Source organism: Embiotoca jacksoni, unplaced genomic scaffold, assembly GCF_022577435.1.
Source record: "Embiotoca jacksoni isolate LCO1_2020_lvr unplaced genomic scaffold, fEmbJac1.0.p SCAF_36, whole genome shotgun sequence".
Lineage (NCBI taxonomy): Eukaryota > Metazoa > Chordata > Actinopteri > Embiotocidae > Embiotoca > Embiotoca jacksoni.
The window spans coordinates 1,959,651-2,031,739 of NW_027185388.1; the positions used below are offsets into that span (position 1 = coordinate 1,959,651).

The window sequence follows — 72,089 nt, forward strand, 5'->3', positions numbered from 1 at the left end:
AAATTAGGTCGAGACATTCGTATTCCCTTTGAGTCCAACTGGCTTTGATTATCCCCCAATTTTTTTTCTTCTTACAGTCAATGCTGGTTCCCAGACGATGAATCCAAGTCACACATTTGTGTTTCTTTTTTTTTCTTTTCTTTTTTTTTTTTATATCTCAACCAACGTCCAATGGATTGCCATGAAATTTTGCGCAAATACAAAGGAGAAAGATGGTGATCTTTGTAGTTAAATTATGTGTTATTTCGGCCTTTAACCTTTCTATAAATCTGTTATTCGTTGGTGGTAATTGGCCAACGGTAACATGCTCACGAGCTGAACTAAGATGGTAAACAAGACAAACCGCATTCGATTTGATTCCATGTGGAACGCAACAAAACACACTTCAGAGAACTTCAATGACACTGTTTATTTATCACCACTTGACCTTTGTGTGTGTGTGTGTGTGTGTGTGTGTGTGTGTGTGTGTGTGTGTGTGTGTGTGCGTGTGTGTGCGCGCAATACTCCGCTCCTCACTGTGTATTGCCTGATTTTGTCCATATGTATCTGTGTCTACCTCTCTTCTGGTAGCGTTGTAAAAACCTTTTGATATCTTGCTGGATTGTGATAGTCCCCCCCCCCCCTTCCCAATCCCTCCCCACCCCCTTTTTCCTGTACATGATCAAATATTCTGCTAGTAAAAATACACAACAGGCCAAAACAACTCAACTGGTGTCTTAGCTACACACAACAAGGCCCAGCATCTGTAAACGGTGAAAAGTAACAATCAAATAAGAACATCAACTTAATCCGTGGTTGGTGCGAAGGGGTTCGCTCGTGAGGCTGAGCCTCCTTCGGTTTTAATCGATATACGTCTTGATTTTGTAGCACTTGGTATTATTCGATTGAATGACATTATGAGGTGTAGAAACTAACCAATGGTTACACAGTTTTCAGAAAAAAAGTATATTGTATATATATAGTTATATATATAGATTTATATTCATTTATAAGCTTTTAAAATAGCACAGTAAACACTTTGCACACATGATAAACCACTGAATGTGTCTGATTGTTTATGTATAGGCCAAAGGCGTCAAGGGGAACCACCACCCCCCCCCACCCCCCGCGAAAGGATCATTTCACTTTCTCTGCAGTCAGCTCAGGAAGGAACTTTTTGAACCGTTAGTTACAACTTCGAGAAACGAGAACATTCATTAGTGTTTTTTTTTTTTATTTGATCAACTGAACAATGAGCTGCTTTTTTCTTTTTTTTTTTTTCCTCTGCAGGGTTTTTGTTCGAATCTCCTTCCTGAGGTGGCTCGACTCGAAAAAGAGGACTGAACCCGGCTTCTGGACCGCACGTTTCCCGTCTGTAACTGTAAGTTGGAATACTTTTAGAGTCTGCACACTTTAACCACACAGTAAGAACAACGGAAACAAAAAAGAGAAGTTATATAAAGACAGTCAAGTCAAAAAACCGGAAATACAGAATTTTATAGTACTGCACATTATCTCTGCTCGACCCCACGTCCTTCGATTTTTTTTTTTTATTTTTTATACCTGTACAACACCTGCTCGCACTCCGTCTAATTGTCTCTCGCTGAGTCTTTCGCTGTCCCTCCCCTCCCCCTCCCACACGGTCTCTGTACAGCTGGCTTAGTGGTGACCATAGAAATAGCTAAAGGGTTCCATGTGACGTTGGTTGTTGAAGTTTGTACAGAAACATTAGTTTTTTTTTCTCTTCTTCATGTAAACAGGCACACACAGATTTCTAGAGGCTAAGTCCTCAAGTCAAAAAAAACCCCAAACCCCCCCCAAAAAACTAAAAAAACCACCTCCTGTGAGATAATCGGTCCGTCTTCGGCTCGCTCGCTTTGTACTCCTCTATTTGTTCCAGTTCCTTTCTTCTGTCTGCTGATGACATTATAATCTTCATCATGGTTGAGAGTCTCGGCCCCGGTCTCAGTCCCGCTGAGAGAAATAAGGCCTTGGATTGCTCCTTAGTTATCTCGAGGTTTACAGCTACTCAGTATTTATTTCTCCTCCCTTCCCTCCGCGGCCGCTGCCAAGGCTTCGTTACAGTTCGCCACCCAAGATAATGAAGTTGAACCAAGGTTGCTGTTGTCCAGGTTGACATTTAGTTTCGTTCCATTTCGCTGTCTCTAGCATCAGTGTTGGTGGTCTCGTACAGAAATTCACGCTGTCTCCGACAGGTCCACGTGGAACGAGCTAGCAAATCCTTTTGCGGGCTGAAAGAGACAAGAGAACACACTCGTTAAGACAAATGACACCCTTTCCCTCGAGGCTTTTTTAGTGACACAATCGGCTCGAAATATCATCCTCCTGAAGGATACGTGCCACAAAGAACTCCTTGTGAAGTTATTTATACACCCTGAAGGCCGGTCCTCACAGCATAATTGTAAAACTAATTTGGGAATTGGGTAAAAAAAAACATGTCCATCAGTGAAGATGAATGTTCAAAATTTGGTGTCTACATAATGCATGCATAGAAAAATACAAAGAGCTCTAATTGCTTCATTAATTATCTATAAATGGATCATTAAACATTTATAAATGCTTTATCAAGGCAACCCTGGTGATCAGAGCGCTGCCATAGTGGCACACAATGCTATTTTTAAAAGTAGAACATAATGCCCTTTGGTTATTAGAGCCTCAGCCTCTGGGAGTATTCTCCTGTTTTCATAGACTGATGAGCAGCAGACCCCTTTGCTGTGGCAGAGCTGTGGGGTCCATTTATTTCAACAGAGCAGAAAAAAGAAAAAGAAAAAAATCGTACATCAAAAAAAGTAAATTGAAATAAAATAAAGTTTTGGACCGAGCGAATATGGAGTGCATTTATCCTAACCCTGCGAGGCAGACGAGATGAGCAGACGTGCAGGCAGCTATATTTGGAGCAAAACAGGCTCCAGCACCTAAAGGCTAAATACCAATTATTTTTCACACAGACCTGATGTGCAAGAGGAAGATTGCTTGGCTCTGTTAAGTTACAAACAGGGAGGGGAGGAAAGAAAGAAAAGAAAAAAGAAGCAGGTTATGGTGCTCATCGTTTACCTGTTAGACAGCCCCACAGTCGGCATGCAGTATCATGGAGGATGGCGGGTTAACATGGCGGTGACTTGACTGGAAATGACTTCTCCACTGAATGTGTATATCGAATCCATTCTCTACTCTTAGAGCTAATAGAATATTCATGTAATGTGGGAGCTTGGAAAGCAATTGACGGCAGCATGAAGTGTCCTGCCACTCTTTTTTTTTTTTTTTTTCCTCCTCTCTCACTAAAGAATCACTTTCAGAAATTGAATTTGACACCAAAAGGATATCAATATGTTTCAGTGGTCAAATTAGATTTACTCTTTTTCTGTAATAGTTTCCTTTCTTCCTCGCATGAAACTTGTGTGCGAGACTTTTCCCAACTGAAGAATCTTGACCTTGTGGTTGACAGCCCAACTCACCAACCCTTCTTCATGTCGGGCATTGATCGGCAGGCAGGCGAGTATATGCGCTCAAGAATTCCTTTTTAGAACAAAATGGGCTTCAGTCCTTGTGAAAAAGAAGAAGAAGAAGAAGAAGAAGAAGAAGAAGAAGCGTGGGTTGTGTATTTCACCCTTTGAGCTATTCAGTAGGGAAGTCATCGAGCTGAACGGCTGTTCAGCAAATGGAAAAAGATGTCCTTTAAATCATGAGATGATCTGTCTTTTATTTCCTCTCTGTGCGCTCCAATCGTGTTTTGTCCGCAGTTTTAATTGTCGGTGTGTGAAAATGGCTTTGGTAGAAACATGAAGTGTGCTTGTGTCGATGACCTTTGCTTATATGAGCATCAGATAAAAAGGATTTTTGAAGGGGGTGGGCGGGGGAATTTAGAGAAATGTAAAAATAAAAGAAAGAAAAATGGGCCACAGCAGATTAACTGGAGTCCAATTCAAATTGAGTTTATTTTAGAATAAGTCACATGATTACAAGCAGCATTAAGGGGTTAGGGTGGGGTTAGATAAAAAAGGTTTTTTTTTTAGGTGGGTTTTGGAGAAGGGGAGTTAGCCATAGATTACATTTTTACATTCGACAAAAGAAAGTATAATTTACATAAAAAAAACAATACAACAAAACATAAAGCCGTGTTTTTTCAAAACTCCTTCAAAATAGAAGAAATCAAAGTTGATGAACAACATAAAAAAGTCCAGATCAGAATCAAGAGACAGATTCATGGTCCCCTCCTTTTTTAGTATCTGTACTGGACCAGACCGAAGTCATAAGGTTCCAGGGATTTTTCATACTGATACTCACAGAGAAAGGTGGGTTTGTATGGTAGGGTCCCCCTATCATACTCTTTCCTCTCTAGCGTGCTGGAGCTGTACTGCTGCTGCTGCTGCTGCTGCTGCTGTTGCTGATGGAGGTGATGGTGAAGGCTGTGGTGTGACTGTGACCTTTGGCCGTCCTTGCCAAAGGTGGAGAATGACCTATCGTTGGACGAGGCGGCGGACGAGGTCATGGTGAGTTGGTCAGGGAGGTTGACGGAGGAGGGTACCTCAGTGTCGGGCAGCGTGGCGTCCATGCCGGGCACGTGCAGGTTGCTGCGGTAGTCCGGCCCCTGGCGCCCGTCCGACGGCACGAAGGACGGCATCCAGCAGCGGTCCGAGTGACCCAGGGCCTTACACTCCTCTGTGCAGTTGGAGAACAGGTCGGCGCCTGCAGGCGAAGGGGAGGGACACAGATGGAGGATGGAAAGTGGTGGCGAGGTAGGGAGAGAAGCCGGAAAATGTGGATTTGCGTCGATGGAAGGGATAATAAGTTAAAAAAAAAAAAAAAATGGAGAAGGGGATCATGAGAGGAGAAAGCGGCACGGATATTTGGAGTGGAAAGAGCGAGATGGAGGAAGGAGAACCAGAAGAGGGAAACACAAGTTAGCAATCATTTGCCAATGTCGCGAGCAGAAAAAGTGCAGCAAAAGCTATTCATCAAAGAGACAAGGCCAACATTGATGAAGCGAATTGTTTGTTTTCCTCCTCACCCTATTCATTCCGAATGAAATGTGCAATCAAAGTGATGTGGTGTTGCGAAAACATTTCATCCCCCCTCACCCCACCGGCCCTCCCTGCCCCCCCCCCCCCCCCCCCTCCTTCCTCCATGTCAACATCCTCAGACTCACAATTGATTTTGAAACTCCGAGACAAAAATGTGAATCCATATTCTATCATCCTCACACACACACACACACACACACACACACAAATTATAATTATCTGAAGAAGTGTGCCACAAAACCTCCAACAAAATATTCACTGGCTGTTTAATCACACTTCTAATGTCAATCATCCGCCATACAACCTCGACAAAGTGTGTAATTGAGAGACAGCTACTGCGGAAAAACAAAACGTCGACAGAAGAAATGATCAAATTAACATCTGAAATGATATAATAGAATAACAAACACGCGTACACACACGGAGAGAATGAAAGAGGTACCAGTTATGTTAATTACACTCTCTTAGAGAGCATAAAGAGAGAGAGAGTGTGTGTGGGGGGAGGGGAGAGGGGAAGGGGGGGGGGGGCAGACGAATACGAGAGATTATAAAAGAACAAAATACATGAACAGAGTCATCATAGTAATGAGACCCTGCAGCAGTTTTTTCCCGTTTTTTTGTTTCTTTTTTCCCGTCAAACTGGTAACTTCGTTGAAAAAAAAAAAAAAAAGGAAAAAAACGGACCTTGGGATGGTTGCGATCAAAGCGGGAGACGATCAGTTCAGGACGAGAGGAGGGGAAGAGTCGCGTTTCATCAGGAAAGACAGAAACAAAGAAAGCGGACAATCTGTAATCTGTAATTCCCCGAAGGCTGAGAGGGCTCCAGATCAAAGGGTCTACTTACACAAATCTATTCTACCGATCCATCCCACTGATAACGCCACTGCTCCTCTTTTACTAAAAGCGGGCACAAACAACGTAACGTAAGCGCACATATCAATACATATTAGGCTGCAGAGACACAGGCTCAATGGGGAATACCGTAGATCACTTTTAATAAGCAGAACAGATCAATACAATTATTTAAATAAAGAAATATGATCGTATAAAAGAGCTTTTTGGAAAGAAAACATTTTTGCCCATCCCCTCCACATGCTACCCTCCCTCCCCTTGCATATTAACACTAATCCTCCAAACATCAGCCTGTCATGGATTACAGATTATCTGAAACCTGCACAGAAGAAAGTGTCACTGGTTGGTAAAAAAAAAAAAAAAAAAGAGTGCACATTGTTTGTTCCGTCAGACTGGAAGCTGCCGCCGTACCAGTCTGCGTATTTCAGACACGTTCCTACAAAATGATGCCAATTTAACAAAAAACTCAAAACTTCAAAAAACAGTGTAAAGTTGCCCGTATTAACTAAAAAAACAATGAGTTAATGAACCAGCAGCGCCGTCGACGGTGTGTGAACTTGTTTTTGCCCGTCAGGAGACACACACTCCTACAGATGTCACTCAGTGCAGAGACTTACTCCCGTCTACTCTGCATGTTTCAGCAGATTTAAAGTAATTAGTTACGCCTATAGTCGGCTAAAAAAGATGCTTAAAGAAAACATCTGTGTAAAATAATGCAGTAAAGCGCAGATCTACTTATAGTGAAGATAGAAATCCGACATAATCTATTATCTCTATCAAGGAAAGTAAACAGGAATTATATAGAGTTGGTGCATTAGCAATAAATCTGAGATTTAGATGGGATTTGTTGGGGGATTTTTGCTTAGATTTTTTTTCTTCCTATGGAAAGCCGGATAACAAGTTTTAAAATTATTTCTTAAAAGGGAAATGCAACAAAAGAAACCAAACACAAAAACCTTAAAAACTAATAACAATAATTTGTCTGCAAAATGTCAAAGTGAAGGTGTGTTGTCCTGAACTTAACCAATAAAAGATCAAACACTCTGAAAATAATATTTAGGACCAGAACATTGACTGTATATAAAAGTGTTCGTAGCTTCCGATTCTGAAAAATGAGGACGGATGCGGAAGTTCCTTAAGCTGCAATACCACCGAGTACCACCAGAGGTTGTCTCCAGAAAGCCTCCGGCTCCATAGACTCCCATTCAACTAGTCTCATAAAATTCTCGGTCAATAAAAGTTCTCCACCAGTTATCTCAGTGTTGTTAGCTAAAGTCACTTGTTATTAGTTTTCTGTTCGTCCATCTGAAAATAATCCCTCATTAATTAGAAAATAAGCTTCAAACAGCCGTGTTTTCCGGGGGCGTGTCTGTTTGATTGACAGGCCTGTGGTGCAGTCGGGTTTATGTGACGTCGCATCGCTGGGTTTCCAATCAGGTCGGGACCAGCGAGATGGTGAAGGCCATATTTTGAACTCGAGGCTTCATAACAGCCGTTCACAAACTGATGGTTGACGTCAGTGCTGGTTGACGCTCACACCAAAACACACACACACACACACACACACACACACACACACACACACACACTCTCACACACACACTCTCACACACACACACACACACACGACTACCAACTGCAGAGGCATGCCGTTGGCTCAGACCTTCCACTGTGACAGTTTCTATTTTGTGTGTGTGTTTTTGTGGACCGCTAATTCAGGGCCTCACGGGGGAGCGACCAGAGAGCCAGAGGAGACACATGAGGCTCGCAGACAAGAGGACAGCGAGGGCCAAACAGACGTGTGGGGGAGGGAGGAAGGGAGGAAGGGAGGCAGGGAGGCAGGGGGGAAAGTCACAGATTTCAGACAGAGACAGCAGGCGGGAGAATCGGCAAGACTGCGGGAACCATAAGGAAGCAGAGGGAAGACCTGGGCGGGGGCACAGATGGAAGGAGCACCGGCCAGAAACGGACGGGGGTGGGAGGGGGGAGGCAACCGATCCTCACACATGGGGGTGAGAGCGGGGTGAGACGGAGGCGGGCGGAGAGGGCGAGGACTTGGATTTACCAGACGAGAAGTTAAAAATATCCAATTCGACATAAGCTTCTATGTATTTTAAACCCGCTCATGCCGAGACGTCATCAACGGCTCATCAGGTGACTGTTCAGGGTCATGTGGGGTCTTTCCCAACTTATTAAGACAAATAAATGTGGACAATGTCAGAAAGAGTTGATTATATCAGATAAGAATCAACAGTGTTGGCTCATTCTCCAATGGGACACTTAGAAATCACCGTGAACCTGCATCTCGCTTTCACTTGAGTAAAACTGCAGAAAAAAGGGAGATTTAGGAAAAAAAAAAAGAAGCTCTGCGGATAAGAGCCGATAACTACCTGATTTAATATTTTACTTAATATTTCATGTTTTATTCATCATCTTTTTAAGACATCAGCTGTCTCTTCGGTTTGTTTATCCACCCCCACCCCTCCGTCTCGTCTGTCTGCCCCACAAAATAAGCAGCACTCGGTGCTTTTGGCTGCCAAAGGGTTCGTTTCTTTTTTATCACCACGTAGCGCAGGAGGGATGTGGTTACGTAGGAGCAGGAAAAAAAAAACAAAAACATGACTCGGTGGAGGAGAAAAACGCATTCGACGCTATCTAAACAAAAAAAAACCTACAACATGGGGCCGGTTGCGTGGGGGGGGGGGGGGCGGGGGGGGGGGGGTGGGGGGGAGTGCTCGAGGAGATCGGCAGTCAAATGATGATTCAGGTTTTGAGTGGCATCTACTTGAATGTAGCCTCCGCTTCACCCCGGGAGCTAATGTATGTTTATGGTGTCTGTAAAGGTTGGGCACTTATAAATCAAGGTGTTTTCTGCTAATTCCCACCTCGTAGGCCTTTTGCCCTTTTAATGGACTTTTTCGCAAATGAATTTCCTCCTCGGGACACAGGAGGACATCGACCTTTCCGGGGCGCCCTCCAATCATCTCCGGGTGGATAAAAGTACCCACAATATGCACACGCTTGGAAAATGTGCAAAAACAAATCAGCAGAAAAGGCCGAAGCACAGGTGCAAAAAAATAAAAAAATAACTCAAACACAACTCTGCAGAAAGCACGTGGATACACAAACCCACACCTGCATGCAGAGAGGAAGTAAGTTAACTCTGCAGGATTAAGAGAAAGCGCCGTTTGTTCCATATTTTCCGCTCATATCTCGGTATATTATTAAGCAGGCGCACGGCGCTCCGGAGATGATGTGTAAATATAGTCTGCAGCAGTCTCTGTTTACCGTATATCAGGCGCCGGAGAAACTCATGTCACAACTTCCAAACTACTGTGATTTATTTTTTTATCTTTCTTTTTTTCTTTTTTTTTTCGCCTGCCGGCTCACTCACTAAGAAAACGCCAACGTCAACACATATGTTTGCGCGCACACACACACACACGCGCTTAAAAATACCCTCTTAATGTGGCGATATGCAAATATGTACGCAAGTAAACAGACAGACAGACAGACAGACAGACAGACAGGCGGTGCGCGCACACACATGACACCGAGTGGCTGTTGATCCCCGTGAAGCACCTTCTCCTCCTCGGGCAGGAAGCAAAACAACAAGCAAAACAGTGACTGGCAATGACAGGCCCTGCCAGCAGCCCTATCTCTCATCGTGACCTCATCAGCCAGAGAACGAACACACACACACACCACACACACACACACACACCACACACCACACACACACACACACACAGACAGACAGACAGACAGATAGGAGGGGATGTAAACGATGCTGTACAATACAAAAACAATCTACTTGTTAATAAGCAATCAGCACTTCTGTTCTTTTTTTCTCCCCACTTCCTCTTTTTTCTTTTTTTTTCTCACCCCCATTACATCTCGGCGTGTTTCTGAAATCCCTCGTCAGAGTGATTTGACTAATTGCGCTGTCTGACATACATCCAGCAAGTTGGGAGCGGAGAAATGAAAGAAAACAAATCCCGGGAAAACACGAGGCCTCGTTTGAATCCACTTTGCGGGGTTGTATTTATCTGCTGCGCTCCCTCCGTCTCCATCAGTCCCTCTCTGTCTTTTTCTGTCACATTTAATCCTCTCTGCTCCTTTCTTCCTTCTCTTTATTCTTTTTTTTCCCTTTCCTCATCCCTCAGGTAGAGGGTGTCTTCTATCCTTCTACCTCTGCGTTTCATCTCGTCCTCCACCGCTCCCGGAGAGAGTACAAGACACAAAACGTCAATATTTGGACAGCAGTGCAGGAGGGCAGGGGAGTAGTGTAGCTTCCTTACACGAGTTGGCCGGTGAGGCCATGATGAGTAAACCAGAGACCTCCCAGGGCCAAAACAGAACAAGATGGCTCCCACCACGTCCAGCGATGACAGACAGAGACAGAGTTTCTGCCTCAGCTCCCATTTTCAATGTTTGTCACACAGTAACTGAGCTGGGAAAGAGGAGCCAAAATGGCTACTTAGCCTATAAGTGTCTGATTAATGTCACTTTTATAACGCTTCTGGATTAACACTTTATTGATCCTTGTTGATCCTTGTTTTGTGTGCTTTAGAAAAACTCAGGGAAGTTTAAGGTTATCTTCCAGCTGGCAGTCAGAATCGGATTCGTGTGCATATCTGATTGGTCCGAGGAAGTCGAAACAGAAAATTGCTTGTTTGCAAATTCATTTGAAGTCTGACCGCTCTAATCAGATTATATCATAATTTTATTTCGATGCCTCGTGAAAGAGACATGGCCGTTAGTGAGTCACTGCTGGTCCGTCTCTCCGTCTCCTCGTTGGACAGCGATACTGGCTCGGTGAAATAAAGCAGAGCGGACTGATGCTGCCTCATTGTTTTTTATATAACCTACGTCGCCATGCAGTAAACAAAACCAGCCCATTTCATTACTTTTCCACTTTGGTTTGTTTATGTCAACTACTTCTACTTCAGGGCACAATATCATCACTATAGCAACCGAAGTGGATCCGATCTCTTGTAATGTCGAACACGGAGAGTCAAGTAGGACTTTAAACAAGTAGCTGTACACATTCGGATGTACTGTAGACACCGAGACCTCCTGACTGCACCATTAAAACATTTACATTTTTATTTGGTTTATTTTCTTATTTCTGGTCCTCATTTCTGAGGTTACGTAGTTTTAAATTTAACTCACCAATGCTACAATGAAATGCAAAAAACACACAAGGACTACGATGGAGGACTGTAAACAGACGGTCGCCCCGTCATCTAAACCCGAGGTGTCCAACCTGTAGCTCGGGATCTACCAGTAGCTCACCACACATTTCTGAGTAGCTCACAGAAGGGGGGTCCCAATCGTAGATACAACACCGGGTTATCCCAGTTATATCTTGTAATAGAACGCTTTATTTGAACCCTTTCAAACCAGTTTGGCCACACAAGAGTTGCGTGTACCGCAGCAGGCGTTTAGGGAACATCTCTGTAATTGTATATACAAGAAAATACCTCCTTCGATTCAAAATGTAAAGAAGAAAAAAAGCGCATGCTGTTGAATTGAAGCTGTTGTTATGAAGAAATTCCATTTTGTTCACATAAAAGAAGCTGATTCAGCCGGTTCGGGTGGAGCTCAGCTATGTGATTAAATGTTACTTAACATGAGTAGCTCTCGAACACTTTTAGTTTGTCAAATTAGCTCTTAGAGGAAAAACAAAACTCTTGATCTCAACCGTGTTTGTGATTGTTGACCGAAGCTGCTCAGCAGAGCGTTTATTCTCACATAAGTAAAGTTTAGGGTGGTTTCATGTTGCATACATTTAGCCTTTTATTAGCCTATCACCTTCAGAGACACTCTCTGACGAGCTAATTGCAGCAGGAAGGGCGAGCTCAGATTGAGTAGCTAAATCACTTTAATTCGGAAGTAACAAAGACAGGAAATGTCATTTAAGAAAACATCAGATGTTGCATTTACGCATCTCCACATCTCAGTGATCAACTTGCTGCTGTCGACATTAAGGAACAAGCCAAAACTACAAACAGTCCAGACTCCTTGCTTGTGTCCTTGTATGATGCATTCATGCACCAAACTGATGTTCTGTATGTTATTACAGACGAGAACGGGTAGCTACCGGCCACAGATCAGAAGACCACTGCATGGAGCATCCTCACATCAGACTTTATGGGCTTTTTTTTTCTCTCGTCATACAGCCGGAGCAGATGTTCCCTGACATTAATTATCTGGACAGAGCGGATGTTCTGTGTGTTACTCATGGCCAAAGCATGTTTATGACTCCTGTTGACTTTGCTGAGATTTCCATTAGTCTTCCTGCTTCACATTCAAGTTTCCGAGGCCTTTTTCTTGTTTTGTTTTTTTATTTCTCTGAGGCAACAAGGAGGCAAGGCAAGGCAAGTTTATTTGTATAGCACATTTCAACAACAAGGCAATTCAAAGTGCTTCACATAAAACCATTAAAAGCATCTTTCTCCCTTTTCTTTTTCTTTTTATCTTGTCTTTCCAACAGATTCAGATGTGCGACCATGAGGGACACTTGTGTCCTCTTTTTCATCCATTTCAGGGTTGGAAACACAATTAGTTCATTCAGAAGAGCACATCCTATTTATTCCCCAAGAGGATATTCATCAGGACGCTCGGCAAGATGTTTGAGAGTATTTGATAATCATTGCAAGACCAGCTCTTGTTGTGGTTTTCATTCATTTTTACGCAGAATATTTTCTTCCGTCAGCCTTTATAAAGCTACAAAGAGGCCACAGAAACTGGAACATTCTTAATAGCTTGTTTTGGAAGAATCTAAGTATTCTTCAATTAGTTAATCAAACTTGTTGCCAGATCTCTCTGTCCCTTTCTCTACTCCGTCATTTACTTTTACTCATATTCAACAAACTAGTCGGGTCAGACAAAGACATAAAACCTCAACCCGTTACAGACAAAGTGCAAATGGCTTTTTTAATGGGTGAAAAAACATTTGTATCCTGTTTGTTGTTGTACATTTTACTTTTAGCTCTTTCCTCTGCTGCTGGGTTTTGAAGGCCTCATTGTGAATCTGCTCTGTAATTCCTGTAAACTTCTACCATGGCCCTGATCTTTTTGAGGTTGTACATTTTTGAAAGCATTCTGCTCTCATTACTTCTTGTGAAGCGATCGGGCTTTTCCTTAATTTGACGCTTTGCTGCTTTTATTTGTTCTGTATGATACTAAACTGAATATCTTCTGGTTTTGGACTGTCTGGGTAACGCGGCTCGTATGAGCATTTGCACAGTCGCTCTGAAGGGCGGACCAATCAGCGGCAAGTGTCCGTGGTTATCCACGTCTGTCCCGCCCCCTCCGCCACTATGATTGGACGGCTGGTGATAGTTCCTATCCGTTAACATTTTTGAACTCTCGTTGACTGGAAAATATCGCTGAACGTTCAAGCGTTTCAGATTTTCGGCGCAGAATAAACGGTCAGCAGCAAAACAAGCATTTCTGAGACGACGCTTTTTGTTCTGGGAGACATTTTTTTAACAGTTTTCAGTCAGATTATATACAAACTTAATCGAGAACATGCACAGGCAAACTGACGATGTTCCTGTTTTGACCGCAAGTTTTTCTTTCAAGTGACCTCTTTTATTTTTTTCGTCATTTTATCACTAAGTGCAGTTGTTGTCTTTTGAAGGCCTTTAAAGTTAGTTTTATTACGAGAGCTTTTGAACTTGAACTTGAGACTTTGCTATTGATCTCACCGGCTGCATTTGTATTAATATACCACATTATTTTGACATAAATCCATAATTCTGTACCAACCGGTCGTCCTTCAGCCCCCCCAGTTCTGTCAGCGAGGCCTGTGAGGAGGGAATATCAAAACTCTGTGTGCTAAATTCCTCTGACAGCTCACTGACATGGGAAACTGCAACACGGTGCCCGCCACTAATTCATAATCAGCCATCTAATACACCGTTGCCACAGTGATTTAATTGTCCCATTTGTCACGGCTGTTGTTCTCACCAAAACAAACGTCATGATAATGATCATTTCCAGTCTCCCACCCGTCACACAGCCTTCCACAGCTGATCGAACGTGTCTGAGATGCCACTTTTTCTTTTTTTTTTTTCTTCTCTGCTGAATATTTCATCCTCTTCATATCGGTCACCTTTTTGTTTTCTTTTTTTTCTGGCTCACTCTTCCTGTCATCTCCTATTAGGATGATGAAGGAAATGATGGAGAAAACAGTGCCTAATTTAAAAGGATTGAGAGTGTGGGGATGTAAAAGGTGCTCCGGTAGCTCGATCCAGACACGCTGCTTTTCAGAAAAAAGCCATTTGCCTACTTTTTTTTTTTTAAGTTATCCGGTACTATCCCAGCCTCACAGGCAAGCGTCCCTTTGATTTAAAACCACGTCAGGAGACTTATTTTCTAAAGTGTCAGACGGGCGGCCGAGCGGGAAGCTACGGCAGGTGTAGTTGATGATATGCCAACTGGAAATGGTTTCCCCTCTTGATTTGAAATATTCCGAGGTGCACCAAAAAGGAGAGTGTACCGTGCGGTGGTCCCGTGAGGAAGCCCTGCCTCTACCCCCCCACTCCACACACACACACACACACACACACACACACACACACACGCACACACACGCACACACACCTCTTTGATAATTGCTATGCAAAGGTTCTAGAAATGAATTACTGATCAGCCGAGTGTTGCAGAGAGCCAACGTGTGGGGGAGACAGAATGAAGGATGAGACCTTGCCACAAACCCAGGAAGAGAATGTGTGTGTGTGTGTGTGTGTGTGTGTGTGTGTGTGTGTGTGTGTGTGTGTGTGTTTGTGAGTGTGTGAAGGAGTACACACACACACACACACACACACACACACACACACAGGATTCAAGCACATGTCCAACAGTGACGTCACCTGTCGGTTTGTGAACGGCCGTCATGGATTGTCGAGTTCGGATTTTGGCCTTCGTCATCTTGCTAGTTTGGAGCAGTTTGGAGCTGGTTGTGACCATATTTGGGCGAGGTAGGCGGTGGATCTGATTGGAAACCCAACACTACGTCCCGCCCACCGATAGCCGTAACCTGACTGACAGACACAGCCCTAAAAAACACAGCTTTTTGAAGCTTGTTTTCTAATGAATGAAGGATTATTTTCAGATGGTCGGCCAGAAAACTAATAAGGAGTGACTTTAGCTAACAACACCGAGATAACTGATGGAGACATTTTATTAACTTTGAATTTCATGAGAGAATTTGAATGGGAGTCTGTGGAGCCAGTGGCTTTTTGGAGCCGACCTCTAGTGGCACTCGGTGGTGTTGCAGCTGAAGACAGTCATTTTTCAGACCTGGAAGCTACAAACACTTTTATACACAGTCTACCTTCTGCTCTACTGCGACTAATTAGCGTCACTTTCACAAAAATGCATGAGCGAATCTAACACAGAACTGAAATGAAACAATTGCACAGGCGGTAAGTAAATAAATAGTAACTGCAGTTCTATGAGTAAGTTCGTAGTTTGTTGTAAACAAGACAACGGTAGGGGAAGCACTGAAACAGAAAAATGCACGTTGTCTATAGATGGTCTTGGCTTTGTCGTTTGGCTGCCTACTTAGGAATTCAGCACAAAACTCATATAAGCAGCAGCCTACAATAACATGAGCAGACACAGCATGCGAGCCACACGAGACAATAACGTTCCAATCCCAATATATCACGGAGGCATAAATGAGCACCAAGTATGTCTGTACAGAGGAAATACATACCTGGCAGATTGCCAAGCAGTAGCTACCACTCGCCTCTTAAACTGAATCTCATTTAAGCTTCTCAGAGCTGCGTCTCTAAGGAGAGTGCCTTCTCAACACAGACATCATCACTGAGCCTTGTTTTCTCCTCGACAAAACACACACACACACACACACGCGAGCAGATTACAGAGAGGGATCACGTATACACCTACATATTAAATCAGATAATGGTATACGTTTACAGCCACACACACACCCACTCTGTCTGGTTTTGTTTACAGAAGTCTCTGAAACTCAAGTGTCCCTCTTTCCAAAATACCAGTCGTGTGATATTACCTCCCATGGAGTGGTAAGCTGTTCCTTTCTAAATCCAACATGATGAACAAATGTTGGTTTCCCCATATGAAATACAGAGCACAGCACCAACCGCGTCCACTCCCAGGCCGGAGCCAAATGAGCACGCTCGGAGCCAACTGAAAGCTGAGGAAACATGTTACTGGTTCAGAAATTCAGGCCTGTAAACTAGTGCGAGCTAACCAGCAGGAATGAATTCAAGACAGTTTTGCCAGATAGAATAAGTGTCGAAATACAGACTCAGGCACGGAGATCAACGTCAGGGCTGATTTCCTAATGAAATCTGGGACTACCTGCTCGCTGAATATGTTAGGATGCTTATCACATATCAGCCATATACGCTCCTGTTTCCTTCCTTTTGAGTATTCTCCTCTATAGTCGGATGTTTAGTAGTGCAGGACATGCTTGAAAAACAGCCCAACTCTGCATGACTGTTCCAGATATTCACATCTGATGGAGAGTTGCCAACTCCGGAATGTATTGTGTGTTAATATTTATTTCACAAAACAATTTGTTCCTGATAAAGAAAATAAGGGAGCTTTTCCTTTTTCTTTTTTGGACTGCTTCCAATTCTACATTTCAGTCTTGCTCAGTTTGACCTCCCCGGCCTGTTTCACGAGTGAGGCCAGGGAGCGACACTTCCACTGCTGCACACTGGCTCTCTATTTTGGCTCTCTTCATTAATAATGTCAAACATAGCGGAGCCTAATGAGGGGGCCATTTCCTATCCTACAACACCTATCTGATCTCTTCTATTTGTATTCCCGGCGCTGACATGATATTTGGCAGGCTCCGGTCTAGACATGGGTCTCACACGTGCCGTGCGGAACAATCCCTCAGCAGGAAAGGGCAGTTCAATATGAAATGAGATTTTTGTATTGCTCCACTTTTTGGCTGACTCTGCTTTGATCAATAAACAGGTACTGGCCTAATAGACTTTCAGAAAGAGCAAGAAGCGGCTTATGATAAGACCTTAAAGCCTCATCCAAAGAAATCTTCTGAAATGAGAGTGGGTAAATACACCCGAGGTGAGAGACTGAATGTGGAAACGCTCGCTAATTCTGATATTTTACGTTTTGCCTCAGCTGATGCCAAACCCACAAGGACTTGGCCAACGAAAACAAAGAATGCTAAAGCTACTAATGTGTTTGATCAGCTGGATCTATAACCAACAAAGGCAGTACAACACGCAGACTGTGAGGCTGATTGAAATGCTCCTCATTATATCAATTTAGCCTCCACGCCGCTTCCTTTCACTTGAGTGAACCTATTGATTTGTGCCACTAAAGCACTGCAGGCCTCACGCTGCCTCGCCGCGAGTCGCTGTCCTTTCAGCACCACTCGGTGCCGAACCAGCAGCGGGGTTAGAAAGGGAGAAGGGGGGGAAGCAAAGAGGCAAAAGAAAGAAAAGAAAAGAGATTTGCCCCCCTCCCCTCCTCTCCTCCCTCCCAAATAGTCTCCTCCTCACCCGGCTGTGAAATACAATCAACACCTCTGGGGCCTGTTCATGCCAGCCAGCAACCTCCGAGCTCGGGCCTTCGCACACTCTCAAATTAAGGAAATTAAAAGTCACCGGTCCGCACCAACAGTTCGGCATTATCCCATTCAGTACCGCAAACACACACACAGGATCAGAGGGTGTGTGTGTGTGTGTGTGTGTGTGTGTGTGTGTGTGTGTGTGAGTGAGGGCTGCAATGACGGTGTAATTATGTGATGTGGAGGAACTCACCGGCTGAGTGACCCCGGTTTGTGGCATCGTGGTCACTGTCGCCCTGCTCGCTGTCACCATGACCGCTGTCTTTGGAGCTGACGATGTCGGCCTCTTGGAAAGCCGAACTATAAGAGGAGGAGGGACGTGGGGGTATGAGAGTCGTGAGGAGGTTGAGGCAGAGTGTTGGGACGCAGAAGATGAAGTCAGAGGATGGGGAGGGGGGACGAAAAGAGGGGCAAAGAGAAAGAGAGGCACAGTCAGAAAGCAGCGCCCCATTAATACAGTCACGGTGGCCGTCGAGAGGATAAATTGGATGTTACACATGGCATGTAATGAAATCCAGCATTAGAGCTTTAATAGACGCCGGTCTGTCAGTTATGGGACTGGTGCCAAATTGAAGAGGAGCGGTTATGGATACATTGGGAACCATGTAGCCTCTCAAAGCCACAATTAACAATGCGGAAGATATGGGATTCATATTGATGGCTATAATATTCATTTTTATGGATGTGGATCCATGAGGCCTGTTGGATGTTACAGGTCCTCTGATTGTTGGATGGTATGTGGCTCACTAGGCTCTGTTCATGTGGTGATAATTCAGTGAGTGCTCGTGCATGTGTGTCACAGTGTGTGTGTGTGTGTGTGTGTGTGTGTGTGTGTGTGTGTGTGTGTCGCTACCTGTTGACACGTCTGGGTCTGTCCACCAGGTAGCTGAGCTCTGCTCGTTGGTGTTTTGTCTGGAGAAACGCACAGAAACACACGTGTGAAACCAAGTAGACACATGAATATACACGAGAGAAGGAGGTTTAAATAAGAGGAACACGTAATGAATCAAACGTGCATTCTCTGGTTGTCAACTGTGTTTAAGAGAAGCTGTGGTAGCGCGAGGCGGGGGTGGCGGACGCTGCTCGCATCCACTCGGTGAGTGAGTAGGCGAGAGGAGACGAGAGCGAGGGGGACGGAGTAGGTGGGGGGAGAGAGAGTAGGTGGGGGGAGAGAGAGTAGGTGGGGGAGAGAGAGTAGGTGGGGGGGAGAGAGTAGGTGGGGGAGAGAGTAGGTGGGGGGAGAGAGAGTAGGTGGGGGGAGAGAGTAGGTGGGGGAGAGAGAGTAGGTGGGGGGAGAGAGAGTAGGTGGGGGGAGAGAGTAGGTGGGGGGGAGAGAGTAGGTGGGGGAGAGAGTAGGTGGGGGGAGAGAGAGTAGGTGGGGGGAGAGAGAGTAGGTGGGGGGAGAGAGTAGGTGGGGGAGAGAGAGTAGGTGGGGAGAGAGAGTAGGTGGGGGGAGAGAGAGTAGGTGGGGGGAGAGAGTAGGTGGGGGAGAGAGAGTAGGTGGGGGGAGAGAGTAGGTGGGGGAGAGAGAGTAGGTGGGGGAGAGAGAGTAGGTGGGGGGAGAGAGTAGGTGGGGGAGAGAGAGTAGGTGGGGGAGAGAGAGTAGGTGGGGGGAGAGAGTAGGTGGGGGAGAGAGAGTAGGTGGGGGGAGAGAGTAGGTGGGGGAGAGAGAGTAGGTGGGGGGAGAGAGTAGGTGGGGGAGGCGAATGAATGTGTAAATGATTGAGCCGCCCGATGCTGAAACTGAACAACCTTTGTTCGCGGTGCTGCCGTTCCGGGTCGTGAACGGAATACTTAACGCAGCGCAAAGGCAAGACTGTGACTGGCTGTCTGGCTGCGCTCCAGCCACACCGCAATCAACAACAACAACAACAACAACAAAAAAAAAGGGTCCAACTCCACAGCTCCACGAGCTGAGCACATCAAGACCGTTAAGTCACTTCGTCTCCTCCGTTCCTCTGATGATGTTTACCACCTAAACTTTAGAACCTGCTGAGGAAATGTCAACTGCATTTTTTGTGGGAGGGAGGAGGCTTAACGACAAGCAGTTAAAGTCCTCCTGTAACCAAACCTCAGTCAAATGTGCTCTTGACGATATTTTTTTTGCACAACGTTCCTGCTACTTTGATTTATTTATGATCTCGTCCTGCCACTGTATTTCTCAACGATCACTGTGATTATAGGTTCCACAACTTGCACAATATATCACCTAAAATATGCAGATTTGTTTATTTACCTCTGTACGATTGCCTCCATCAGTGCACCCTCGCCTGTGTCTTAATTAATATGTGGGTCAGGTTTAGTCACTATCACTCGATGCAGAATAAATACATTCAAATCAAAAGTGTCTTTCAACCCAGAGGTCTAAAATTTCCAGACACGGTCTCGCTCAGCCTCTCGCGCACGGTGTAAAAGGTTGATCTGACAGCAGTCTATTGCGAATAAAACTAAAAGGCCACTTGAGATTTACCAATTGACACGTCCAATCAGCATTACACATGACAATGATTAAAGGCCACTAAAGCAGAACAGCCAAGTCAATTGCCGATATCTCTCGGAGACTTTTTTTTTTTTTTTTTTTTTTCTTGCTGCGCGTGACCTGAATGGGTAACACGGTTTGACATAAAGGAGACGCAGCTGCTGATGTCCAGAGGAATTATAAAACGAGGTTAACCCTTGAAATTGCGGGGGGGGGGGTTTGCGCACTTTTGACTGCATCTGATGGGGAGTTAAGTGGTGCCCCGGGAAACAGGAGCTGATTCAGTCCTCTCTTACCTCGTTAGAGAGAATACTGCCGTTAGATATGATGTCCGGCTGTTGGTCACTGTAACCGGTGACTATGGCGCCGCAGGGGTTGGTGTGATCCGTGTCCGTGCTGCGCGAGGGGCTGCACGGTTTGAGGAACATCAGATCCGTTTTGGCGGACTCCGGTGTCAGACACACCTGGTAGCAGTAGGAGTTCTGGTTCTGGTGGTGGTGCGAGCCGAACCCCCCTCCCACGCCGCCCACACCAGACTCCTCCACGGGCACCTGACCCACGGGCCCGACCCCTGACGTCACGTTGGTGCTCTGAACTAACATGATGTCGGACTTGCTCAGTTTCTTCTGTTTCCGGCCACGAGCCTGCCTGCTGCAGCACGAGCCGCAGCACAGGCAGCAGTCGCCGGCGAGCAGGCACGTGTACAGGTTGAGCTTCTTGTCCTTTTGGCAGCGCACGGCCAGCACGATCATGGCCAGGAGAAAGATGAAGGAAACGGAGCCCAGGGCGATGATGAGAATGAGGGTGAGGTCAAGGGAGGTCTCTTTCGCCTTGGAGGCTGAGCCGCGATCCCCGCTGCGGCCTTCGACCACGCTGTCCACTAACACTACACTCACGCTGGCGGAGGAGGAGAGGGGGGGCTGCCCGTGGTCCCTCACCTCGATCAGCAGGTCGTAGTAGCCCTGCGGGTCCCGCTTGGGAGAGATCCTGCGGGCCGTCCTCAGCTCTCCCGTCCTCCAGTCCATGCGGAACATCCCCATCTCGTTGCCCCGCAGAATGCTGTAGGACAGGCGTGCGTTCTCGCCATCATCCGCATCCATGGCCACGATGCGCGTGACCAGGTAGCCAGGCTCGGCAGAGCGCGGCAGGTGCTCTTTGGCTGTGCCGTTTTTACCAATAGGGGCTATGACAGAGGGAGCGTTGTCGTTTTGGTCAACTATGATCACATTCACAGTGGCGTTGGAGAAGAGCTCAGCAGCACCTGAGTCCTTAGCCTGGACCATAAAGCTAAACTCCTTCAGCTGCTCGTAATCAAAGGAGCGCAGCGCGTAAAGGTAGCCGGTGTCCTGGTTTATGGATACATATGTGTCCACAGACATGCCCTGTATGTCACACTCCAATATGGAGTAGGTAATGAGCGCATTCTGTCCTATATCGGGGTCCAACGCGCTCACAGCGTGAATGAAAGCACCGGGCACGTTGTTCTCAGTCACATACACATCATAAACAGCCTGCGTAAAACGGGGCGCGTTGTCGTTCTCATCCGAGACGTGCACTTTAATGGACTTGCTGGTAGCGAGTGAAGGCTGACCTTTATCTTTGGCCACCACGGTGATGGTGTACGAATCGGTGTTCTCTCTGTCCAGAGGTCCGTCCGTCACGATGGTGTAGTAGTTTTTAAAAGAGGATTTCAGCTTGAAAGGAACGTCTCCCAGGATCTCGCAGCTCATCTGGCCGTTGTCACCGGAGTCCCGGTCGGCGACGCTGAAAAGTGCGATCACGGTGCCCGGGGCGTCCTGCTCGCTCACGGACTCGGTCACAGTGCTGAAACCGATCTCCGGCGTGTTGTCGTTCACGTCCACGAGTTTGACCAGCACTTTGCAGTGCGCGGGGACCGCATTGGCCCCCAGATCTTTAGCCTGAACATAAATCTGGTGCGTGTTGCTCTCTTCGTAGTCCACCTCGCCCGCCACCTCGATCCTCCCCGTCCTGCCATCAATGTTGAATAAGTCCTTTATCCGCGGGGTGTTGTGACTGCTGAAGGAATAAACTATTTCCCCGTTTTGTCCCTCGTCCACGTCCGTGGCGTTGAGCTGAATGACCAGAGTGCCCACAGGGGAGTTTTCCCGCAGGTTGACCGTGTACACCGACTGGTCAAAGGTGGGCGCGTTGTCGTTGGAGTCCAGAACTTTAACGACCAGGAGCGCCGTTCCGGTCCGCTGAGGGATGCCCCCGTCCACAGCCGTCAGCACGTAGCGGTGCACCGCCTGCTGCTCTCGGTCCAGCGGCTTCTCCAGGACCAGCTCCGCGAACTTGTTCCCGTCGCTCTGCGTCTGCACGTCCAGGTAAAAATAGTTATTATTCGTTATGGCATACGTGCTGAGCGCGTTTGAGCCCACGTCAGGGTCGAAGGCATTCTCCACCGGGAAACGTGTCCCGGGAATCGCGCTCTCTGATATTTCCACGGAAATGTCCGTCTCGGGAAAGCTGGGTGGATTGTCGTTGATATCCATCACCTCGATCTCCACGCGAAAGAGCTCCAGCGGGTTTTCCAGAAACACCTCTAGGTGCAATAGGCACGGAATAGTCTGCTTACAGATTTCTTCCCTGTCGATTTTCTCCTTCACCACGAGCGCGCCGTTCTCTAAGTTCACCTCCAGATAAGGTGTCCGTGAACTAGGCACCGTCTGGAAGCGGCGGGTGGAAAGTTTGGTGATGTCCAGCCCCAAATCCTCCGCAATATTCCCAACCACAGAGCCAGGTTCCTGCTCCTCTGGCACGGAGTAGTGAAGCTGAGAGACCGCTCCATCCAGGATGGAGAGCAGGAAAAAGAACCAAATCATCTCCTCTGCCTCTGTACAAGTGCACTTAAAGACGGGAGGGGGGAAAAAGTGTTAATCCTTTTTCCTACAAGAAATGAGCATTTCCCATTTCCTCTGTCCATAAAAAGGCAGTGAAATAAACAGCAACAAGGCTGTCTGACTCTGAAATTCCTCTCCTCTGCTTCAGGTCAGTGGAACATTGTGTCGTTTCAGCTGTGAGAAGCACAGCCATTTGATCCGAGCTTCTCCGTTTTAATCAATTCTGCACCGGTCTGTGAGTTTTGGCGTCAGCGCAAAACATTGCAGGCTGGAGCCAGGACGCATAGCCAACACTCCCTGTGCACAGAACAGACTGCCCCTTATTCACAGAAAAAAAAAAAAAAGTCACAAAACAAAATAGGAAATCCCACACGAGCAGAAAAAAAGACAGTAAAAAGTCCTATTTACGCAGCGGCGACATCGATAGCACACGTAACTTCTATTAAAAAAAAAAAAAAAGAAAAGAGTGGAGAATAACAAGCCTTCCTCCTATCTTCCTCTGTGAGGATGTAATCACTGCGCCTAAGCGCTCAAAGCGGATGATGTTCTCAGCTCGGCTTCTGTAAGGCGAGTGTGAGCGGCGGGGTTGGTTTTGCGCACAGCTCCTTTCCCCACCAGCCAATGATATTCTCAAACACCGGGTGTAATGGCACCTGATTGGGGCTCCGCAACGCCAGCCAGAGCACACATCGGACCCTCACAACAAAACCAGTTAAGTGCCGCTGCGCTCCTCTCCTCTCCTCTCCTCTTCTCTCCTCTTCTCTCCTTCTCCTCTCCTCTCCTCTCCTCTCCTCTTCTCTCCTCTTCTCTCCTTCTCCTCTCCTCTCCTCTTCTCTTCTCTCCTCTCCTCTCCTCTCCTCTTCTCTTCTCTTCTCTTTTTCTCCTCTCCTCTCCTCTTCCTCTTCTCTTCCTCTTCCTCTCCTCTTCTCTTCTCTTCTCTTCTCTTCTCTTCTCTTCTCTTCTCTTCTCTTCTCTTCTCTTCTTTTCTCTCCTCTCCTCTCCTCTCCTCTCCTCTCCTCTCCTCTCCTCCAGGCCCAGCCTCAGTGGTAGCAGGGAAATTAAATGTTTTACACATCCAGTGAATTAAGAAAGTTGAATAATGGTGGGGGACAGTTGGCGTCAGCATACAGGGCTGATGTGTGCAGATAATGTTGCAGCTTCCGTGCACATAATGTTATTTCTGAAGGAAAAAAAGTGCATTTATTTGACTGTGATTATTGAGTCTGGTGGCTCTCGGTTTGCTAAATAAAGAGCTGTGACCCTCTTAAGATTGCCCTTGACGCACTTATTCCAACAGTTGTGCCATCAAAGCGCTCAGATACCCGCTGGATGAGTCAGAACGTACCCATGATGCCCACAGCCGAAGACCACCGTGTGTAAAGCCTGCGCAAGTAAAGACAGCTAGTGACGCAATACCCCCACAGTGCCACGACCATCTCTCTCTCTCTCTCTCTCTCTCTCTGGTGCACACATCCTGGCACAATAGGAGGTGGATGTTTAGGAGGGAGAGGAGATGGGGGGGGCAACACATTATAAATAAAGTAATATCTCTGGTGCCCGTGTGGCAGCGAGCATCAGTATGATCCGAGATTCCCATCAGAGCAGAATCACACATGACTTCTTCTAATTCAGTGAAATGAAGCGTTTCTACTTAAGTCCTACCGTGTTGCTAATAGCTGGAAGCCTATTAGTTCCCCTATCTTCCCATTCCTATCATTAACCCCCCTCACATGCTGGCCTTAACTGTGATGCAGTTGCATCTAATTTAATAATTTAATTCATAAAGCAATACATTTAATATGCAAATGGAATAGTTTGTGAGGGAGACGCGAACAAATAAATAAATAGTGGGGGTCTGGATACTCGCGCACCGTTTGGAGGATGATGACAAAAAGATGAAAAAGAGCGTAATTGAGGCTAATTAGCATAAATCGTCTAATTCCAAATGTAATAGACGGAAGCGCAACAATATCGGCCGTAATGCAAAACGACGTGCCCATTGTGCAGCGGATTAAACAGCGAGTGATCCGCGATTCTGCATCTCGCCATACAAGTCAGAAGAAACAAAGAGGACACGTTAGATGAATTTCCAGCCATGTCTGAGCCGGAGCTGTGTGACTGAATCGAGCTGACACTGGAGTCGGATCTCAGAGCAAAGCGCACAGCACCCACCCCCCAACCCTCACCCTCCATCCCCCCCTCCTCCATCCCCCCCCTCCTCGCGCTCTCCCTCCGCTCCTGTCAGGGTGTTTCAGAGACCAACGTCGCCCCCTTGCGTCTGCCCACTTTCTTTTTCTTTTTTTTTTCCCCCCTTTTGATAAACTGTGATTCTGATCTGTCCACATCGTGTTAAGAGGAAAAAAAAGATCCGATTAAGTAAAAAAAAACATGAATACCACAATGAACACGTCATTTCAAGTTAAAGTTTTTGAAGTGGTTATGTCACATTATTTTATATTGTATGATCAGTATTACTGATAGGGTTTCATTTCATGTCTTCATATACATGCGGGGGTCTACAAGTGCATAGTAAGTACAATATTTCTCTCAGAAATGTAGAGAAAGTAGGCTACAATAAAATGGAAATATGTAAATCAAATCAATCTTAATAGCTCTGAAGTATAGTCCTTCAGTAAATGTTCATATGTAACATACACACTTAAGCAGAGCCTTTCTTCGAAACCTTGTTCAAAAACTCTGGTCATGAAACCAAATTTCATTTTTGAACTGTTGGAAACACTCGGCCTGCACAGCGAGGTGCTTGTTGTTCTTGTCGTGTTACCAAATGAACACATTTACAACAAATCAGATCTCCAAAGCACATTTTTTTAACTTTGCACGTGAGCCACAACTTGTTTTGGGAACGTAGAACTCTTCGAGGTGTAACGTTAACGGCCGTGTTCGTGACCGCAGGCGCTTTCTATTATTGGAGCTGATTCGATTTGCTCTGACTGAACGTATGCTGCGTTCAAAGGGGGTCGTATTTACCGCGCACGCTGGAAGAGTTCCATACGAACGGCGCCCTCTTGTGGTATTCGAGACGTCTGCGCTCAAAATGTTCCACGAGCGTGGAGTACACGAGTCGTGACGTGTTTGCTGACGTTTACGGAAACAGCAAGAGTCGAGGAAAGTTAGGTTGTTTTTTTTCGATGGAGTTTAAGCTAATTTTAGTCACGCAGAGTTTACCTTCATAATTTAGATAACAGCCTACGTCTGAGGAAAATATTGATCTTCCCGACGGCCTCGCCGTTCCCCTCCGTGCCTTCATATTTCCTGCGGGTTCGAGACTCAGTCCTTTTTGCCGTTGCCTAGCAACAATGTTTTAACAACTTAAAACCACTTGAACGCCAAAACATACGACTTCACATGTTGTAAGCACGAACTCGTAGGCTTCCTCCCTCACAGGTGTTTCAGGTGACGTTCGCGACGGTTCCACGACGGTGAGCCAATACTGCGCTGAAAAAAATCATACTTTGGACCAACTTTAAAAAAAAGTATTTACAGCTAATTGTATTCATTTTTCCCAAATTACCGGTAAAATGTTTCTTTTACCCGAGACAAAAAAATGGACTTTCATATAAAGTAAAAAATTATGATTAAGTATAAAGACCATATTTCACTTTGTTACAACTCAGTTGTGTCACTTTAGAAAAAAAAATATATTTACAGTTACATCTCAGTAAAGTTTTTACTTTATAATTAACTAATAAAAATACAAAAATGTTGTTGCAAGTAAATTTTTTACTTTAGAATAAACTAATTCAAATACCCAAATTCTGTTACAAGTGAATGTATTCGTTTTTCTCAAGTCAAATTTTTGATTCAGTACAAACTATAATTTAACTATATCTTAAGTACATACATTTTCTTTTGTCAAAAGCAAAATGTGACTTAATTTAGGTCAATACAATAATATGTTGTTTTTTTACCCCCAAATTTTTACTATTAACAGAGACTGTATCTTCTGTATTATAAAAGCAGGATTTTCACTTATGAAACTGACATTCTTTTTTTTTTATTATTATTAAATTTTGTTTTCTTACAATAAACAAATACAGGTAAACTCTCCTCAAAAGACCATCTTTATTGTGATGTTTTTAAAATATGCATTTCCTTCTGTTATGCATTAAAAAATAAAACAAAAATACACAAATAAAACCTGACATTTGCAGTCAGTAGAGCTACAGTAGCTAGTATGTGTATCACACATCAACACTTGAGGAAAAACACATAAAATGAGTAAATTCTGGTCTTTGATCTGTTTTTAAGCCTTCTGTAACATTAACTACATCAATGCTAACAAACATACAACATGGTACATCTTTTCTTTAAAACACGAGATAAGCAACGCAAAAGCCGTAATGAATGTTACCTTATATTGAACCATTGCAAGTGCGAGATCGGAAGTTGACATCTGTTAAGTAATCATTGTACTTGAATATTTCTTCAGCTACCTTTTCAAGAATATCTTTGTTTTTTGAACTCAGTGACACATTTGACCGATACGCCACATTTCCATGTTCTAAGTGCGGTTCAGTGTCGGAGGAGAATGTTGGTCCCAGAAACTCTCTGGAACAGAAGTTCTTGTAGAGACCGAGCTGGAGGGTTTGGAGAGGAGCTCTGTGTCGTCCGACAGTAGACTCCAAATCATCATAGACAGTGGCATTAAATCCTTGGCTGCCATCGTCAGCTATTGGGACGACCCATGCAGTTGCCAAATCCTCAAGTTCTGCAGAAGATGTGAAGTTCACTTGTGCATCTCTGTAGTGTCCGTCTTGGTCCTGCAATCTTAAATTCCATTTTAACTCACAGACTTTTCGGACTTCATCCATAACCTGCTCCATTGTCAGGACTTCCATCAGGCAGAATGAGCCTCCTGGTGTTATCAGGGTTCAGGATAACGTGCACCCTGGCTGGCCTTTTCACTGACCGGCCTTTTCACTGACCGGCCACTGACCGGCCTTTTCACTGACCGGCCACTGACCGGCCTTTTCACTGACCGGCCACTGACCGGCCTTTTCACTGACCGGCCACTGACCGGCCTTTTCACTGACCGGCCAGCGCGTCCAAAAGGGTCGAGTAAAAACAAGAATAAAAATAGATTAGTTGCAGTACAAAATTGGCCATAACCAATTCACACTCACAGATTCACACTTCTGGTGAATAAGAAAGACATTTCCCAATAAATATTTATTATTTATGAGATCAATGTTTGTGTATGTTAAACTGCGAAGGCATTATGTCACCTTTAGAGTCCAATTCTTACATTGAAAAAGGCAGAAAATGCTGTCTTTCTCTTTCATTACGTTAAGTGCCTGTACGCATAGAAGGAATAATCATTTCCTTTTTTGGGAGGCAAGCTCAAATTCTACAAATTCTACAGTACAACAATGTTTTTTTTGTAGTACATCTTTCACTTCAAGACAGTGGAAAGTGAGCCACAACCACAAAAGGAAGCTAGAATTGGATTTTACTTACAAAGTGTAGATGATAGCTCGTGCAGAACAGTTTCTTCTGCTTGACAGTTGCCATGTTGTGTAGTTAACCTGCTGTTAAATATTCATACTGTTTCTAATGTAAACTACATTACAAATTCAACTGAAATGACATTTAAATACTACGTTGGTAAGTATACATCTGTGTAAATTAAAAGCATTTCTATTTTGGATTTGTAAATTATATTTAAATATACAGGCAAATCATATTCACAGTTGTTAATGATGGTACTTACCGATTTCAGCAATTATGGCTAAAGTTGATAACTTTTTAAGGCACAACAGCAAACACAAAGAAAATGGTGAGATCTTACTTAGTCACAATAGATTCAAATGTATTAACTGAGCCTTAGGTATACCGGTGGTTCTGTACTATCCTCCATTATACTGACAGATGCAAGAATATTATTTTTTCCTCATTACTCAGCACTTTAATGCAGTCCTGCAACTTAACCCACAGTCATCATTTTTGGTTATGCATCAGAGAATAGAACTTTAATTCACATGTACTCATATTTGTATTACTAAATGCTGTTTCAAGAGCAAAACGGTAAAGATATCTACCGGAAGAAAAAAACCAATGAATTACAATCCATCCCTCCCTCCCTCCCTCCTTCCTTCCTTCCTTCCTTCCCTCCCTTCCTCCCTCCCTCTGCTGCTGCTGCACGGCTTCTCTGCTCCACCTGCACCCCACCTCTCCACCGCTGTTACAGGTGGGAATGGCTGAGGAGAGGCTGCGTCGTTTATCAGCCGTTTCAGACCGGGGATCCGGAACTCTAACATATAGGTGACCAGTGCGCATTTCATTAGACGTGAAGCCGACACGTTTAACATCCGTCGGATTAACAAAAAGTGGTGCGTGACTGAAATGACACGACTCGCATGCGGTAAACAGACGACAGGCTGCGGCTGCAGACGGTCAGCTGGTGGGAGAGAAGCGGCAGGTGAAGCCGCCTCACATCTGACACGTTACTTTGTTCGTTAAATGCAACTTTTAAAAAGTTATTCTCTCGTTTTCACTCCCAATGTGTAGGACACTTACAGTAACGTGCATTTCTGTCGTCAACTCGGTTCCACGGAGTTTCCACACGTGCGAAATACAAAGATAGTTTGTAAAGTATTTGTCCACGCTGCCACTCACCATACATGTTCACAGAAAACACACATTCCCTTCAAAACAACAAAATTCAAACTCTTACCTTGTTTAAAGGAGTTTTTTGTTTGATCCCGCAGAAGGTGCTCACTTCAAAGCGAGGTAATGACAGCAAAACTCCACGCAGAGTGATTTCACGTGACGTCACGTGACATGAAAACATCTGGTTTAAAGTAAAAAAAAAAAATACCCTTAAAGTAAAAGTATTGCTCTTCATTTACTCTGAGGAGAGTATGTTTTAGATTTAGGCAAACTGAAAAACCCTGGTGAAAACCGGAAACCACAATTTTCACTTGGACTAAAGTACAAATTCACTTTAAGTCAATGACACAGAAGTTTCACTTTTTTTCAGTGTGTGAAAACTGAAGCAGCTAAATGGAATTCACCCGTCGATTTTTTTTTTTTTTTTTTTTTTTTTTTGCTTTATTTATTACAACTTTTCCTTTTCCAATCCGACATGCCAAAATATCTTCCATGTAAAAGTAATAAAGGTCCGGTATTTATGTTATAGGAGGTCATCTAATCATGTGAAAGCATCGGTGTGAGTTTATCCCGGGGCCACCGGCTCTTAAAGACGTTCAGTTGTTATGCAAACGGTGGGAATCCCTCTAAAAGCAACATGACATTTGGAAAACACAACTCATTTGTGCTCTTGCCAAGAATTAGATGGGAGGATCGATACCACTCAAATATCCGTTTGCTAAGAACAAATCTACTTCCAACAAGCCGGTTAGCCTCGCTTAATTAGTGTAAAGGAAGGAAGGTGGGAGGGGCTGATAGCTTGGCTCTGTCTTATCAAAAATAATACTTTGAGTACAAGCATATATTACTAGATTTGATTTCACGGGAGACATGTTTTCAAAGCAAGAAAAGAACAAATGGAAATATTTCAATACCCCATGTCCCAGTTAGCCTAGTAACAGAGTCAGCGTGCACAATACCTGGACCCTCATCTGAATGGTATTCAGCTATTTTTACTCCTATCAGTGACATGTCCTCTTTTCCTGCTATGACAAGCTAAAATGTCAGCTGTGAAAAAGGTCAGTAAGCGAGCTTTACAAGTGATGGTAGGCGGATTGTTTTATCTTTGTCAGAAACAGCTTCCACTTTCACATGCTAATCTGGAGACGTCCGTGGCAACGGACAGCCACGAGAGTTGTATTGATCCTCTCATCTAATTTTCCCAAAATGTCAATCTGGCATCAGTGCAAACTTTCCATATGGAATCCAGCATGTATATATATATATATATATATAAATTCACATTAGCAGAAGGAATCTGCACTCCACACTTAAAGACTTTGGTGAACTACATTTGGCTCTGCTTCACTCTGAGTTGATTCCTCATGAGCAAGAACAACAGAGGTGGTCATTCCCCCTTCACTCGGGGTGCATTTATAATTTAGTGGCTCCGACATGACAAATGGGACATCATTTTTAACAAATGATATCATAAGCGGTCGTGATGTGAAGGGCTAACAGACTAAGGCCTGGTCTGTAGGTAAAAGCTCAGTAGGCCATTAAAATTTCATAATATGAACAAAAAGGCAATTAAGATATCATTAAGCGGGTTAGCACCCAAAGGATATACCTCAAGCCTCTTACAATGCCCTTCGATAGGCCGGTGCCCAGCCGCTGCTTAAGAAGTGCACTTCAGAGACTGCAGTAGAAAATGAGTTGTGGCCCAATGACAAAACTGGTAAATGGGAGGTATGGTGCCTTTCAACATGTCAACACGGGTCTGTGTTGTTTGGATTTAGGCGCGCAATTACGGCCTGGAAACAAGGTTTAAATGTCCTCCTGGTGATCAGTGCAGAAAGAAAAGAGCCTTGTTAATTTTTGTGATGTTAACTCTTCGGTTTATTTGAGGCGCCGGGGTCGTAAAACGTGGGGGGGAAAAAAAAAACTGTTAAAGAGAGGAGAAACGGGTCAATAAACAAACAATGTAAATGTGTGGGTCAGAGCTGGTCCTCGGCTTTGTTGCAATAATCAAGGCTGAGAAGAAAAAAACTGATCGATACACAGCAAATACAATCAGCTGTTAAGAACTATCCCTGGTCTTACTTGATGGCTTCTATTCAGTCTTCTCATGTGAAATGCAACAAACAGGGAGGTTATAGTTTGGTATTAAAACACAAAATAAATTAGACCCCTTTGATACCAGATGAGCGCAATCATCCTCATTTGTACCATTCGGGCTCGTGTAATGACTCCAGCTTGGAAATTGCAGCGTGCTGTAAGCCCGGACGGGAGCGCGTGCAGAATGGATGGCTGTGCCCTCAGCCCAAAGTGACTGTGTATGTGATCAGTGTCGGTCCCAGACAGCTGCAGGGTGACTCCCTGCCCTGATGGCTATTACTCAGTCTGATGGATGGTGGCGGAGGAGGGGGCAAAAAGGGACGATAGGAAGTGAAGGAGGTCTCCAAAGGAAGGAGTGGACAGTTCATTAGGGGGCAGGATGAGCGAGGGAGCGCAAGGGAGCCGAAGCACGGAGGGAGGTACGGGTGGGGCGGTTGAAGTGTTAAAGTGAGATGAGCGGGTGGGGGGGGGATGGCGATCTGGGATCTGGGCATGACAGCATCGGATGGTGCCGATAAGAAATGGAAGAGGAGGAAGAGGAGGATGCTACTTTAGGTAATTGGATTATTTTCATAGAGAGAATCCATCACCATTTCTGTAAATGCATCAGTAAACTGTCAGTGATAATTTTCAGCTCTTGCATCTTGGCGTAATGCTAAAAAACATTAAAAAAAAAAAAGAAGCAGCAGCAGACCGGAAAACTGGTGTCGTTTAAAGCGCCGGAAAAAAACATAAAACTCTGAATTAACAGCAAATACAGACTGGTGTTTTTTTTTTTACATCTTTAAAATGCAGGAATAAAGTTGCGGGAGCATAGTTTTAATGCAGTGAGTCATAATGTAAAATATCAAACATTATGCATACGGATTTGATTTGCTGCCGTATTTCATATGTAAAATCACGCAACAATATTTACATACACGAACACTCTGTTGTTTACATCTCACACCTGTTACCACTCGTTATACACGACCTGTAAAAAAAACAACCCCACTTGCCTATTTGGCGCCTTTTGGACTCTGTTAAAAATATGACATCATCTCTTCCCAAAATTGATGCCTGTATCTTTCATGATATATTCAGACTGGCTCAGGGCCTCCTTGTTCTCCTCACAATGCTGAAACGCTGGTAAATAAACACCTCGTGTTGCATACTCGCACTCGTGATGATGGCGATCGCGCAAGAGAGTACGGAGGCGGCGGCAAGGCTTATTGTAATCGACGATAAATATGTAATAATAATATCATCATACTGTAACACTGCAGTCAAATTACTGTACAATCACTGCTTATACCCACACACACACACACACACACACACACACACACACACACACACACACACACACACAAATTCTATCAACTGTTAAAGCTATCCTGAGAAAAAAAAAACACTTCTTTTTTTTCTTTTCAGCCATTTGCTGTTAATACCGTCACTCTAAAAACAGCTCAATAAGCAATCTGTATCTGTCTCAGTTTGGCCCTTTCGCTCTGATGTGCTCCGCTTGGGGTCTGTTTGGTTATGCAGTGATTGCTTCCCTTCCTGCCCTCCTCACTCACTGCCTCCGGGCCCTCGCAACTTTGGCGTACACAAAAACTGCATATCCAAGTCTCCCCAGACAGTCGACCAATCTATATGCTCGTATTCATCTTTAGCTGGAACTGATCTGTTCTCTGTCTAATGCACCGGCCCTTCCCTCCCCCTGAGGTTAGGTGAGCGCCCCCAACCCCCCGCCATCCTCCACAACCATCATAATCCTCCCACTCTCTCTTTTTCCTTTTCTCTCTGTTTCTCTTTCCTTCTCGCTCTCAAAGAGAAAATGAAAGATTTAATCCGGTGGAAGGCAGCACGGGCAACTCCGACGAACACGACGGTCAATATTCATGCAGAAATACTGTAACGTCACTCTCGCTTGCACCTGTGGGCTCAAGAGTGGCAGGAGAGCGGCGAGATTGATTGACAGCGAGGCGATGTGAGGGAGGCCCCTCCTCGTCGCCTGAGTCAGGGGGGGAATGTTTAAAAGATTCACAAAGGGGGATTGGTTTCTATCAAATCCCTTTTAAAAATGGATGAATCCTCTAAATTACTCTGGCGGCCCGCCCCACCCTAAACCCCCCGTCAGAAAATAGATGTTTATGTTCAATATCTTTGGCCCCCCCACTCCTTCACACACACACACACACACACACACACACACACACACACACACGCACACTCTAACTCCAGTCATCCCCCACCCCGGCCTCATTCAGTTCTGAAATTGTTTTGTTATGTGGTTGGTATAATACGTTATGATCGATCTCTATTGTGTGTGTGTGTGTGTGTGTGTGTGTGGTGGGGGGGTTCTAGAAGGGCCTATTTCTCGGGGCTGTCCATAGAATATCGGCTAAGCACTCCATCTGAGCTGGAAGACAAGAAGCTACGACGATAAATATAACCAGATACTCTTGCCGCTGTGATAATTGAAGGATTCATGGTCTAATGGATGTGCAAATTCCAGCAGTGATAGAGCCTTTAAGTTAGCAGAAGGGCCTTGTGTTGTTGGCATTCAGAGCATCTGCCAAAATACAAATGCCTTCAGCTTCAAACTACTATGGCAAATGTTTTCTCTTTCCTTTGGGCCTCTGTGAATGTTGGAGCGCATCTTTGTTTGTTCAAAGCAATGTTGCATTCGAACTTCGTGACATTGGATTGGTTCTGCAAGAATGTGCTGTATGTAATGCAATATATCCCCAAACCTCATAATCACCAAGGTACAGCTTGCTTCTTCGCCGTATTAAAGCCTCAAAACTCCTGGCAGTCAATTAGGGGGCCGTTGTGTGTGTCAATGAAGCGAGAAGAGTTTGCTTGCTGATATTATGGCTAATTAGCTCAACTCAGCTCCCCCAAGACGGAGAGGGAGACACCGAGGTATTGTTGTGGTTTCGCTGACATTCCAGGCGGAATCTCTTAAGTCTTTTCGCTGCATAATCCTCTCCTCAACATTTCCGCAGCTGAAAAAAAAGGAAAGATCGTTTGTACAGTCGCGACTTGCATGTCTTTTCGGAGACCCAGGCTAGCCTCGATGATTGGAATTCAATATCTTTTTCTGCATACTTTATCTGTTCCGAGATTTGTAAGAAAAAGTAAAGACCAGAATTTAGCTTTGAGTTTCCTGGAGCGGTCACTGGTTTATTGAAAAGCCTGTCAGTTGCAGAGTATACTTCATAAACCCAGTCAGTGCTTTTTAAGTATCCTGATCATTGCCTGTTATGTACAGGAAACCAATTTCTCAAATGCAATACCAATGGGAAGCCTTGTTTTATTTAAAAAGAAAACTCAATTCTATTCAAAAAAAAAAAAAACACCTTGTGTCAGCTGAAACTAGAATAAATACATCTAAATATGTTGATGTGCTCCCCAGCTGCGCGGTAGGTTAGCTGTAACATCGGGGAAACTGTGGTCTCTAATGATAGAACCTGTCGTGTCTGCACTGTCAGCCCAAACATTCCCGACAATAAGAATCTCTCAAAGCTGCAGTTTCATATGTCACTAAATGGGTTTCTTATTTTAGACAAAGTCATATTGTATCTAAAATCGTCCGCCTTGGTTCAAAAATACAACAGTGTTGTTATGAAATCGGATAACACGGAGTTGTGTTTAAACTGGGGTCTTACTGTAATCTGGTCATAGACAGAAATATGCAGAAGTTTTATGCACGAAAAGTAAACTGATAATGTTTTCAAAAATGATGCCATGAATAATTTGTATTTATCGATCGACTGCATACAAAGTAAAGTAAACAGAAAAAAAGACAAATCATATCAGTTGTCCTCAGTACATGTACACCGACCAACAGTGATGTCACCCGTTCCATCCTAGCTCGGAGCCAGAAGTGACCATATTTGGACGAGCCGGGGAGGCAGCGAACGGGAGATCTGACTCGATCGAATTGGAAACCCGACGATACTACCGATAGCGGAAACCTGACTGAACCACAGGCCTGTCAATCAAACAGACAAGCCCCCAAAAGCACCAAAATACTTTTTGAGGTTTATTTCTTAATGAGTGACGGGATTATTTTCAGATGTACTGACATAAAACTAATAAGCAGCAGGGACTTTAGCTAACAAAACCATGATAACTTGACAAAGACATTTATTGACTTCAAATTTCATGAGAGAAGTTGAATGGGAGTCTATGGAGCCGAAGGCTTTTTGGAGCCGACCTCTAGTGGCACTCGGTGGTATTGCAGTTTAAGGCACTTCCGCATCGGCCTTATTTTCCAGACCTGGAAGCTACGAACACTTTCATAGTCTACGGTCTACACACCGTTTTTTTTATGTACTTGGCAGAATTTTTTTTTTCAAATATGGTGGAGGACTGGACACTCTTCTTCTGTGGATTTAGTTTATCTCTTTGTCTTCTGTCTCTTCATGTAAACCCAGATTGAGTACATGATGTTGAGACCATGTCTCAGGTTATTCATACCATCTGAAGATAGTTCTGTATGACCCTTGCTGTATGTTTTGCATCATTGCCAAGCTGCAAACTGAATTTGGGACCAATCAGACACGTGGATGGTTTTGCATTAAGGATACATCTAAACATCTTGGGTGCCTAAAACATTTGATCTATTTGTATAACTTTTAAGAACTCCCACTTGATTCCCTGTGTGAACATGTTTTTACTTGTGTGGAAGCACGAGTCACTCTTACTGCTAACATGTCTGACGCTTTAGTATGTTTGACCATGAATATGAACTTCCTGTTATCGTCTCCCAAGCAATTTGAGTTGATAAATTAAACTTTGCCGTAATTATACTTCAGACTAATCATGGCAAAGTTCAATTTCTGGCTCTTTACCATAATTAGACTGCGATATTGTTGGACTAATCGATTGGAAGACATTTTTAGTGACCATTCAACAGAACTAATTTATGTCTATTTCCATTCTAGTGGCTCTGTGAAGCTGTACTCCAGCCTTTCAGTGCTTAGAGCTAAATTCTTACAATGACGGTGTTAACATGCTGATGTTTTATGGTTAATACGTGCAAAATGTGGTAAAGTATTGAGGACAAGTATTTATTGTCCTAGTTTAACCTACAAGCTTGCCAGCCCTCACCATTTAGCACTGAACATGTGGTTATGGTATTTAATCAAAAAACAAACTATTGAACAAGCTAAGTTTTTAATCTGATGATGGCACACGGGGAAAAAAAGTTATCGCAATAAATGCATCATGTGTTAAGTTGGGATAGGCATTTCAAGCAAAAATACAATTCTAAATTGGCTGCGAACTATTCGATAATTAACTCGGGCTCAATAAATGCCATCCAACTTTGGCAACCGTCGCCCTGGACGGTGCTGATAAGAAGCAGGTCTTTAGCTTCATCGGTGAGTTAATGGCCGTTGTTTGTGCTGCACGTGCATCATCAAACTCACTTTGTCTGCCGATTGATTATTGATTCGTTGGTATCGGCTGCTCGGTGCTTCACTATAATGTCGGGGCTTAATTGTGGAATACTTAAATGCTAGCTTTCCCTGCAGAGTTCGCGCAGCACCTCGTCTTCATTTACATTTCGAAGAAGTTTCACACAGAACTTTTTGAGAGCGTCTTCGCATGTTTGTCACCGTCGCACCTCGTCTTATAGCGCCGCAAAGTTTTACCTCGCAAAACTCTTGAGTCTGGTCGCCGCATGATCTTCGACTTGTGTTGTTTAACGTTGGATGACGAACAGCTTTTAGGTGCATTACCGCCGCCTTCTGGCGGGAGTAACGCATTCCAACCAGGTGTCGGTAAAAACAGGAGAAATCGTGAAGAAGGACAGTTGCGTATACTAATCAATTTTGTATATTATAACGACTATTCAAACGTGAAAATCCTGACTCATCCCTAGTATCATGGCGATATATAAAATTTTCTTGTAGGCAGGTCAGGTTGTAAAACAGTAACACACATAAATAGCCCAAGGGATGGTCTAATTAACTCTGTACATCTTGTCACAGTCTTCCTCTGAGACAATCAAAAATAGTTCACAGCAATGGTGTCTCTCTCAGCCTAAACATCCATGCCTATATTACGAGTCAGTAAATTTGTGAAGACCGTCAGCAGTCCTTCTCATAATCTCGCTGTTCACGTCTATATTAAAGACAGTCAATTAGTATAGATTGGAGGCAGTGAAGAAACTTTGATTAAGAATAAAGCCGAGAGACGGCTGTTAGATCTTGAGTCGTTCTGTTTACTGCCAGACTCTTTTCTTTTGCATCTTGATATCCTCTCTCCTTATCAAAGCAACACTGCGTGAGAAAGTGTGATTGAAGGAAGCTCCGGTCTCGGCACATCTGATTAAGGAAAGAAGTGAAGAAAAAAAGGAAGCAACCCCCCACCCCCCTCCAAAACACAATGCATGAATGGGTATTTAAAATCACACATTTTCACACAAGTAGCTACAGTTATGCTGGATTGCTGGAGACTAATGTTAAATTTATCATCTGCAATATTAATTCAAAGGCTCAATTTTTCTGTAAGATGATATGAGATCAGTTGCTGTGCAAATGGCCTGAGTGGTGGCTTGGAGAGGGGAGCAAGTGAGGGAGTAAAAAAAAAGAAAAGAAAAAGGGCTTATTTAAAAAAAAAAAAAAAAAAAAAAAAAAAAAGAATGTGCAAAAAATGATGAAATGGGGCTGACACACTGTAGTTTTGGTTGGCTGAGTGGGATGAAGGGAGGGTAAGGGATAGAGTACAAAGACACAGGTAGACAGAGGGCAGTTATGTGTGGGACGGGAGCGAATACACACGCACACACACACACACACACACACACACACACACACACACTCGGTCCCTGCGAGGATGAGGATGGCATTAGGGCAAGCAAACTGGTATTCAATTGAACATGCAGTTACCGCACCTGCACATGACACACACCACTCTGCGCCGGCGTCCCCATTAACAAACCGCAGCAATCACTTTTCCCCCTCAGTGCTTCCTACTACTTCTCAACATGGTGTGAATGGACACACCTCGGCGTGCCTGACTGCGTCTATGCGTGTGTGTGTGTGTGTGCGCGTTAGTGAGATTACCACAACAGTAACAATCAACAAGAGGGCGATCCATCAGCTGTCAGTCCTGCTGTGAAGTTTTAATTAATTACATGGAGGGAGACAAGGTCAACGCTGCACACCACAGTGGACTGCTAGTCTCGCCTCTCTACAGGGGATCAATAGGGCTTTACACGCGCCTGTAGACTCCCATACAGAGAGTTATTAAGGAAGTGGGACTTGGGCCTATTGTGTGTCGAGCAGCCCTGTCAGAGGAAGCGGGCGTAAAGGATGTCGGTTTGGTTTAAGTTCACAGCAGGGGAGATAGTGAATGGAACTTAATGGAGCTAATGGATCTGGGAAGGTGAGCGTGTTGAAGAGGAGACAGGCAGCAGAAGGAAAAGATACAATAGATGGGTTAATGCAGGGTGTCGCGAGGATTTCTCTCCAGTGTGTGCGAATTACTTAAGTTTTTCTTTCAAACAAAATCCACGAGATATCTTTCCACAGAGTCGGAAACGGAGACGGTTCACTCTGCATTTGTTTCTCCGGCTGTGTATCATTTCAAAGGGCATGTCATCGACGTCTCCGGTGCACGCCCCTGCCGTCCCCATCAGTCAACCTGCGGGGGGATCATTAAGAGAAAATGAAGTAGCACTAGAGCAGAGGGATCGAGACCTTCGCTTTATTATGAAGTGCAAAGGTATGAAAACACTTGAGACACTGTACGACGGCGAGCATCGCAAACAGCGAGCCGAGACGGGGAGACTGGGGGAAAAAGGACGGGAGCCGGGTTTTTGAAGGAGCGATGCATTATTCATTGCAGTAACGCACACAGCTCATTGATTTAATGGAAATACGATTCTTATCTTTAGATCTCACAAGACAAAGGCCCTATTGCTCACCATATGTCACCGTCTGATTGGATAATGCTCCGACCGACAGGCGGAGACAGTAAATGTCATCCCAGTGTGTGCAGGCCTGGACTGTAACCGGACAGGCAACTTTATGTGGATAACTTCATCTCTTTTTATAAAAGAAATCAAAGTTATAAAATGTTACATTATACAAAGTGCTTACTGTTACCACTTACTGCTCTAATGCACGCTATTTTTCAGTCTGCGTTTTGGTTCCTATTTGAAATTCTCTTAAGTCGTTTTTTTTTTTTTTTTTTTTTTAAGAGTCCCGTGATTTGTCTAGATTTTTGCCATCTTTCACTTTATAAGTTTAATTTTCTAAAACCACACAGACTGTGCACTGACCGCTCAAATTGGTAAGATTTAAACCGACACAGAATCTCTCCGTTTTGCATCAGGGCTGTTGTGAAAGCAGCAATCACGGCTGTTTTGAAGGGCTTTCAAGCTGACATTTCCTTAAGCATCTTCTTGTTTGGAGCTTCTTTTAGATCACGGCTTTGACAGTGACTCATGGTTTTATTTTTATATTTTTCCCTTCATGATTTCTAAGTGGATTTATGGACATTCGTGGATGTTTACTCGCCATGAACATCGGAGATGATGATAACCTCGGTAAAAGTGTAGTCACGCTGAATCTGGCACTGCGTGCGTTTAGATTTGACTGAGTTATGACTCACTGATGAAGCTTTTTGACACAGAGTGCAAATAATCAGCTCTCTGATCTCTGTCACAGCTGCTCCATCTGTTGGTTTGCGTTGGTAAGCAGGCTGACTCACCGCAACTCTCCCATGCACCTCTGGGGAGGCTCGGAAACCCCTGTTTTCACCATACGTATCACGGCACGGCAGAAGAGGAGCACTGTAGTTCTCGCTGTATACGAGAACACCTCGGACAGTTTCGTCAGGTCAACGGATTTGTCTGTATTGGGAAATATAAGTGCATGTAGGTTTAAGCGGTTTAGTCCAACATGAAGTTTCTGAACATGAAGGATTATATTCTGCAACGGCGGGCATGGAGAGAGTGTGTTTCGTCTGTGTCAATATTGACAGATCCAGTTAGATGTTTGGCTCCGGGGGGCTTAGCTAGTCTGAGATGCACTAAAGCGAGAAGAGCCAGGGGGCGATGCTCAAGTGTCTGTCTATTTATTGCAGACAGAAAACACACGCACGCACACAGACAGATACACTTCATCTCCTTCCTGCCATAACACACATAAAAAAGCGAGCGCGCACACACACACACGCACGCACTTTCATCGGCAGTCGTACACTCACACTGGCTCGCTGGGGCGAATCAAACCTGCATCTCAACCTTGGAGGAGTGAAAGTTTTAACCCCTTCAGGCCTGCAGCGGAGAAATCCCTCAATCCTGCTCCTCTTTCCTTTACATAGCCCGTAGGCTTTCACCAAATAAAGCCTAACCCCTCCACTACTAAACAAAGTTAACTCTGATTCCAATATCAATTTTCTTTCCCTGCGGTTGCCCAACCTGCCCCGAGGTGGTCGGTTCAAATACAAGGACCTTTTTTTAGCTTCTTCTGTGAGTTCATCCTCAGGTGGTTGTGATTCTTATGGGTGACAATGACATCTGAAAATGGTGTGAAGGGTGGACGGTAAACGGCACCGAGGGAATCGATGATGGGGCTCGGGATAATATTGAGTTGAGATGGTCGGGGAAGGGGAGCGGGGGGAGTTGCAGAGCCTCGTTGCGGATCAGACACGGTTTGTATTTTAGGTAGAGAGACTTTGAAACCTCAAAACAAGCTGCTTCTTTAAAAAAAAAAAAAAAAAAAAAAAAAAAAAACCTCTGACCAAAGCACCATCAGATAAGTAATCAACCTTAAGAGCATCATTAGCAGCAACTCCAGCTTCTACTCTTACCAGTAAAAAAAACAAAAAAAAAACAAGTCTCAGTAAAACATAGCTGACTACATTCTCAGTAAAAACACTGAAATTGGCAGAATGAGAGGACTGTTGCTCTGTGGTTCATCAGCTCCCACGAAAGGTTAGAGTAGTACGATTGTGGGTCAGCGATACATGGGAGAACCAGGTGTTATCGGGTAATATACAAAGGTAGTTTCAGCCTGGTAATCTCACCGGTTAGAGACACACTTCAATGATTTTGATAACTCCTGATCTTTTTTTCTTCTTCTTCTTCTTCTTCTCCTCTCCTCACCAACTGTGAGATTGTTAACAGGGTTTTTCACTTTCTTTCTTCTGCTCTCAGAAGTACTGAAGACAATGAGGCGCTGCTCTCCACAAAATGTCAGTTCAAGCTGTGTAAGCCAGACTTTTAAAAAAAAAAAAAGGGTTTGCAAGAGTGGAGACTTTTTCTTCTTCCCAAAATAAACAGTAAACAGGATTTTGTCATTTTCTCAAACGTCTTATGCCCTATGTTTACTGTGCCTCTTTCCCAGCATGCCCTAAAAATTATACAACAAAGTCATTAGTTGTAACCTTCTTACGAGCATTTAATGATCTGACACCACCAAACGTTTTTCAGTGTCTTCTCTCTGAGTCTTACATTCATTTGTTTTATACGTTTTGGTTAGGTTTTAGATCTTAAAGATAAAAGTTTCATTTCAATAGAGTACCTCCAGACTAGGGGATCTCTGTTGTCATGGTTACAGTAATAAACATTGTGTTGAAAGCCAAGGATCGATCTCGGTCATGGTTTTATTTTTTTTCTCAAAGTTGGTTGGAAACAGAAACCAAACAACAGTTTGCCATCTTAAAGTCCAATGTTTTTAACTTAATTAGTTGTAGTCTACAGCTCGAGTCCCCCCATATTTTTTTTAAATTTACCTTATATTTGTTTAAATATTTGGGAAATATTATGTCTAATTAGCTGTTTAGAGCTCCTGTGCAGTTCAACCAAGGATGCACAGAAAACAACTTCCGCTCCTGCTGCTGCTCCTGAAGTGATAAAAAGCTTTCTGAATGAATTTTGGATTTCTGAGTGAATGTATTGACATTTAAAGATGTTTACTGGCTATGGATTCCAGCGATGATGACGACCTTGTATATTTGTTAGATAGAATAACATTTTGACAGCTGCAAATGGAAAACAGAAATTGTCTGCCATGTTAAAGTCCAGTTTTTTTGCTGACCCTTCCGTCTACCTGAACCCTCTGCTTTTGTAGAATTTGCTGCTAACAACAAAGTCACGTGACTTTTTCATTGCCAAGAGTCATGATTCTTGAACATATATGTAATTTGTGGGCACAAAGCTCAAAGTAGTGTGACATTACCAGCACGCAACCTAATTGGAAAGAGGTCAGTGACGGTTGGTTCTACGAATCCTGAGAGGTTTGTTTCCTTTTTCTTTTCATTGTGACCCAATCGAGCCATAAACTTAGTCAAGAAGCGCCTCTTTAAATAATGATAATAATATTCTGAATTATTCTAAATCTAACAGCAACCATTACCTTTATTTAACCTCCACAATCGTGGCTCTTTCACTAGTTTACAGGTGATGTCTACACATATTCACGCAGGTCTCCTCTTACTATAAATCTTAGTATGTCTTTGCTGACACACTCTCCCCAACCTCATCTTTATGTTTTCAGCTTATTAATTATTTAGATAAGATATTGCATTAGAGGTGGCTGTGGCTGTGGAAGTACAGAGTGGGACATCCATTAATCGTTGGCTTGGTGGTCCGGCTAACAAGTCAAAGTGTCCTCGAGCAATACACTGAGTTGGTCCCGGATGGGTTGGCCAACACCTCGTCTTGGTGTGGGACTGCAGAGATGAAATGCAAAATTGTTAAGTGCTTTTTTGCTATAAGTGCAGTCCATTTGCCGTTTTACTGGCTGGATAGTGGTAACACATTTTTTTGAATATTGATGCATGGGGTATAAGGTTGGGGGAATTAGTCTCCCAGTAGAATTTGTTAGAGATGGTCAGTAACTTGGTCCTTGACGGCGGAGTCGCGGTGGAAGGTTAGGAAATGGTACAGGATTTTTTTTTTTAAACTCCCAGTACGGACACGTGACGCTGTCCTTCAGACAAAAGCATCAGATTGGAAATTACATGTGTCATTTTCTAAGGCAGCAGACACGTTTTGTCATTTTGTTTGGAGCATTTGTTGAAATAATACGATGTTTGTGCAGGGTGGATCGACCGTCATTATCTCTTGGCGACGCTCACTGGCTCGAAGTTTGAGATTGCTGCTCGGTCAAATGCGTAAATTGTTTTCAAGGGCTTGTTCTTCAGCCCCGATAGTTTTTGTTCTTTGCACGACAGCCAAATAAACAAACACGTTTTAATCAAAAAGGTGGCAGTGAATCATGGTAATTGAAAATGATGAGTGAAAATTGTCTGAAGTGTGAGCTGTGGCTACAGTTGGGTAATTGAGAAGAAACTGGTAACAGACAGGGGTAATGAAAACGTGATTGTCTCTTTTATGCCAAGTTCTTTGTTCCTTTTAATCTTCTTTAATCTGCAACGCTTGTTCAGACCCAAACAAAATATCAAAAGTATCATGCTTTTTAAAATAAACTAAAAGTGATGCAGATAAATTGCATCATGTTGGGTCCATAGCAAAGTAAAGAAAAATAAAGTATTTTCTGTTTGACACAGTGGATCAGACCACTCTGACTGATTGTATTTGACTGGTTTGTTAGTTAGTTGGCTGAGTGGAGTCTATTGCTGATAAAAGGGGCATATCAGTCCAAGGCAATGTCGGCAACACAGCCGCTGTAAATCAGCATGGCCTGACACACTGGCTGAAAGGCAGCGCTGAAGTCCAGGAGGACTGGGATAACACAATCAAAAGGATTGAACATACCCCATTAAAAATGAAAAGAAAAACACTCTTTATCTCGCAGAAACAAAAGAGACCCGTCTGAGGAGTGTATTTATGCAATATAGCCACGTACGTCACTTCCTATCAACAAATTACATCCATTTGATGTGCGTTTTATTTGACTACACAGATCTATTCATTAGAAACAAACAGGCTTTAAACAATTCCTTAAAATGACTGATGTGAAATGAATCGCCTCCTTTGAATTTCTTTATCTTAAACCCTCACAAACAGCGACCGCAGCCATGTTGCTCCTCTGAATTAACCAGCACATCAAGATGAATTAGCGTTGTTGCTACTTCGCACCCTTTCTCCCGCCTTTCTTTTCCATCTCATCTCATCTCTGCTTTCATCAGGAGCAGATGTTCAGGTCCACTTGACGGATAAACAGCATTTCTCATCGGGGCTGTGAAGAGTCTAAATCAGCCCCTTCACTGTCACTTTGGATGTTCATTATCATGCTTTATCCCGACTGTCACTCGCACAACACAGTCGTCTTTTCAGCGGAGTCTATTAAAAACGACAGCCCTGGTTAGTTCTTACATGCTAGTTCCAAACTGGAGAAAGCATCTCGGAGCAGGCAATGAACTCACTGTGTCCTGTGATGCGTGTCGATTTATTGTGTAGAGTTATTTAACAGCACTCGCGAGCTCCTTGTAGCACTAGCTAGGAAGCAATGTTTAAAACAAACAAGCCAATCACATTTTTACATATACATGATTATGTTATATAAGCAAAAATATAACCAAAATATGTTACCTTTTGCTTTGTAAAATGTGCATTTAAATGTATATGACAATATGCTAATAGCTCATACTGACTTGTAAACTTCTTTGATATGAATACTGGGTAAGGCCTAAATCAACAAGCGCTCTTAAGAAAAGTTTTTTTTGGAACAGAATTTGATTGACTGTGTGTTTGGTTTCATTCCCAGAAGTCAGCTTCAGGCTTAATATTTTCAATTCAAAGCAATTTTGACATTGGCATTTACATCTAAGGTAATTAAGATTGTTTGAAATGAAATCTGATGTATAGGGCATCTGTTAACTTTATTTTGAAAGGGAAACAGTTGAGAGTTGTTAGGAATTGAGGGGAAAGATCCAACAATAGTGTTTAAATGAACAACGGTTGAAAGCATCATTTTGAATATGGAATCGGTCTTTTATTTATACATTTATCTTTAAAAACAGACTAAATAACAGAGTGAGAGATTAACAGTGTTAATCATTTATTTTAGTAAATCTGGGTCCTCTGAGTAAATTTGAACGCAAGCCGTGAGTTGAAACAAGTGATTATTTCTTCTGCTATTATTTTCGACATCTGTCACTAATCAAAACACCACATCTGCTACAAAATGTGTGTTTGTTTGTTTTGTGAGTGGAGTTAATGCTATAATGAACATTACACACAAACAGTCATTTTATGGTATACATAAACATGAAAAAACCTTGTGGGATTTGAAAAGTATTTCTCCTACTTGCAAGCGCCAATCTTTTGTGAAACATGACACTGCATCCATATTGTGATCTGTGTGCGAACAGTATACTTCAAAATCAGTTTTGTGAATCCTGTCCCAGGATCTTTGGATATTTGGAGACAACAGTCAGAGTTTCATTTGCACATTAATTTTGACAAAACGACAGGAAGAGAAGACCCTATACCATTGGAAGTTTTTGAATTACTGACAAACTATAACGTGGTGGCATCAGGAAATGTCAGTTACACAATTGGTTATTTGGAGGCCGAATAATTGAGAAGCCAGCTGCTTAGTGTGTGTCTAAACCAAACGGCAACCAGCAGTGACGTCAGCCATCGGTTTGTGAACGGCCATAATAAACCCTTGAGTTCGGAATTTGGTCGGTGCCATCTTGCCAGTGCCGAGCGGTTTAGTGACCGTATTTGGGGCGAGTTGGGGAGGAGCGAGCGGTGGATCTGACTCGGTTTGTTTGAAAACCCGGTGATAATACATCCCGCCGACCGATAGCCGTAACCTGACTGCACCACAGGCCTGTCAATCAAACAGACACGGCCCCAAAAACACATCTTTTTGAGGAGTCTACGTAGGCGGAGTATTTTTTGGAGCCAACCTCTTGAGGCACTCGGTGGTATTGCAGCTTAAGGCCATCATTTTTTCGAGCCAGAAGCTACGTCCACTTTTATTTACAGTCTCTGGTCTAAACCTTTTGCGGTTCTGCTTTTGTGCATGTCAGCTCATTGTCATAGCTTACTGGGACACTTATTGGAACTGGGCCATTGTTGATACACCAGTGCGTTACCTATTGTTACACATCAAAATGTCTGCCATTAAAAAAGGTCTATAGTTGGTAGTTCAGGGTGCCTGGGAGGTGAGAGTACTCACAACAAACACAGCACTACGCTGGTGCCGCCTGATTCCTTTATTTTAGTGGTGTTATTTGTCTGTACTTCATTTCCTGTGTCCACCTCGAACAGGCGCAAGCACGTTTCACAGTTGATTCTGACAGCAAAACTGACAAGTCAAGGTCCACGTTAAGTCTTAACTTTTTAAACGAGATGGTCTATTTTCTCAGAGATATCATTTCTACAAAGAGTTTTTCGCATGTGAGGATGACTGCGACACAGAACCATTATTATGGATCCAAGGCTGCTGCTTCGCGTTTAGGACCATCCAGTTATTTGAGTTAACAGATGTCTCCAAAGCAAACTTCATTGAAATCGTGCGTTTCAAATTTTTGGGCTTTTTATCTTTCTCGGACAAACAATTTAACAAATTTATACAGTTTATATGTAGGCACGTACTGAAGAAACATTTTGTTGAATTTACCTCTTATGAATACATCACTTTCAATGTGGCGGCAGTCTGTTTACATGTTTGGACACGTGGGTGCATGCAGTTGGCCATTAACGGGACTGTCCGTCGCTTTACCGATACATTATTGTTTGCTTGCTGTGTTTGTTTGCGTTTTTTATATCGCAGCTTCATGCACATACCAAAAACACACAGGTTCACGTCTCTGATCTCTGTGATCTATGTTCCTGGAAACGAGCAGCTGCCGCATGACACACACATTGTGAGGCTAATTGCTCAGACAGATTCGAGAAACTGCCGTGCGAATGTGTGACAAAGTGGGATCTGTGTGACCGAGCTTCAAAGTGATCAGACCCGTTGAGTATGTAGGTGATTTATGGAATGTAGGTTGTCTGTCATTATCGGTTAATAATGAGTGAGTATGTTCACGTACATGGGTAGTTTGACTTAAAAAAAACAAAAAGTTAGTATACATCAGTTATGTTCCCTTGATAACAACATGTTTTGTGTTGACTCCTCCTTTTAATTGCTTATATTTTGAAAATTGACTGCAAGGCATCTGGACCTAAATCCATTTACCAACGGCCTATTAAGATTTCTAAAACATGTATTTACTTGTATATATAATTTGACCAGAGGATTGATATGCCTGTGTTTTCATTCAGTAAAAATATGGTTATAAAAGTTTCTCACTGTATGACATCCCAAAAGTTATTCGGTCACCTTGTTAATAAATCCTGGGAAATGTAGCTTTCCCCAGTTTAAGCGGTCAATCGATCTATCTGAGGGGTCTTACAATGAATTAGCCCAACGATGAGAAAAATGTCATTCCGGGGGGGGGGGGGGGGTTTCCACAATGTGGCAACCTAAATATTGTTTATAATGATGGCTTTGGACAGATTTGCAAACCAAATGACTGATGAACTGGCAATAAATTGATTCATTACAGTTTAGAAGTCCCTTATAAAACATACTTTATTTTAAAGTAGGACCAAATTGATATGCTGATTTTCACTCCTGTACTTATCACCATTACTGACAAAAACCTTTTAGCACATAAAAGCACGACTCCCATTTAATTCTCCTCTTTTCAGTCTGTGAATGTAAACATCTGTTAATCAGTGTGAACATAACAATAGCTCCAAATACTGTTTTCAATTCCCAAAGTACCTTCATCCTTTTCTTTACATTTGGCCCACACAGTGCCCCCTAAACAAACAAGGCTATTTCTACTTAATGAAATTGCATGTTACAAACAGAAGTGGAAGAAGGAGCAATCTTGATTAGAACCAAGTCAGCTATTGACATGATTGCAATTTTAATCAGACTCATTTTCATTTTATTTTTAGTTGTCTTAAAAGGTAAATCTTCTCTATCGTCAAGCTCAATGATAGACTGATTGTTAGTGGGTTATGACATGACCTAAACCTAATTGTGTTTTCACTGGCTTGCCAGCATTGGTTGTGAGCCAGAAGTATTTTCTCCCTTTGAGAGAAAATCTTCTTTCGATTAAACCAGTAACAATTGCAGTACAGCAGCAGGTTTGCTTGTTTTATTCGTCCAATCAGAGCCGGGGTGAAGGAGTCGTTGCTAATTTAAATTGCAACATGAGCCACATTCACATGTTGGGGATTATTTTCAATCAAACAAACAAACACGTTTATATTAGTTTAAGACTTTCTTAAAATTCACAAATGTCGATTTTCATTAGTGATTGGAAAGCATAACATAATAGTGATGGGACAGTGGTTTATCTTGTGACAGTGATATTGTTGCAGCTAATAAAATATGGATCGCTCTGCTTTTTTCAACTTATTTGCTTGAAATAAGTTTATTTCCTTCAGTAAAGCAGTTTGAAATTTTTCACTTATGTTATGTTCATAACAATTTTATTACTTTTTTTCAGGGTAATTGGGAACTATTTAAAAAAAGAAACGTGAGTAGTTTCCTCAATACACCCATTTTATTCACATTATTCCCACAGACAAGGAGGTCAAAATTTTGGCGCGGCTTATTTGTTTGGCTGTTTGCCACCAAACTACCAATTCTACTACTACTGGTACTTCTACTACTTTTTATGAAACTTGGTACAAAGGTGTGGAATGGGCCAAGGAAAAACTCAATTCATTTTGGAGCAGATTCAAATCACGGGCCAGATTCACAAATGAATTGTCACTTTCAATAATGTGAGATATTGCATTTGGGCGACTAATTGTCATTCATCTTAAAAGTCAGCTGGCTGCAGTAAAGTTCACTGGTGATAAAAGCATAGGCCATTCTAGAAATAAAAGACACCATATCACAATCCGCATTGACAGATACCAGTAGTCATCTTGGATATACATGTACTTTGTCAAACTTAACACAGCAGCGACGGTTATGGTGCATTCAGGGACAGTAGTTTTACTGTAGAGAATGGGAACAGCTTAGATGTGAGGCTTCGGCGACGCAAAAGTGTATTTTGACATTATTTTAAAAACTTTGAACTATTTTCAGACACATAGTGGCTGCTGTTGCACATTTGCATATCAGAGAAGAGTGCATTATGGGCCTTGGCAGAGGTCTAAGCTCCGCAAGTGTCCTTGTGATTTTCTAAGTTTTCATACTATACGTATTAAGATAACAATTCAATCAAGTTGTTTTTTTTCCAAAATTATTCAGATTAAACCTATAAGATCTCCATTATGAGTACATGTTTTAATTGTAGCGTTTAGCTTGATCTCAAAAGGTTGATGTCATCAAAACCTATTTTTGGCCACTAATTATGTAACTCAGAATAAAATCCATCAATATATTATTACTTGTAGTACATAGAACTACTTAGGAGTAGCCAATTAATTTAATTGATGTTCCTGCTGATCTTCAAGCTGCAAGTCTTACTTACATTTTTTTTCTTTTTGAATTGATAGAGATTTCTGGAGTTTTTTTTTTTTCTTCTCCCTCAAAAAATACTGAAAAGTGTGAGTGGACTGACTCACCCTCCCTCTTTTCACAGAGCTTGTGCTCATGATCAGCAGCCTGATAGATGGAGGGTTTGGGCTCATTGTTCAGAGGCATGAGGCAATGGGAGCTTCACCGAAGTGCTCAGTGATCTCTCTGTATTTGTTGCTGCTTAAATTAAATGAAAAATGTGTTAATCGTGACAGATGATCACATGGTTAAATTAATCATCGCTTCTCCGAGATCTCAGGCTAGTTGACTCTTTCACAGTTGTTGTTTTTTTTCGTCTACCTGATTTAGTTCACCTTTTGTCGCGGCTGTTTCATGCTCGTCTTTGAAGTAAGTGCTGGCAATTTTCTTTCATCACTTTCCTTTGGGTCAAAATCGAAAGTCAGATCAAAACAAAATCAACTGATTAGCAGTTGCATCAGAACTGTCACCTACACCATCCTTGATCAGCTTTCACCTTGCTTCCCTGTCATCCTGTCTCCTCCAAGCAGCACTCACTCCCACTGGTATTCCATATCTGCATATATTCATTTACTGACTCCCTCACTCCTTATTTTTTTATCTCATTCAGTCTCCCCTTTCTCCTCCACCACTGACTGCATTATCTACTAATAACCTGAAATGTGTTTGTCACCGTGGTGATATGGAGGCCTACTGCCCACCCTATTAACCCCCCCTCCTTCCAACAACTTTGCTTAGTTTATAACACCTTTTATTGAGTCGGATCAAAAGCCAATTGAATCCCAGTCAAATATTTGTATTTCCCCCTCGTCTGTTTGATTTAACTGCCAATGCTGTCAATCCTGCCTTTCGCCGCTGTCTTCCTGAACTCTGCCACAGCTCACTGCCCCGCAATCTAGTTTCCAGATTTACTGTGTAACAGCTCTTAATGACAAAGAGAGTCCCTGGATCCCCAAGTGGTGCATTCAATACCGAGGCAGTCAAGGTTATTCAGGAATATAAAGCAGGCATTTGCTGGAGCAATGGGCTTTATTGAATGACTCTAAACAATGTGCATAGTATTCCCACATACCAAGTGAGGCGTTTCATTGCTGTGAAAATGAACATGTGAAGGAAATTGTGACGTACATGCAGAAAAATGGCAGAGAAGTACAGAACATAAAAGTTTACTGGGACTTTGAAATTGCTTTTTTCACATCTATTGTTTTAGTCATTCAATAGACAGATGAACTGTTGATGCAAATAACAAACAAAAAGAATGGAAAATCCCTCAGAACAAGAGGCCACCCGGTAGATCGCAAAGGTTGTTGACCATCTATAACTTCCTTGCACGCAGTTAACACATGCCTGTTTGTGTATATTGTATGTGCGTCCCTGCTGTTTTCATAACTGCTTCTCAAGAAAGCAGCAACAGAAACCCCGACGACTATTTCTCAGCTCGAAATGGGTGTGCCGGAGTTTTGAATGGTCCTCATCTGTTTCCTTTACGAGTGTCGAGGCAGCACCGTTATCCCCCGGCCAGTCGTACCGCTACTCTCTATAACACTCTGAACAGGAAGTGAAGGAGTGTTAAAGCCTGCTTGTACCCGGTGCTGTGTGATTCTATGGCCTGTTGGAGTGGCTGTAGCCACGGTCAAAGACACCCCCGGGAATAGCACGCATACAGACACACACACACCCGAGCGCACGTATTGCACATAGAAGCAGACTAATACTGTTTGCACGTTAAGACCTTAATTTTGTTCTGTACATCTACAATATCACCATTGAAATCGATCATATTTGCTTTTTTTCCGAATCTGCTCTCCAGTTTACTTGTGCATCTCTCTTACCTTCTGCCCGTCATTGTTTCTCTTGCCTGTGCCCCAATGTCAGCCTTATAAAGAATTTGACCCAAGCGAAACTGGCAACCCACCAAGTGATTGGTCCCGTGGGGGAATCTCCTCTACTTAACCCTGTGAGGGAGCCTGCTGCCAGTGTCCCTTGACCTGACATCAATGTTTTAGCAGCCTTGCCACCACTGTTTTAGACAGATGGTTTGGGTGTAAGGTGCTGACTGGTCATGTAGGGTGTGTGTGTGTGTGTGGGGGGGGGGGGGGGCGAAGGGGGTTGAATGAGCGCTCGCTCGCTCCGTGGCGTTAGTCCATCCATCGTCTCGAAGCATGTAGACTTTTATCTTCAGGCTGTTTGCTTTGTGCGCGACGGCAGAGGTGGTTGGAAATACTGACACATCTCATCCGTGAAAGACGTGATGAAGCGACACGCTCCGTTGGGGCCAATGACACAATTGGGGATGTAACGGAAGTCAGCGGCGCAAAACCGTCCTGCTTTTCCTTAATCTTTTTTTTTTTTTTTTTTTTTTTGATGGAGGCAGTGTGTTCTTGAATTAAACCAAAAATGATGACACTGTTTGACACATTTGGCAACTGAGAAGCCAAAAACGATTTTGGTCGAACCGGGTATTAACTCAAAACCTTGCAGTCTTGGCTTAAAAAGATTTTACTTTTGCGTTCCCGGATGCCGAGACACAAACGTATTCCTTGTTTCACCTTCAAGGGACTAGTTAAAAAAATACAATTGTTCCACTCACTCAACACTCTCTCAAAGTGTGTGGATTTGGCTCTGACACATCAGGGAGTGAGTGTGTTCTGCTGTCTAGACAAGCTCATTTTATTCCGACTGATAATGAGAGTAGTTCGGACATGGTTGTTGAGGATTGCCACATCAGTCCATCAACCTACCGGAGAGTGCAAACCTACAGGGAGTCCTTCCCTCACTGCCCTTTACTTATGCCCACATATTAATGCCTGCTGCTCCTTTCTGCCCTAGTCTGAATTTTCAACACACAACTCTATGGCGTTCCAACGCCACGAGGCTTTTTTGTTTGGTTTTCGATCCTGCTCATGTCTGACCGGCCACACACTCTTCCATTTGAAGCAGTCCACCTGCCTGGTCCACATAATGACTCCAGAGGTGTATTTTTACACTTCAAGTCTATTTTCTAGAGGTGTTATGTGTGATACAGTTGTGTGTTGGGCTCTGCCAAAAATGTGAGTGAACTATGCTCAATAATGTGCTTGCACACGTTCCACGTAGAGACGCAGAGAGCACGGGAGGCTGCTGCTGCTAATGTGATGTCACACTACATCTCCCGTGTAGACACAGTGTTTGGGCGGATGTGTTTTGGTTGCACCCTGCCCCGAAAGGTTGCTGTTTGCTTTTTCCCAGGTCACTGGTTCGAAGAAATGCAAGCATCCCCTCTCTGGTGAGACTCATACAGTAAAGCACACAAAATGGTGCAAGAGTTGCACAGCCCCAACAAGGCAGTTACAGCCAATGACACTTGCAGCCACCCTTCAGTGGGAATTATCGGTGCTCCTTAAGGAAGCAGCTGAAAGAAGAGCTGCATCACTTACACCTGTGCATGTCATATTTTATGTTGACTTCCCAGCTTTACTATGTTCAAAGCAGCAGCTCTTCCACTGTCGTGATACCATCGAAGGGACCTGCTGTGATGAGAGACCACCTGCGATACCTATACCCAGTTGCTACCAGCGTCTCAGCAGGTCAACAGAGATCTTTAATTTCAGGTGTTTCCAGATTCAAGGTCGGCAACATAACCGACATTCATCGCTGTGACAGCACAGTTATTGTGAGGTCGGTAGTCATACCTAATACTGTGCACCAGAGATGGCCAACCAAGTGGCACAAAGAGCTGGTTTCCATTCTTACAGGTCATCTCATTGAAGCATTATTCCCTGAAACTTGATGGAGTGCTATTATTGGCTCGGTGCTTGTTGGGACCACAGACCGTATATAAAAGTGGACGTACCTTCCGGCTCTGAAAAATTAGGCCAATGCGGAAGTGCCTTAAACTGCCTTAAAAAGTTTTCTGTATGTCATTCATTTGTCTGTTTGATTGACAGGCCTGTGGGGCAGTCAGATTATAGCTATCGGTGGGCGGGACTTGGAATCGCCGGGTTTCCAATTAGGTCGAGTCCGATCCACCGCTCGCTCCCTCCTTCTTGCCCAAATATGGTCACTTCTGGCTCTGAACTAGTCAGAAATACCAAGATGGCGCTGGCCAAATTCCGAACTTGAGGCTTCACAATGGCCGTTCACAAATCAACAGGTTGTTGTTTGCCGCTTGCACCCTCAGTGATCTATTACCTTCTATAGCAACCCATCGATTCATCCTATAGGCTGAACTCTGTGTACATTTTTGACAGCAGGAGGTTCAGGTATCAAGTTTCACCCCCTAATCCTTTAAGGCTTCTTACCCCACTAGTCTCTGCACTTAAGTGGATACAGTGGTTAGTTATTTGAGGCTCAAATTTGTGGGCTTATCATTGGTTGGCTGGCTTAGTGTGCATTATTCAAATTTTCAACGTGTGAATCTGTGAGCGTCAGTATTAAAAACCCATAAAGCTCCTGTTAGAGGGCTTCGCCTGTCTTCACACAAGTGGAATTATAATACTGAATCATTGTTACTTAGTAAACCAGAACAACGTCAGGGATGGTGATTCTCCGCCTCAGCGTGGTCTCATTAGCCATTAAGGGTAAACCGGATGGGAACTATCATACTATTCATACAACCTTCAAGTGGACTGTAAGAGGCTACCATTCCCAAACCTCCCAACACTCTATCCTCTAGTTATCAAGCTAGACCACGAATGTCACATCCTCTTACAGCAATTAATTCATAAAATCCTGTGTTTTAAACACAGAAAAAAGGTGACACATTTTTCTTCTTAACTGCATGTAGGGCGTGAAGCAAAACCAGTTCCTAGCTGAGTCTCCCAGATGGCCTGACTCTTGGATTGCTTGTGGAGAAATAACCCACCCTGACATTTCTCACCCTATAGCTTTCTACTTCCATTTGGTCGTAGCCATTAAACTGCAGCCTGTGCACCTCCCGGAGGGTCTCCACAGGGTCTTGGGATCCTTCCTACCTCTTCTTTTTTTTTCTTTTTTTCGCTGCCCTTCTCGTTTTAATCCCTTGCATTATAAATACACAGAGAAGGTAATTATCAACCATCAGGGTACATGGGTCAGCATGATTAGACCATTAACATGTCACCCTGGCTGCCTGCGTGGCTTTAGCCTCTGCCACTAACGAGTTGGCACCTGGGCACTAATGAGTAGCTAGGTAATTAGAGGTTGGCTTGGTTCTACCTCACTCACACGCAAACAGGCACACAAACACACGCACACGCATATCTAGAAATGCAAGACATATTCGGATGTAGGTCTCTCTGCCACACTTCTTTCAGCCTGAATGGGTAGGCTATGTGTCACAGCAGTTGTGCTGCATGAGAGCAGTGCCTGATATGCTTTAATGAACCTGGTTTGAAGAGGAAAAGGGAAGGAGGTGTGCTTCCTAGATTTGTTTTAAATGGTAATTAATGTCAAAGTTTCCAGATGTGGGAGGGTTAACGGCAGTGGGCGGACGTGGAGGTATTAGTGTGGTATCGAGAGTGACTGGCTGAATATGTGAACATGAGAAGCAATGCTGATTTGTTGTTGATTTACACTTAAAAAAACAAACAAACAAAACAAAACAGCAATTCTGCTCACCAAACCCGATAGCAGCATAAAGAAAAGGAAAAATGCTGCTGGTACATTGATTATTATTTATTTTATTTTTTTTATAAGGAACCTACAAACTGGCTTGTAGACTTCAAACTACTCTTGCAGGTACAAGGTATTTCAGTAAATTGTACACCTGCTTCTGGATCCCATCACATGAAAATTACCCTCCTCACTAGGTTTTAACAGCTTGACTGTGATATCACACACAGTTCCTGGCCCTGGTGTGTCATTAGAGTTGAAAAATGAAAGCCTCTGCTGCTCAGCATTACGTGTCACATTCTCTATACTTGTCACTTTACTTTTCATCACGCTCTGTTTCAGTTTTTCTGACTGTATAAATATGCAATGATACAGTGTAAAATTCATTTGTAACGCCTGTCGCCGGCGTTCCCCCTCGGCGGTGAGAATGAAATGGATGCAAGGACACTACAGCGGGGAACGAACAACTATCATAAAAACATCTTGTTCTCAGTGTTTTCCGCTGATTGTGCGACAAAAGCCCAGACGAGCCCATTCCACGTAGGAGCTTGTGTGGTACTGTCACACAACGCTGGGTTATATTCACCGCTGGAGATCGCTCGTCATCAGGCCCAGTAAGAATGAAATGATTTGTGCGAGATGCCAAAATATGGGAGATGCCTGGGTCTGAAAATGTGCCCAGTGGTGAGGCAAGCAAAACTACATGGAGCATGCTGTGACCAATACCCAAAGAGATACAGTACTGTAAATCAAGTTACAGTAAAGGCACTGGTGCCTTTGGCCAATATGTTCAAAAGCCACTTCACAGCTCGTATTTAAGAACGGGAAGGAGCTGGAGGAAGTGGCGAGGAATCTGGCTGAATGGTAGCAGACAATGACAAAATGAAATGAAAAATGTTCTGTTCTCATCGCTGTTGTCTTCACAAAGGAGCTCTAGAAATCCAAAGTATTCAACCTGCCCGGCGCCACACAGCAAACAAAGACCGTTATTTCCTTAAGAATGCGATTGAGGCTTCAAATGAAAGCCGACGAAATAAGCGTGTAAATAAGCCAGCGTTTTGCTAACATGTCCACCGTAGCCATAATAATTAGTGACATTAGTGATATTAGTGATAATGTCAGTGTTAAACAAACTGATACAGTTTAATGTAAAAGAAGCTCGCAGCTCAAACCACTCTTCTGCCTTTTGAATGACCCCTTTTAATATTGTTGAATTATGTATGGGAGAGGTAATCCATTATTGTTATATTCTATAGCGTTGGATCTGATTTTAAATGCTGAATATATGGTTTCCATATAAAATCTTATTCTACAATGTATGACTGTAGCAGAGAGTTTATTCGTTCTATCTTCCTTCCTTCCCTCCTCTCATGGAAAATCTCCCCAGAGTTCACTGAAGAGCAGTCCAATCAATTGCACAGTATTTGAGTAAATATATGAGTATTCTTTGTAGAAATCCTCTGTGTAAATACCTCCTCCTTTAATATCATCGAGATTCATCTGACCGGCTCTCTCCAGTCGTATGAGCCTGGAACCTGAGCTGCTGTGAATCACAGTTATTTAAGAGCACGGGACACAGAGGGTGGTTAATGCCATCCTTGGCCTTCTGTCAACTGTTGAGGTGGCTCAACGTGCACAGCAGTGAAAAGAGATCAACTCAAAAATGCACACACCATTGATGATAAAAACACACAAGCACATACAGTATAATCTCACACATTTTTCGCCTTTGCATTCTGCAGAAGCGATGACTGACAGAGCACACGTGTCAACGCTGACACCCTCTATCCCTGCTCTTAGATGTGTGTGCACCTTGTGCTTTGCAGTGGCTTAGTCTTTGTGTTCAGGCTACGGGGTGTGCGCGTTTACGCCATTTCCCCTCTGAGATTATGCATATGTGTGTATTCATACATATGCATGTGCTCGTGTCTATCACCGCCTTTGTCTCCGTGCCTGTCTCCAGCTCTTCGCCCTGCGGATCCACCAGCCGTATTAACGTTAGCCTCGCCGCACGCTGCGGGGATGGGGCAGATCTTAGCCATAGAGGATATGAGGGACGGGATAAATGAGGGGGAAAGAGGTCATCGTTGTCAGAGGAGGATGAGGGTGTGAATATTGTCACGCAGGGAGCATGTGGGAGTGGCACTTCGTAGCCAGGGAAAGGATAAAGAGAGGAGTGGAAGGGAAGCCAAGCGAGCGATTGTCAAGTAGGGAGCGCGAGAGGGAGTGGCAGGTCTTAGCCGGAGCATGGCTAAGTGGAGGGGGCATGGCTCGGTGTCACTCAGCTTGAGTTGAGTTTAACTAGTCAAAGCCACTCTACCATGTGAGTTTAGCACCCGGGGTGAGCTGTCATAAGAAACATTTTGGTTTTTTATTTAACATTAACAAATTTGTGGGGGGTTTCATTTGTTGGAACATTACAAACTAGATGACATTTAACTGAAATTATACACAAATGACATCAAGTTATTTTTTGGTGTGTCTCCATTCACATCAAAAAGTATCACCAGCATTTTTTCCCATTTCGGTTAAATATATTGTATTATTCATTCTGTGTACACCTGCAACATTGTTAAGGGGGTTGTATAAACAATACTGGCATATAAAGTGGGTGAAATATCATTTTCATGAGAGAAATCATCATTAAATCTATCCTTACAACATCTGAAATCTTAAAGACCCAATGAAATGGCAGGTGGACCAAATTTAGTTTCCATGATATAATGTATTTCTCAGTGAAACAAAATATTTTGGTGCTCCACGAATGTGACTAATTGTATACATTTGACTGGCTCTTTTGTAGATGTGGCCTAAACAGTTTTTTTTTTTTTTTTTCACCAAATCAAACCACTTTCGAGCTACGACCGGTGAGCTAATGCCGAAGAGAAAGGTCAGTCAGTCACTTTGAACCACATTCGATTGGACAAACTCGAAGATAATTCCAGCTTATTTATCCAATTTCTCTTCCCCTCTGTTGTAGGGAGTTTCTTTCAGCTTATGGAAAGAAGTGTTTTTTTTTCATTAATCATTGTAAACATGGGTTTGCAAGTCTGAATGAAGGTAAATACAGAAATTAGCCACCTGGAACAGCCACTTTACCGACTGCATCGGGGATCTACCGTTGGGGGATACTTACCTACCTAATTAGCCTGCATGTTCATCCGCGCTTGCCTGTTTGTTTATGTGTGAGGATGACTTTCTGGGAATTTAACAGTTTAAAGCAATGGCGGATTAGCCCGTGCGGCCATTATGAGGACAGTCGAACGTCACTTAAATTTGAGTTTTAGGCGTATTCAATCAAACTAGAGAGGACAGACGAGGAGTTAAATCATTTGAAAGGAAAAAAAGACAACAGGACCGTACAACACAGACAACATTGTCAATGCAAACCACTGATGTAGAAAAGTCTCATCTTTTGTAAAATTAGTACAAATCTTCAAAGCAAAGATATATTTGATATAAAGATATGTTCAGAGGGTGTAAATACGATGGTTTTGGCTCTCCACCTGTGACCTGAGCTATTTAATACATTTCATACAGTAAGAAAATATTGAGGAAAGTCACATTCCAGTTGTTACAGTAGTCATCTACGAAGGAAAACCCCTGGTCAGAGACATTTTCTTTCACATTCAGTCTGTTCGATTTATTTCAACGAGGCAAGCTGTTGGTCAGACCCCGATTCCCTTACTTGGACCTCCTTTAAGTGTGGAAGAAAGTCCCTGACCTCAAGTTTGTGGGTGCCATTGACAATCTCTTAGGTCCTGCACCTTTACCCAGCATTATCGAGTGAGCGTTGAGTTTCTAATAGAACTTTGAGTCACGTTTTTTATTTACTTCACACATGGAAATGCACAAAACACGCACATTAAGATACAGGTAGAAAATAGTACTTCCACTTTTGCTGTGTTCACAGTATCTAGGTTGCACAGAATACTGTCAAATCAGTGCTCAGCTCACAAAACCTAAAACTGTGTTCTCAGCAAATCCTACACTTAAATGACTGTATATACCAGAAGATTCATATGGCTGTGGAGTGAGATGGGAAGGTGATATAAAGATGGTGCTGAGGAAAATGAGGGATGCTATAAGGCTTTTTTAAACAATGCTCCATTTGTGATTTAACCATAGAACAGATTCAAAACCTTTAAATAACAACAACAGAAGGCTTCTGTTTAGAAACCATAGAATGCATTTATTAGTCAGAGCACTCACAAAAATAACTCTCAATCAGCGGGGTGAGGTGCGTAGAAACAGCTGTTTGCAGCTTGCAGCCTGTCTTCAGCATTTTCCATTGGCACTTGGCTGTCAACTGTATTTTTTCTTGTTTTTTTCTTTTTTGTAGTCATTTCAAAATTGTGTGTTAATTACACTTCCTTAGATCAACGACTGAAGAGTCGTTGTAATGCAACATGTATATGTGACAACTGGCTTGTAATTAAAGTGAAATGGCAATCGTTTGGACAAGTTAGAGTGTCATTGTTAAGCCTTTCTGCAAGACTTTGTGGTGCAAGCAGTGGTACGTGTAGCACAGTTTGGAAATTGCTGCAATAAAGGAAGCATAGAAGGGGAATGTGTCAAAGGATGGAGAGGAGTATGAAATTAGAAAGATAAGACTTTAAGGTTTAGGTTGGGATTGGTGTTTCCACTCATTCGTGGGAGTGACAAAAGCAGCAGAAATGTCTAATAGCAGGAGACCTATAAAAGAAAAAACATCAAAGGTTGGAGAAGTAGGCATCTGAATATAAGGTGCTGAGTTAAAGTCCCTGGACAATTGTGGGAAATTAGGTGGTTGAATGAATCACACTGTTCAAACGGTCATAGCCCCTTTTTTTTTTTTCCCTTCTATTTTTTTCTAATTTAGTTCAGCATCAAAATCTGTTTGAATGTGGAAATTCTACCTGTCATTGCTAAATTTACACCTTACTTGTGTGCTTATGCTCATTTTCTGTTTTCCCCCAGCTGTTGCTGCTTCGACGATCTTCACTCCCCACAGAAATCATGGAAGTTATTTTCATCTCATTCTAAGGTTAATAGAGTATGTAGAATATCATGAACACCTTACAAATACTTAACTGATACCTGTCACAAGTGATACAGTTCCTTGGAAAACGTATAGTACTGGCACAGCAGTCCCCTCTGGATGGCATTAGCATCACTGGGTAAGGTCTGATTTGATTTGCAGATTCAGTCAATCATCCAGACTGTAGAAATAATATGTTCTGAAATCACCATATCCTGCACTCATTTCGCTCCTATTGCAAGAATTGACTGTACTTGCAAGTATATTTTCAGTCATCTAATCTAAATAGAGGTCCTGTGGTTGTTATATTGCCTGTAATATCCAAATGCCCAAAACCAAATTTTATAAAATATAAAACATCAGACCAATGCAAAGCTAAAACCATTTATGCCACAGTTAATTCAAGGCATGTCATTTTTACCAAAGAAAAACAAAAGAAAAGTGAATTGGGGGCCTCCCTTTGTACCATTACTGTGATCATGAAAGATTAAATCAAAGTCATTTTGTATGCAAAAATCAAGGAACAGTGCCAGCTGTGGACCAAGCCCCAAGTCCTGGCAATGCTTCGAGGAAACCATTCAAATATCCGATTCAAGGTTTCCTAACAAACTGCCTCCGGTTTGTTTTCGGAGGAATTTGTCCAAAAACCTTGACTAACAAAAGGCCTTTGTCACACAAAGAAACGACCTTCAGTGTAACCAGCTTTGGTTTGTCTTGGTGAAAATAATGCCCTAATGTGGCATCCGTGATTGTTTCATAACTTGGGAAGTTGGTCGTCTTCCAGACTTGTTTTCTTGCTCTGAATCCTCTTCTGAAAGGTTCCTCTGTCAAACGTCTTCCGGCGAACGAGATGGAATTCTTGTTAAAGGTTTTAATGCACAGAATATCTTCGACAGGTCATGTAAAAGAAATGAAACGGACCGAGGAAAAACAGTACATAAACAGAATAATTGGCCACTTCCAGTGCAGAGGGGAATAGAATAGAAGATAACTGAGGACAAGAGCCATGGCTTTGAGATACGGGGAAAATGAGGGGGTGATGGGGGTGGTGGGTGGGTGTCAGAGACGGCGGTGGTGTCAGATGGATTTACATAAGAAACACAGCGATCTAAGAGCAGCCAGAACCCGGCTTTAGTGAAGGGGATCAGCTCGGGCTGCCATGGCATGACATGACACAAGACCTGATTTCAGTGCAGAGGTTCTTAAGTGCTTCGAACAAATGTGTGTGAGTTGTAAATGTGTGTGGCGATTTTTGGGAGGACTGCAGGGCTTCTGCTATGACGTATCGTCATGGATGTATCATCCCTTTATCCACTGACTGCCACGTGTCCATACCGGGGTTACGGTGACAGAGGACTGATCAAAATAACCCAGAAGCACTTTCCACCTGCTATTTCCTCCAGATCTTTGTGGAACATTGCTCTCACTGTGCCAGTCATCCCAGTCCGTTAGGATATCTGGTGTCTACGGTGCCCTCGGCCCGGTCAAAGGACTTCAGTGAACTTTAGCCGACTTTAATTAACAATTTCTCACAAGTGACCAATAGCAAGCTGCCTTTTAAGGTTGAGCTTTAAGAGAAGGTCGATAAACTTGTAGAAGCTATAGGCTGCATATTTTTTTTAAAAATGGGCCGACCATCCGTGACTTTAACCCATAGGTTTCCTAAGGAGTTGTTTTGAAGCTCAGTTCTTGTTGTCTTCGGATGCCACCATCTTGGCTGGGTTTAAATCCGCCCGACTCCCGGGTAACCCAACATGGGCAAAGAGGTGGTGCGTCGGTGGAGCCGAGGCGGGTCAAATGAGGCCTGGTTGCTGAAACCTGCTGGTGCCGAGCAAACTGTCACGGCACCCACCTGTAAATCAAAAGCAGCCTCTCCCTTAAATATTCATCAACTTTAAGCCTTAACACGATTTAAATGGATGAGTTACATAAACATTCACCAACCTCCCCTACAGTTGTCATAAGCAGGGAAATTAGCGATCGAGATATAAATCGGGTTTTTTTTGTACACATTTATCTCTGCTTCAGAGTTGGGCGTTTTAACATCGGGGTCTACGGGGATTGACTTGCTCTTGGAGATACCCTCAAGTGGCCAATGAACTGCAGTTTTCTGCACTTGCGCATTTATTCCGATCAGAAGCCATTTCATTCATCCATCCATCCGTCATGGAGGCAGCAAAGGGAAGTATTGCCCCGACATCTTTCTCTCCAGCCGTGCCCTTCAGGGTACTGTTTGCTGCACCACAGTTATTTCCTCTTTCATTAGGTTTCGCTCGATAACCTCTGAAGGCAGATGTTTTTCTTTGATGGCTGAACCACCCCTATTGACTCCTGTCAACTTGAAGGGAGCATCACTGGTACTCTGAGCTCGCTTCAGATGATCTCGTTGGCCTTGTCTTGAAGATTTGCTCGGAACCACTCGACTTCTGTAATCGTGGCCTCATGATCTCTTTAATTGCCACAGTGCGGGCGCTCCGTCAGTAAGGGCACAAACAGAAGTCGGGGGTCACTGCCAATTAGGTAGCAGGCGAACATGTTATGTTCGGCATACAGTAGAAGCTGTAGAGCTCCAGGGACGTTATTACCTCATCAGGCTTCTTCCAGTGTGCCGTTCCCAGAATCCGTGTAAATATGTGAAATGTTTAACTATAAATTGGGAAGCTGATTCTCTGGCTCATTTTCTTAGGTTGAATTTTTTTTCGTCAATTCCTAAAGTTCATGAACAAAGCTAAGGTTTGGAGCAAGGATCATGGGGTGCACGGGGAGACCTTTGGCTTCAGGCTCAGCGTCTTCTTCACGGTCCTTCAAAGTAGAGCACACACGTAAACAATGCTGTTGATCTCGTCTCGTCCTCACTCATGAACACGATCCCAAGACACTTCTCCTTCAGGCAGCATTGATTTATCTGGAATATAAGCAGACAAACGTGTGTGTGTGTGTGTGTATGTATATATATATATATACTGTATATATATACTGTGTGTGTCACCACTTTGTAAACAGAAGTCAGAAAGCTGGTATAAAAACTCCTACAGTGAGAATTGCTCTGAGATGAAAAGCACATAAAAGGACCGTCTCAATGTCTTGTTGGTGTGAGATCTAATGGAAATGCATTGATATACACACACACACACACACACACACACACACACACACACCACTGTCTCATGACAACTTTGCCAGGCGTTGTTCTTCACTTTAGTGTGAGGACCTTGTTGTTCTCGAGGCCTCGCACACAAACACGACGTTGCACAGTTGCACATACAGACACATGACACAGATTCACATGTGCACGCCGGCGTAAACACACACACACACACATACACACACACACACACACACACACACACACACACACACACACACACACACACACACACACACACACACGCAAACTAATTCATTCTCTCTCGCACAGGCACAAACACACAAACACACACACGCACACACACACACACACACACACACACACACACACACACTATGCCGCGCCCCACTTCTGTTTAGGGAAAAAAGTAATTACTTTCTCTCCCTGCCTCAATGCCTTCAAAAGCCTCAGTGGGGCGATTCCCCGGTGAGCCAGTGAAATTCACTTAAACAGCTTTTGAGAGAGTAAGCAGTCTTATTGTTGTGCACTGAAACTTTGATTGGAAAGGGAGAAAAAATGAGAGGAGGAAAGGAGGGGCAGGAGAAGATTGGTAAATAAAACTGTTGGCCGGTATTATTTTTCTCTGTCTGTCTGTCTGCCTGTCTGCCCCACCCCCCCCTCCCCCTCCCCCACCACCACACACACACACACACACACACACACACACACACACACACACACACACACACACACACACACACACACACCAAGTTTATTTTACCTCACTGAGTCTTTGTTCTCTTTGACTCAGCTAACGACTGTAGGCAGGCAACAACGGCAGGTAAAGAAGAGCCGCACTGAATCATGCTGTCTTTTAAAAACACTGGTGGGGGCACAGACTGTGTGTGTGTGTGTGTGTGTGTGTGTGTGTGTGTGTGTGTGTGTGTGTTGCTGTGCTCCTGCTGTCACAATCCCTCCTCCTTTAAAAAAAAAAATACACATCTCCTCAATCTTTCAGAATCAATTTTCATCACAAGTCTTTAGAAGCACAGAACTCTATTTTAAAGATAGCTCAACCTTGACTTTGAGGCGCTCGCTGGGTCCACCTGCAACACTTTTTTTTTTTTTTTTTTTCTTCCCCCCTGCTGGGGCTCTTTAAGTGACATCAAAATCAGCACACAAGACGAGCAGTGTCCCGCGGATTCTTCACTGTGGGCGGCGAAACCAGAGAATCCCGGTGGTGTGCCTTCAGATGACAAAAACAGGACTAAATAAATTAACAAAGCTCAATGTAAAGGCTCTGATGATTTGTCCCTTGGACTTGAGGGGGAGGGGATGGGGGGAGGTGGGAAAAACCCCTTTGAGCAAGTTATCATGTACAGGCATTATGACATACTGGAGAGATTTGCAGCATTGTGTTAGGAATTTCATCATATTGCTGTGCTGCTAATATTTCTTGTGCGAAGTTGTGCGATGCTCGGTCGCATGAAACCCTTATGAATACATTAAATGGACATTGCAAGAAACGCGCGCACACACACACACACACACACACACACACACGCTCGCTCTCCTTGTGCTCTTGATCATGACGTATTTGTGTGCATCTGTGTTTGGAGACCATACAACACTCTAGGGGAAATAGAAAAGGATGGATGAAGCAGCTCGGAGAACCAAAGAAAGTCTTGAGGGACTTTATTAACATATAAAGAGTTTGACTGCATGTAGATGTGCGGTGCGTCGTTGTGTGTGTGTGTGTGTGTGTGTGTGTGTGTGTATGTGTGTGTAAATATCAGTGCATGTGCCTATAATGCTATTTGCTCAATTATGTTTTCTATAAAAAGCAGCAGCTAACTCCCCGGTTTTAAACAAAAAACAGGGAAAAAGAAATAAAACAAAGACACAGACACTAATAGGACTGTTGAATTATGAAGAGAACAGAGATGCGTGCACCCCCCCCCCCCCTCCCCCCCCACCTCTCCTTTGGCAGCTCTGGGGGCTGAAAATCCCGACATATGTGGGAGCTCGCCTCCATTCTTTCTTCCCATCCCTTTTCTTCTTTGTTTCATCTTGCCATCTAGTGAATCTTTCAGAGAGAGCCTGCTTCATCTTTTGTGTGTTCCTCTTGTGTCGGAGTGCGTTTTAAATGATTCGGCGGACTGACGTCAGCCCTAACGACACATATTCAGATCAGAGGAGAGCAACACTCGGAGGAAAAGGGGGGCAAAGAGAGAGAGAGAGACGCGATGCCGTCGCGCTGGAAGACTCCAGCAGTCAGACGGGTGGAAAGCGGGAGAGAAATGAGGATGAGAGGGACGAAGAGATGGAATTGAGTCTGTCGGGGAGATGTTTAGAAGAAGTCAGATTTAGTAGCGAGGAATGAAAAGAAAAGTGCAGGGACGGTGTATGCGTGGGGGTTCGTTTCGCTTTCCTCCATCTCTTTCCTCCATCTCTTTCCTCCCTTTGATCTCGCTGACTTCTGGGCTGCAAAAAGAAAGTTGGAGAAATTGAGAAAGGTAAAGAGAAGGAGCGAGAGGCCGAGTCATAAAGGAGCTCGGGGAGAGATGAGAGAGGGAAGGAAACAAATGAGAATTGGAGTGAAAGACGTAAAAGAGTAAGTACAACGAGAGAGATCGAAATTGATCAAGAAGCGGAGGACAGGTGAGAAAGAGACAATTAGAGAGAGAGAGGGAGCTGGAGGTAAAAGCATGCAGAGAGAAAGAAGCTGAGTCACAGGGAAAGCGTGGAGACAGCGGGGACTAATGTGTGAGGGAAAAAAAATGGTGTTTCACCACTAATTACTATGATGCAAAGCAATCAGGGGCAGTTAGCAGTTGAAATGAAATTAGTTTCTTATGGTGCAGGTGAGATTATGGAGGTAAAAGGCTGAGACCCCTGAGGAGAGATTGGGGGGGAGCATCGCGGGGTCTTTAAACAGGCTTTAGTATAATGGGATATAAATAAATGTGAGGTAATATTATGGGTTGGGGAGTGCTCTTGGGAAAATGAAGTAGCGACTGAAAGTCAGGCAATTTCACCGCAGAGATACAAACAGAGAAGTGAAGTGGCGGGAGTTATTCGGATGTCCAGGTCAGTAAAGGTCCCGTTCAATTATGGCACAGCCGATGAGCCAAAAACTCCGGAGTCGCTGGAGGAGCCCAATGTCCAATGTCCAATGTCCAATGTCCAATATCCAATGTCTAAGCCAGAGACAGATTTAGCTGATAAGCCGGTGGTGGTAAATAAGGGACCCGCGGTAGAAATTGAAAGGCTCGTAGGAGCTCTTCCTTGGTGAGTTATTTACATCCCCAAGCAACCTTTTTTGGATATATAACTGACACCGGGAGTCACGGACATCATAGCGTCCAGCTGTCCTATGCTAGCCACTGGCATTCCTTCCCACTGATTTGATTCACTCAATATGAGCTTGAATACATAAGTGCTGTATTTAAAAGAAATCTCACGTTAATATTCTTTACTTGTGAGAACAGTTGTATACTTTTACTAGAAACAGGAAGTATAATGTCGCCATGGATACAGGAAGTTACACTGTCGGGGTGCAATTTGAGCCCCGTTTTGTGTTTATTTACATTTTCAAAAATTGAGTACGCCAAATTAGTTATTACCAGTTTTTGTTTTTGTTTTGCTGAGTGCAATTAAATGTACTGGCAACTATCACTGAAGTACTTTGATTCCACTTCCTGCCCCATCGGTCTATTGTACATGATCGTGTTATTATGACACTGACTCACCTGAACTGAGTGATGTATAGGGAAAACCCTGCATTTTGTTTCTTATGTTGTTGTTGTTGTTTTTTTACTGTTTTTAGGAGCAAAGTTAATGTAATTTCTCCATTTTCTCATAGGGGCCACAGATGCAGGTGATCAGGGGACGTAGAACAGAGCCGGACCAAACGCCAGCGTCTGACCTGACGACGGAGAGCTCGACCAAATCAAGTCAATGAGGTAAACTCAAAAATATTTGTTAATGTTATATAAGGTAAGAATTGCAACGCAGCTGTTTTTTCTTGCTGGTTAAATAACGAATCAGCAGCCGACGTTTAAACCAATTAATACATTTTGCGGTTGAAATCAGTTCACAAATTGGCTGATTTACGCCTCTCTGTTTTGTTTTGGTCTTCACGGCAACACTGGTTGGGACTCAGCATTCGCCACACACTCATAAACAAAGCTGAAATAGGTAAAAGCAATGAGTACAATATCCCAAATTATTGTCAAATTATCCAGCAGACTTGTGATTTTATGTTACGGGACATTGAAGATATCATTAAAAACTTTTAGATGGGACTTTAAAGTGGTAATGTTTCTATTTCTGAACTCAACCAGGCATATGAGGAAGGACATTTTTTTTTACTGCCGCTTCATTAGCAGTGTGGAAGAAAAGGTGGTTTAAAAAAATGAAAGTGATTCACCCCGTTCCTGCAGCTTCTTCTTTCATATCGAGACACAAGACTTTCTGTCTCATTGCTCGAAGTTGAATATATAAATATTTGTAACCGAACAAAAAAGTGACAGTGACGGGATTAAAACAACTCTGCCTGCGCTGGGTGATTTTTCTCAACAAATGAATGGAGCCCGTGTGTCTGTCGGTTTGAGACTGTGTCTGAATCTGCAAACTCTGAGGCATAAACTCCCGGGCTCAGGTGTGCGTGCGTGAGAATTTGCCCCCAGTTTGTTGGCACATCCGACAAACAATTGATCGGCTAATTGAACTTGGGAGCCCTTTCATGTTTCGACATGTGTTCCTGGATACATGATGGCGATGGGACGTTTGAAGAAGAAAGCCGCCACCATAATCAGGATGCCCTGTCAGCTTCAAATGGATTAGCGGTTGATTTGCGTGCCGGCACTTCAGAGTTCAATTGCGACGGGGTGGAGGGATGAAGGGGGTGGGTTGGAAGACAGAGAAAGGGAAATGCATTTCAGAGAAGGGTGGCGTTGGGTGGATTTGAAAACAGGATGCATCCTTTGCTCATTAGCAAGAGGGAAAGCCGTTTGAAGTTTGAATGTTTGGCAGCGTTGGCAGCAAATGCGACAAGAAGGCTCCGTAATGAAATTTAGGTAGTTGTTTTCTGACAAACTTCGAGGAATGAAAGGAATATACAAAAAAAAAAACACCCAGCTGAGAAAATCTTGTGGTTAAATGTTTGGATAATTATAAATATATATATATATTTTTTTTTAATCTCTTTTGATGGGTCTGTGCTCAGGTTCACAACACTATGGGCTTTTATCTGTGACGCTCGATATCATTGCAGCTGAAAATTATACACAGTGTGAAATCAGTCCTGTGCCATCTGTTTATCCTGTTGACGTGTTCGGTATGCAGCGCTTCCTTACACATGCTACATTAAAGCAGATGTGCGATTGCATGTGCATATTTTTTGTATTCTACTCAGTGAATGTATATTGACTCGCCAGTTACTTTAAAGGAAACAGAATTTCAATGGCATTTAGAGGCGTTATATTTCTAAGACAACAAAAGAAAAACATAGAGGCTCAAACATTTAAACTTTCTGGCATTTTGTCATCCAAACATGACAAAAAAATAAGTACAAGCATTGCAAGATTTGTTTTCAATTTTTGTCTGTGGTTTATTTGCTGTTCGGTGATGAACTGTCATAGAGTTCCACAACGTTTTGTGGGTTATTAATATAAGTTGTTGATCACTCAGAAGAGCTCACAGCCCCTGAACTATATTAATTAGACCTGGCTTAATAACTGCAGAGACAAGAAAAGAAGAATAGAAGAATAAATACATGAAATGAAAAAGTGACACACGGTTATTAGATGCAGAATTGCTACCTTGACCCTGGAGTGCGGTGCGGGCCAGTATGTTAATTAGTTTTATTATGAGTCGTATCAAGCAAATTATCCACTGTCATAAAAGAGGGCTGGCATCAGCAGTCAGAACATTTACTCAATTACAAGGTTGTAGTCACCTGATATGGGAGCAGGAACAGGGTCGAATGTTTGATCGCAGAGATGGTTGGTGATGGTGCCTGTCAAACTGAGCATACGCTGATGGCTAATAGGAATATTGAGTGTTTTCTCTGAGGGTTTGATTAGTTCCCTTGGTAACAAACAGAAAAACTTAATTTGTACTGATTGCACAGAAGAAGCACATGAGTACAAGACATCTAAACCATTTTGGGTGATTTTATTTTTTGGAATATTTTTCGTAATAGTTGCTCAAAGAAACGCATAAAGTCAGTTGCAACGAATCCCTCCTGACTCCTCAAACTTTTTGTGACTTGCATCTTTCAGCCTATTAGATTCCACCTTCACAAAAGTGAAAGAGAGAATTTCACCACTGCAGCTAAAAGAAAAGATAATTTGATATGAAGTTAGATGTAAAAAAAAAAAAAAAAAGTCCTGTTGAAGTAAAATGGGTTGTGACCTAGAAGGGAGGCAGTCAAAGGGATGTGGCAGTCACAGAGATACACTCCATTATACTTGATTTTACACCATCTGATGCAAGAGCTCATCTGGACTGCGACTTTGCAAGGACCCTGAAGCACAAAGAGCCTGTTGGAGACGGAAGATTTTCCTGGAAATGACTATACTGAATGAGTTGTTATGCCAAAATACATGCTAAAATAATGCACAAATTTGAGACCAGGTATGTTTCACACACTGACGTGTGAGTATTTTAGTTTAGTTTATTAGCACTTTTAAACTGCAAATAATTCTCGAAGTGTTATTTTGGCTCGGAGTCTGCATTGATGCAATTATTTCACAAGATTACACGATAATATGTGTAAATAATAGTAAGTGTTATTTTAAATATCTGAACATACTTCAGTTATAGCTTCACACTTTTCTCCTTCTGTCCTTTCTGTACCTCTTTCTCTCGCCCACACCAAAGCCGTCTCTCTTTCACTATTTCATAAATGAATTACTGGAAATCGTATGAATTTTTTTATCATTTGTTTGAGTCCCTCCCAACTCCAAAAGAAGATATTTTCCTGTTGTTACTTGCCTGTGATGTCTTATTATGATTCCTAGGAAGATTATTTAATTTTTCCTCAAACGTGTCCGTAAAGAGTCTTTTTCTGATCTCAGCCCACCCAACTCTTGCCTGGTATTACCAGACCTAAATTCACTGCATGAATGGACAGTCTGGCCGCGCTGCATTCAGGATTGTTTCCAGTCATTGCGTCCTAATGGGCGTAGACCTCGGATAAATGTTTCAACTGCTGAAGCATCCTTAAACCACCATATTACGTATTTTGTGTGCTGAAACTCAGACTGCCGCCATTGTTAGAACTCCTTCAACGTCATAGCACCGAGCCACCCCCAGTGGTCGCTGATCGGTCTGTCCTTCATAATGACCAAGGGAACCTTCATGTGAACAGTGGTTTTCCAGACTATAATCACAACGAAGACCGAAGCTGTAAGCAGTAGTCGGGTGGAGCCGGGCTCACCCATCCCCACCGCTATGTAAAGCTACTCTTTGCCAGCTTAATGGTCCATGCCTGGCAACCGTTGCTCTCGAGGTTTGTTCTTTGATCGAGCCTGGCATATATCTAAAAAAAAATGATTGGAAGGACGTCCATGTTGAATTTTCGAATGTCACCAAAGAATACAAAGAGTTTTGTTCCTCATAAGATTTTTTTAAGTAGTGGAATATGTGAACTTCTGTACCGGATTGTTTGCCACAAAATGTTGTTCAGGCATCCGTCGTTCTTTTGATCGACTTTCCTTCTTGCGCCACCATGAGGTTAAACAGTTGTGGTTTTGAGGTAAATGTCAATATCAACGATTAAATTACGAGCCATGAAACTTGGTTTCATTAACCCGTTAACCCATTAACTTTTCATCTACCGCCCTCATAATAAAATACAGGTAAACATATACCTGCTATACATCAGCAAGCCATCACTATCAAGCCCTATGAGTATAACCACACATGGCTTCCATTGTGGCTTGGAATTATTAGTCCTCTCTTTGCAGTTAATTATAATGACAAGTCATCACACGACTCAGGAATTTCAGTTGTTCCTCAGGAATACTTTCACACCTGCAGGTCGGCACATTTTAGAGTGAGAAATGGGATTCCACCGACTGACAGCAAGTCATACAAGGCCAACTCCCAAGATCACGCTCATGTGTTTACAAAGGGCTTATTACAAGATCACTTATATCAATAACTCGCAGTCAACAGATGGATTTAGTAGCTGTGCAGCTTCCCGAAATTGTTCTAAAATCACATATCAGTGAGTATAAAGTGAACCAAGGCAGAACATTCCCCATAACATCCACCCCAATTTTACTACGAAGGTTGGGAAGAGTTATTTTTGTTGGATTCTTATGATGAATATGATGACAACTGTGTGTAGCACAGTGATCCAACAAGAATGTGCCTTCATAGAAAAAAAAGTAGAAAAAGTACTGCT

The 72,089-nt window shown here is 43.3% G+C and overlaps 1 protein-coding gene across 2 annotated transcripts; it reads right to left on the minus strand.

Moving 5' to 3' along the window:
- Positions 1 to 644: 644 nt before the first annotated feature.
- On the minus strand, positions 645 to 23,377 carry pcdh10a (protocadherin 10a). 2 transcript variants are annotated; one of them, XM_069165865.1, is made up of 5 exons: positions 20,254 to 23,377; positions 18,332 to 18,390; positions 17,672 to 17,778; positions 4,526 to 4,686; positions 645 to 2,231 (listed from the first exon to the last, which is right to left on the minus strand). In XM_069165865.1, the coding sequence occupies exons 1-5, from the start codon at positions 22,798 to 22,800 to the stop codon at positions 2,178 to 2,180; spliced, it is 2,928 nt and encodes a 975-aa protein (XP_069021966.1). In that variant the 5' UTR covers positions 22,801 to 23,377; the 3' UTR covers positions 645 to 2,177. The 2 variants fall into 2 exon arrangements, with proteins under 2 accessions (XP_069021966.1, XP_069021964.1); XM_069165863.1 differs by having other exon boundaries at positions 4,285 to 4,686.
- Between the last annotated feature and the right edge of the window lie 48,712 nt (positions 23,378 to 72,089).

Excerpts from the sequence above, each read along its gene's own strand:
- pcdh10a (XM_069165863.1), bottom strand. The coding sequence starts at position 22,800 with ATGATTTGGTTCTTTTTCCTGCTCTCCATCCTGGATGGAGCGGTCTCT. Across the intron at positions 18,391-20,253 it reads GCAGTATTCTCTCTAACGAG|ACAAAACACCAACGAGCAGA; the intron begins GTAAGAGAGGAC and ends GCGTTTCTCCAG. Across the intron at positions 17,779-18,331 it reads AGACCCAGACGTGTCAACAG|TTCGGCTTTCCAAGAGGCCG; the intron begins GTAGCGACACAC and ends CTCCTCTTATAG.